Source organism: Danio aesculapii, chromosome 24 (assembly GCF_903798145.1).
Source record: "Danio aesculapii chromosome 24, fDanAes4.1, whole genome shotgun sequence".
NCBI lineage: Eukaryota > Metazoa > Chordata > Actinopteri > Cypriniformes > Danionidae > Danio > Danio aesculapii.
Genome location: NC_079458.1, coordinates 3,673,554 through 3,724,923, shown reverse-complemented (window position 1 = coordinate 3,724,923; position 51,370 = coordinate 3,673,554). Strand labels below are relative to the sequence as shown.

The following is a 51,370-nucleotide window of genomic DNA, read 5'->3' as shown; positions in this document are numbered from 1 at the left end:
TCCTGTTCTTAGCTGACAGGAGTGGCACCCGGTGTGGTCGTCTGCTGCTGTAGCCCATCCGTCTCAAGATTATACGTGTTGTGTGTTCAGAGATGCTCTTCTGCAGACCTCGGTTGTAACAAGTGCTTATTTGAGTTACTGTTGTCTTTCTATCAGCTGGAACCAGTCTGGCCATTCTCCTCTGACCTCTGGCATCAACAAGGCATTTGTGCCCACATAATTGCAGCTCTCTGGATATTTTCTCTATTTCAGACCAGTCTCTGTAAACCCTAGAGATGGTTGTGCGTGAAAATCCCAGTAGATCAGCAGTTTCTAAAATACTCAGACTAGCCTGTTTGGCACCAACAACCATGCCATGTTCAAAGTCACTTAAATCCCCTTTCTTCCCCATTCTGATGCTCGGTTTGAACTGCAGCAGATCATCTTGACCATGTCTACATGCCTAAATGCATTGAGTTGCTGCCATGTGATTGGCTGATTAGATATTTGCATTAACTTTCAGTTGGACAGGTGTACCTAATAAAGTGGCCGGTGACAAGTCAGATCTTGGCTATATATATATATATCTATCTCAAATGCATTATCAGCATAATAGCTAGAAATAGTGGCAAATTTGACATATTAGTCCTGCATTCCACATAATAACATTTTTCCCATTAACAAATAAATGAAATGATGTCGATAATGCATTTAATATATATCTTTGTGTATTTGACACTTTCTCACAGTTCAAGATGCAAATGAGAAGAACACACGTCATTATTCTCGTCTTTGTCTTGTCTTTCGGTTGGACGGCAGATAAGAAGCATAAAAATAAAAAAGATAAACATTCAGTAGTAGAGGAGAGAGAGTAACACACATTACGATAGAGCACAAACATGCTCTACACACGTATGCAAAGACTCACTTTTATACATCGTTTGTTGCATTTGCATGGACTTTTAATGTATAGTCTGATGAACAACTTCGAAGAATGTTTATAAAAGAGATTTGATTCCTATTGTATTTTTTGTCAAGTCAATGGAAGTCTGTGGGAACCAAAATTCTTTGATAACCTGTAATACATCCATACAGATTTAGAATTGACATTTATGGATTGATCATTATTTACTCGGCCTGGGGGTGCCTTTCCGAAAACCATTGTTAGCCAATTAAGGTCGCAAATTCCGTTGTTACAAACAGAGCTTGTTGATTTGGCATTTCCCAAATGCATCATTCCAATGAACATTTACAAACTGCGTCGCAAACTTTTACGTTCCCAGTTATTATCCCCCCTATGCTCTATTCATTTAGAACATTCCAACATTTAAACATGGAATGATTAGTAAAAATCATTAAGGTCATCTCTCTCACGTGTAATTTGGTTTCAAAGTATTTTTACAGTTCAGTTTGCGCGATCTTCATATTGACAACTGCGCTCCCTTTGTAGTGCACTTTGAAATCATTTATGTCATTTTGAATGCAGCTGTGGCCCATGATTATATATATATATATATATATATACATATATATATATATATATATATATATATATATATATATATATATATATATCTACAGATATATATACAGTTGACGTCAGAATTATCAGCCCCCTTTGATTTTTTTTTTTGTCTTTTTCAAATATTTCCTAAATGATGTTTACCAGAGCAAGGAAATTTTCACAGTATGTCTGATAATATTTTTTCTTCTGGAGAAAGTCTTATTTGTTTTATTTTGGCTAGAATAAAAGCAGTTTTTAATTTCTTAAAAGCCATTTTAAGGTCAAAATTATTAGCCCCTTTAAGCTATATTGTTCTCGATAGTCTACAGAACAAATCTTCATTATACAATAACTTGCCTAATTACCCTAACCTGCCTAGTTAACCTAATTAACCTAGTTAAGCCTTTAAATGTCACTTTAAGCTGTATAGAAGTGTCTTGAAGAATATCTAGTCAAATATTATTTACTGTCATCATGGCAAAGATAAAATAAATCAGTTATTAGAGATGAGTTATAAAAAAATAAACAGGGGGGCTAATAATTCAGTGGGGCTAATAATTCTGACTTCAACTATATATATATATATATATATATATATATATATATATATATATATATATATATATATATATATATATATATATATATATATATATATATATATATATATATATATACAGGGATTAGCAGTATTTATGATGCATGTATTTCAAATACATTTCAAATACAAAAAATTTTAATACAAACTAATATTTTGTAATTTATATTTGACAGGGCTGATGGACATGGCTTAATACTTTGTATCAAAATACTTAGTGTCTTGTATTTTTAAAATACTGTAAAATACTTTGTAAGAAATCTACATCCAGACATCATATAAATCCACCTTATGATTGTGAATTTGGATGTTATTGACTCTTCCAGTTGAAGAAGAATTTAAAAAACTTAGGAGAAAGAGTACACTGTACAATTTTATTTTTATTTTGGATGGATTACTGATGCCAAATGTTTGTCGTTAAACATAAAACAAACATAAAAATAAGTCCTACAGTGGAGATTCCTACAATACTTCATTAGCTGTTTCAAATGCCAGTAGTTGATCAGTAGGTCCACTGTATTGTTAATGAAGAGCAAAGATGTGAGCCTTAAGATGTCACAACACATGAAACGCAAGTATTTAATAATCTAAAACTCCTAACACAGGTTGAGTAACTGGCCACATTTGCTATCAAACATTTACAGCACTAAATCAGTTTAATGGGGAAAGGATTGGTCGAATAGGTCTAATTGATGGAAGATTTGCAAAGAAATTTCGTTGTGTGTAATTTGATTTTATTTTGATGCACGTTGTGATTGTTGTATTTTGTAGTTTAATTTGATACACCTAAAATTAAGGTATTTGGTATTTTACTTTAAAATAAATTTCAAGTATTTTTGCCCAACCCTGTATATGTTATTATTTATTATTATTATTATTATTAATTAGAATATAGTTTTTTTATAAATAGCCTACTGTAAATTAAACGTGATGATGATGATTTATATATGAGATTAGAGTAGGTGATAGCTTTGTGTAAGTGGTTTTATGTTTTAGAGTAGAATATGGAAAATTCTCAGTTATATTTGTAAAGGAAACATCGGCCCTATATGTGCCTGTTTACGTATATTTCAATTAATATAGAAAATGAGTGCATGTTTTTACCAAAACTAAAATTAGATTCTTTTTTAAAAATGCATGTGTGTGTTTAAAACAATAAGTTCCACACAAAAAAACAGAGAAACTACAGTTTTGGGAAACACTCGTCACTACATCGTCCTTTACCCAAACGATGCATCGTACTATGATAGTTCAGCCACGATCTATGTTGTTGTTGTTTGGGAAACGCACCCCTGATCATTTCAACCCTTTTCTTGATATAACATATTTTAAGGACATCTGTCAAGTACCAAATACATGAAACACCACACAAGCAGTCCATACAACTCATGCCCTACAATCTCCAGATGACACTTAATAACCTTAACAAATCGTCTTCTCTCAGTTAATTCAGACATCAGCTGGATTACTCTAACAGTGCTCATTTCGCAGCCTGTTGTTATATGGAAAAGAGGGAAATTTTCCGCTCGCGTTCCACAGAATAGAATAACACACCATGGGTTTGGAACGACATGACTGCGAGTAAATGATGAGAAAGCATTCATATTTGGGCGAACTTTCCCTCCACCGACAGATCCTGCCGCAATAACTCAAGAAAACATGTTAAATATGCACAAAGAAACCCACTGCATACTGGAGCCGGTTATGTTTCTCTCTATGGGACAGATCAGGGACGTTTGCTTTATTTTGAGCTAAATTAAAACAAAAAAAAAGATCCTTCAGTATCAAAGCAGAAATCCGCACGTACGACACAAACCCACAGCTTAACAAGGTCTTGAAAAGTGAAAGGATCCAGGCGGACGATGAAGAAGATTTGAGGTTTTCAGGACTGAAGCGAGAGCAGCATGTGGTGAACACCAGTGTGACCAGAAGAAGCAAACCAGATGCGCACACACTCATTCTGCTGATTTCAACTCTCATATTTGATTGATTAAATTGTGGCTTGGAGAGGAAATGGAATCAGTCCGTGTGTGTGTGTGTGTGTGTGTGTGAGATTCAGTGGTGTGTGATTGGAAACAGTCTTTTTTACGGTCCCTTTAGAAGGCTGACCAACAGGACGATACACACCAAGAAAACGCACAGACGACAATAGTTTCAAGTCTCCTGCACTTGCAGGACAGTGGTCAATAATAAAGTTGAGTTCCCATCAATCCCATCATGCTTTGCTGCACTTGCCTTTCTTCTCTTTGCGCTGGAACTTGCGCAGTCGTCGAGTCCAAATGTCCCTCCACTGGATGACCAGGCTGTTTTTGTCGGCCTGCAGTCCCGGGCGCTCAGGGTTTGCCGTGCCCTCGGTGCTACCCAGGATGAGGAAGCGTTTGCCCATGTGTATCCGCGGACATTTACAGGCCAGATCCTTCATGTGAACCCAGAGCATGTGATCGCCTCTTTTCAGCGGGTCTCCGCGACTCTTGTACACAGACATCAGGCTCACCGAAAATTTGGCCCAGTCACCGACGGTCTCCATGTCTAAAACACTGACCTGAACCGCTACACACACATGAGAATCATACATACAGTTAAAGTCAGAATTATTAGCCCCCCTGAAATTTCTCTCCCCAATGTCTGCCTAATGAAAAGAAGATTTCTTCAACACATTTCTAATCATAATAGTTTTAATAACTCATCTCTAATAACTGATTTATTTTATCTTTGTCATGATGACAGTAAATAATATTAGACTAGATATTCTTCAAGACACTTCTATACAGCTTACAGTGACATTTAAAGGCTTAACTGGGTTAAATAGGGTAAAGTTAGAGTAATTAGACAAGTCATTGTGTAACAGTGGTTTGTTCTGGAGACATTCAAAAACAAATATTGCTTAAGAGGGCTAATAATATTGAGCTTAAAATAGTTTAATAAAAATAAAAACTGCTTATATTCTAGCTGAAATAAAACAAATAAGACTTTCTCCAGAAGAAAAAATATTATGGGAAATACTGTGAAAATTTTCTTTCTCTGTTAAACATCATTTGGGAAATATTTGAATAAGAATAAACAAAATGAACTAAAGGGTAATAATTTTGACTTTAATTTGATGTCAGTACTGCTCAGACGGTTACCAAATGTCAGCTGATATTGATCAAACGCTTCTAAAATGAAAAGCGAGAGAGAGAGTAGCACATATAGAATATTATTTACTTGAATATGATGTGATAAATGAATCGTACCATAGTCCTTTTTGCAGTATTTCTTCATGTTTATCTTGAGATTTCCCTTCAGTGGTTTACAGTAAGAGTCACAATCTGACAAACAAACAAACAAACAAACAAACAAACATTTAAATCAGATTAAATTAAAGCATGCCGTGAATCCATGATCCACAAATTTAAAGCACTGAGATCTATCTATCTATCCATCCATCTAACTATCCATCTAACTATCCATCCATCCATCCATCTATCTATCTATCTATCTATCTATCTATCTATCTATCTATCTATCTATCTATCTATCTATCTATCTATCTATCTATCTATCTATCTATCTATCTATCTATCTATCTATCTATCTATCTATCTATCTATCTATCTATCTATCCATCCATCTAACTATCCATCTAACTATCCATCCATCTATCTATCTATCTATCTATCTATCTATCTATCTATCTATCTATCTATCTATCTATCTATCTATCTATCTATCTATCTATCTATCTATCTATCCATCCATCTAACTATCCATCTATCTATCTATCTATCTATCTATCTATCTATCTATCTATCTATCTATCTATCTATCTATCTATCTATCTATCTATCTATCTATCTATCTATCTATCTGTCTATCTGTCTGTCTGTCTGTCTGTCTGTCTGTCTGTCTGTCTGTCTGTCTATCTATCTATCTATCTATCTATCTATCTGTCTGTCTGTCTGTCTGTCTGTCTATCTATCTATCTATCCATCCATCTATATCCATCCATCCATCCATATCCATCTATCTATCTATCTATCTATCTATCTATCTATCTATCTATCTATCTATCTATCTATCTATCTATCTATCTATCTATCTATCTATCTATCTGTCTGTCTGTCTGTCTGTCTGTCTGTCTGTCTGTCTGTCTGTCTGTCTGTCTATCTATCTATCTATCCATCCATCTATATCCATCCATCCATCCATATCCATCCATATCTATCTATCTATCTATCTATCTATCTATCTATCTATCTATCTATCTATCTATCTATCTATCTATCTATCTATCTATCTATCTATCTATCTATCTATCTATCTATCTATCTATCTATCTATCTATCTATCTGTCTGTCTGTCTGTCTGTCTATCCATCCATCTATATCCATCCATCCATCCATCCATATCCATCCATATCTATCTATCTATCTATCTATCTATCTATCTATCTATCTATCTATCTATCTATCTATCTATCTATCTATCTATCTATCTATCTATCTGTCTATCTGTCTGTCTGTCTGTCTGTCTGTCTGTCTGTCTGTCTGTCTATCTATCTATCTATCTATCTATCTATCTATCTATCTATCTATCTATCTATCCATGCATCTAACTATCCATCCATCCATATCTATCCATCCATTCATCTATCCATCCATCCATCCATCCATCCATTCATCAATCGAACTATCCATTCATCCATCCATGCATCCATCTATCCATCAATCAATCCATCTTACTATCTATCTATCCATCCATCTATCCATCCGTCCATTCAAATATCTATCTATTCAACCATCCATCCATTCATATATCTATCTATCTATCTATCTATCTATCTATCTATCTATCTATCTATCTATCTATCTATCTATCTATCTATCTATCTATCTATCTATCTATCTATCTATCTATCTATCTATCTATCTATCTATCTATCTATCTATCTATCTATCTATCCATCCATCCATCCATCCATCCATCAAAACAAATATTGTTTAAGGGGGCTAATAATATTGACCTTAAATTTTTTTTTAAATTAAAACTGTTTTTATTCTAGACGAAATAAAATAAAATAAAATATAAAACAAATAAGAAAAAATGTAGAGGAAATACTGTGAAAAATTCCTTGCTCTGGAAAATATTTAAAAAAATGAATTAAAATAAAATTTCACAGAAGGGCGAATAATTTTGTAACCCCCACAGCAGATTTAAATACAGGTGGAGCTGGGGTGGAGGAGGGTCTCTGAAAAACACGCTGCACATGTTACTGTGAAACAACACAGAGGCATTTAAACACTGAGGAGCAAGCTCATAGGCTGCTGACGTGACAGCAACCAATCACATGCACCATGTAGTACTGTAGATTAATGACTTATATTAGGTGTGACCGATCAGCTTGGGTATGCAAAGAGTTTCACCACAGAGCTTTGCATTTAGATCCAGCATTAAACTTCTTTGCTGGTTTTATTCTAACCAGCATTTATACACTGTTAACCTCAAAATATTTAACCGTATTTTAATCAGCGAGCAGCTAACAGCTGGCAAAGAGGCTTCAATGAGAGACTATTGCTGTGCTGGTGTTTCTAACAGGGTACTGTGAGAATCTAGAGGGTCTGCAATAGCTGGCATGACATTAGTCTCTCTTTCTGTGTGTGTGTGTGTGTGTGTGTGTGTGTGTGTGTGTGTGTGTGTGTGTGTGTGTGTGTGTGTGTGTGCGTGCGTGCGTGCGTGTGTGTGTGCGTGCGTGTGTGTGTGTGTGTGTGTGTGTGTGTGTATGTGTGTCAGGCAGTGCGAAGTGTTCACTGACCCAGAAGAGTGCTTGAAAACACACACAATTCCTTGACTTCTCTGCTTTCTCACACACCTCTGTTTCATTTTCTCTCATGACAAGGACAGATTGCAAGTTGTCCGCCCCTTTTTAAAGAGCGAAACACAAACACACACACACACACACACAGAACTGAGCCATACTTCCTCTGCCCTGAACAAGTGTGTGTGTGTGTGTGTGTGTGTGCACTAACCTGCAGGCTCCTCTGTAGTGCTGATCACAGCCGTCGGCTTTATAACCGGGATTTCTGAAAGACACAGGACAGTGTGAGTGTGTTTTCCTGTAGACATGGATTCGATTCTCAGGAAATGCATGAACTGTTAAGATGTTGACCCTGATTGAAATGTTATTCACTGTGGATTAGAACATCAGCCAAATGCATTGATATACACTCAGCGGCCACTTTATTAGGTACACCTGTCCGACTGCTCGGTAATGCAAAATTCTGATCAGCTAATTACATGGCAGCAACTCAATGCATTTAGGCATGTAGACATGGTCAAGACGATGTGCTGCAGTTCAAACCGAGCATCAGAATGGGGAAGAAAGAGTAATTAAGTGACTTTGAACATGGCATGTTCAAAGTCATTGTTGGAGCCAGACGGGCTTGTCTGAGTATTTCAGAAACTGCTGATCTACTGGGATTTTCACACACAACCATCTCTAGGGTTTACAGAGAATGGTCTGAAAAAGAGAAAATATCCGGTGAGCGGCAGTTCTGTGGGCGCAAATGCCTTGTTGATGCCAGAGGAGAATGGCCAGACTGGTTCCAGCTGATAGAAAGGCAACAGTAACTCAAATAAGCACTCGTTACAACCTGAAGAAGAGCATCTCTGAACACACAACACGTCCAACTTTGAGGCGGATTAGCTACAGCAGCAGAAGCCCACATTGGGTGCCACTCCTGTCAGCTAAGAACAGGAAACTGAGGCTACAATTCACACAGGCTCACCAGAACTGGACAATAGAAGATTGGAGAAACGTTGCCTTGTCTGATGAGTCTCCATTTCTGCTGCCACATTCAGATGGTCGGGTCAGAATTTGGTGTCAACATCATGAAAGCATGGATCCATCCTGCCTTGTATCAGCGGTTCAGGCTGATGGTGGTGGTGTAATGGTGTGGGGGATATTTTCTTGGCACACTTTGGGTCCATTATTACCAATTGAGCATCGTGTCAACACCACAGCCTACCTGAGTATTGTTGCTGACTATGTCCATACCTTTATGACCACAGAGTACCCATCTTCTGATGGCTACTTCCAGCAGGATAACGCAACATATCATAAAGTGTGAATCATCTCAGACTGGCTTCTTGAACATGACAATGAGTTCACTGTACTCAAACGGCCTCCACAGTCACCAGATCTCAACCCAATAGAGCTCCTTTGGGATGTGGTGGAACGGGAGATTGGCATCATGGATGTGCAGCCGACAAATCTGCCGCAGCTGCGTGATGCTATCATGTCAATATGGTGCAAAATCTCTGAGGAATATTTCCAGTACCTTGTTGCATCTATGCCACAAAGGAGTAAGGCGGTTCTGAAGTCAAAAGGAGTCCAAAACGGTATTAGTAAGGTGTACCTAATAAAGTGGCCGGTGAGTGTATATGATTTCTTTTTAATAGTTATTACATATAATCATTTAGCAACTTACAAATGAGAAATATATGACCATATATGAACACATATATTAAATTATAGCTAGTATATTTGACCATATACAAACTGACTAAAAGTGTAAAAATAAAACAGAAACTATAACATGCATATTTTAATTATTCATTTCCTTTTCAGCTTAGTCCCTTTTTTTAATCTGGGTTCGCCACAGTGGAATGAACCGCCAACTTATCCACCATATGTTTTATGCAGCAGATGTCCTTTCAGCCGCAACCCATAACTGGGAAACACCCATACACACTTATTCACACTCAAATCAATTTTAGCATATCCAATTCCCCTATACCACGTCTTTGGACTTGTGGAGCACTCGGAGCAAACCCACGTGAACATTGGGAGTACATGCAAACTCCACACAGAAATGCCAACTGACCCATCCGAGGCTCAAACCAGCGGCCTTCTTGCTGTGAGGCGAACGTGCTACCCACTGCGCCACTGCGTCGCCATATTTATTCATTCTACATAAATTGAATTATATCTTTTTATACAAAAGTTTTTCTGTCAGGGTTCGGGACAGGATTGAGTATTAGTGATAGTCTTTATAGAAGAAGTCTCTATGTAGTGAGAAACATTAGGTGTGTGTGACTCACTGATGCACGGAGCGACGGGCGATCGACTCTGCTGATAGCCTTTAGCACAGCGGTTACAGGTGATGCCGGTCACTCCGTCTTTACACGGGCACTGACCCGTCGTCTGGTTACACGTCTTACCTGCAGCTCCCACCGGATGGCAGTCACATGCTAGAGAGAGAGAGAGAGAGAGAGAGAGAGAGAGAGAGAGAGAGAGAGAGAGAGAGATGATCAGCTCTGGCACACAAGCAGAATGGAGGTCCAAATAATGGCCTGAGTCCCGTCTGGAGCCGTAAACACTGCCATGACATTCAATCTGTCACACACACTATTGTCACTGTCAGTTCTTTTTCTTTTCGGCTTAGTCCCTTTATTCATCAGGAGTCTCCACTGCGGAATGAACCGCCAACTTATCCAGCATATGTTTTACGCAGCGGATGCCCTTCCAGATGCAACCCATCACTGGAAAACACCCATACACTCTCACATTCTCACACATACACAATGGACAGTTTAGTTTATTCAAAACACGGGGAGAACATGCAAACTCCACACAGAAATGCCAACTGACCCAGCCGGGGCTCGAACCAGCGACCTTCTTTCTGTGAGGCGACAGCACTACCCACTGAGCCACCATGCCACCCCTTGTATTTAATTTTCACGCACACATAAACACACTCATATGCATACTCAGACAAACACATAGCCCAACACACACTCACAAACACACTCATATGCTCAGACACACACCGCTCTATCTCATTTACAGAGTCAGATGGCTCAGTGCTCTATTACATTATGAGCTGTATTACAGGAATTACACATAGTAACCAAACTCACACACAACAACAAACAGAGTCACAGCATGGAAAACAGCTTTCATGCACACCGTGACAGACTCCAGCGCTCACACTGGACTCACATTACAGTAGAAAAAAGACATTCAGACATTTGTTGTGCATGACTATTGGAAACAAATATTTTGATGGCTGGCAACAATGGACAATTAAAGAGACAGTTCACCTAAAAATGTTCATTCTGTCATCTTACTTGTTCCCATTTCTTTATTCTGTTGAACACATTAGAAGATAATTTGAAGAAAGCTGAAAACCTGTTACCATTGACTTCAATAAAAGGAAAAATGAAACCATAAAAGGCAATGGTTACCGGTTTCCAACATTCTTCTAAATATCTTATTTTTATTTTATTTATTTAAAAAAAATGATTGAATTTTTATTGTATTTTTTTTGTACTTCATTTTTATTTTGTTTTTAATATTTTTTTATTTTATTACATTTTTTTATTTTACAATTTATTTTATTTAATTTTATTTTAAATTTAATTTAAATAAAAAAAATCTATTGTATTTTTATTTTATTTTTAGTTTATTTAAATTTTTAATTAAATGTTATTTAATTTTATTTCATTTAATTTTTTATTTTATTTTATTTTTAATTTATTTAAATTACATTTTTATTTTATAATTTATTTTTAACTTAATTAAATTTTTAAAACATTTTTAATTTTATTTTTATTTATTTAATTTTTTATTTAATTAAATTTTTAATTTCTTAATTAAAAAATTATTTTGTTTTAAATTTATATTTTTTTCTTTAAAATTTAACTTAATTTAATTATATTTTTTATTTAATTTAACTGAATTTTTTATTGGTTTTTTTATCATTATTATTATTATTATTATTTTTATTTAATTTTATATTATTTCATAAACAGAAGAAGATATAAAGGTTTGGAACAAGTAAATGGTGAGTAAATGATGACAATTTTTAAGTGAACTACCCCCTTTAAACACTACCAGGTCAGGAGTGTTGAATAAGAGATGTAAAAATATATAAATAATAAGTGCTGCTACACAATTGAGGTGGCTCAGAGCAGAGGAAATAATGTTAAATGTTGTGTTAAATATAAAATAATATTGTGTTTGATCATGTCTACGTGTGTTATGTGTACTGACGCAAGAATGTGTGTTTCCTTTCTGTATCGATATTCTCAAAACACACACACAAATAAAGACTGAACAGCTGTGGAGGCTGCAGGTGAAGATCCAGAGACTGAGCTGTGACTTCATCTGTGTCTGTGTGTGTGTGTGTGTGTGTGTGTGTGTGTGTGTGTGTGTGTGTGTTTGTGTGTGTGGAATGTGCGGAATTCTCAGGTGCTGTATCGCAGTAACACTGATACGAGGTCTCAGCACTCAACATGGACGTTATCAAATTAACACTGGCAACACAACAAAAGAGCTCCTGACTGACGCGAGCACACACTCACACACACACATGCACACTCGGAATCGGACACAGACACTCGGGCACTCGGGAATCGGACTCGGACACACACACAGGCATGCACACACAAACACTGATACTAAGACATACACACACACACACACACACACACACACACACACACACACACACACTGGTAGAAGAGATATTGTATCTCAATGAGACTTTCCTGGGTAAGTGAGTAAGTAAGTAAGTGAGTGAGTGAGTGAGTGAGTGAGTGAGTGAGTGAGTGAGTGAGTGAGTGAGTGAGTGAGTGAGTGAGTGAGTGAGTGAGTGAGTGAGTGAGTGAGTGAGTGAGTAAGTAATAAATAATTAAATAAGAAAATAAGTAAGAAAAAATAAGTAAATAAATAAGTAAATAAGTAAACAAAAGTAAATAATTAATAAATTCGTAAATAAGTAAGAAAATAAATAAGTAAATAAGTAAACAAAAGTAAATAGGTAATAAATTAGAAAACAAGTAAACAAAAGTAAGTAAATGAGTAATAAATTAGTAAATAAGTAATTAAACAAATGAGAAAATAAGTAAATAAAATAAGTAAATGAGTAAAGAAAAGTAAATAAGTAAAACAGTAAGAAAATAAATAAGTAAAACAGTAAGAAAGTAAAATAATAAATAAGTAAGTAATAAATTAGTAAATAAGTAAATAAGTAAATAAATAAATAAGAAAAAAATAAGCAAATAAGAAAATAAATAAGTAAATAAGTATAAGTAAATAAATAAGTAGGTAAATAAGTAAATAAGTAAATAAAAAAGTAAATAAGTTAATAAGTAATAAATAAGTAATAAACAAAAAAGCACATAATTAAATAAATAAGTAAATAAGTAGGTTAATAAGTAATAAATAAGTAATAAACAAGTAAGCAAATAAGTAAATAAATAAGTAAATAAGTAAATAAGTAAATAAATAAGTAGGTTAATAAATAATAAATAAGTAATAAACAAGTAAGCACATAAGTAAATAAATAAGTAAATAAGTAAATAAGTAAGTAAATAAGTAAGTTAATAAATAATAAATAAGTAATAAACAAGTAAGCACATAAGTAAATAAGTAAGTTAATAAGCAAATAACTAAATAAGTAAGAAAACAAGTAAATAAATAAATAAGTAAACAAAAGTAAATAGGTAATAAATTAGAAAACAAGTAAACTAAAGTAAGTAAATGAGTAATAAATTAGTAAATAAGTAATTAAACAAATGAGAAAATAAGTAAATAAGTGAGTAAACAAATAAGTAAATAAGTAAAACAGTAAGAAAATAAATAAGTAAAACAGTAAGAAAGTAAAATAATAAATAAGTAGGTAAATAAGTAATAAATTAGTAAATAAGTAAATAAGCAAATATGTAAATAAGTAAACAAGTAAATAAATAAATAAGAAAAAAATAAGCAAATAAGAAATTAAATAAGTAAATAAGTATAAGTAAATAAATAAGTAGGTAAATAAGTAAATAAGTAAATAAAAAAGTAAATAAGTTAATAAGTAATAAATAAGTAATAAACAAGTAAGCAAATAAGTAAATAAATAAGTAAATAAGTAAATAAGTAAGTTAATAAGTAATAAATAAGTAATAAACAAGTAAGCACATAGGTAAATAAGTAAGTTAATAAGCAAATAACTAAATAAGTAAGAAAATAAGTAAATGAGTAAGTAAAAAAGAAAACAAGTAAATAAATAAATAAGTAAATAAGTAATAAATTTGTAAATAAATACATAAGTAAATAAGAAAATAAGTAAGAAAAAAACTAAGTGAGTAAATAACTAAGTGAATAAATAAATAAATAAATAACTAAATAAATAAATAAATAAATAAGTAGGAAAATAAGTAAATCAGTTAATATGTAAATAAGTAAGAAAATAAGTAAATAAAAAAATAGATAACTAAATTAATTAATTAATTAGATGATCAGCTTTGGGAAGCAGAGGTTTTGCACTGCCTGTAATTCACCATTATAGAAAACCCTCCACTTACAGTATACACATCGACTTTTCCTTCCAGAATTTCTCGACTTACAAGATGAGGGATGTTTTAATGCGCGCAGCCTCTGATGTGTGTTTTCTTCCTCGGCTGTGTTTGCTTTGGCCACAGTGATGGAGGATGATATATGAGCTTCATGTACAGCCCATCCAACACACAGCAGGCTCCGTGCGCTTTTATTCAACTCGGCTCTATTTTTAGACTCTAATTTATATATTTGTGTGCTCCTGATTTTATGTGGAAAATACAAAGTGGAAAACATTTGACACACATTAATACCCATTTAACCCATTCATAAACAGTGTGTTTATAAGCCAGAGTGAGAAAATAAACATGGTGTAAAGTTATGAAGTCATCTGTCAGCAGTTTTCAAGGTTCAAAACAAATCACATGGTTCAGAAATGGTGGTAAAAGTCTAAGATTGAGCTAAGATTGAGCTAATTGTGAGAAAATTAAAATTGTAGTGTGTAAGCGATTGAAAAAACTGTAACCTGATATAGAAACAATTGAAATCTGTGTTATGTCCTCACTAAGACAAACGTGTGTGTGGTACCTTTGCATGCCCGTCGGTGTGTGATGGCTTTGCCCATGTCCCTATAGAATCCCTCTTTGCAGTAATGGCAGTGGCGTCCAGCAGTGTTGTGTCTGCAGTTCATACACACTCCTCCACTCTTTCGGCCTGACAGCTTGTACAACTCCATGTTAAAGCGACAGCGTCGTGCGTGAAGGTTACAGTTACATGCTATAAAGAAACACACATAGTAAACATCACTGTTAGAAAGTGTGTGAAGGTTACAGTTCCACGCTATGAAAAAACACACACAGTAAACATCACTGTTAGACATTTCTATAATGTGCAGTTATTTACTGCATTTCACCCAGCATTATACCGCTAATTATTTTTTACAGTAAATAACTGCACTTTCCTTTGCATTATGGGAATATAATGTCAGACAACACATATAAAGTGGCAGATTTAGGCATGGGTAATATGGATGATCGTGCATGGCGGCATCTTGCTGGGGGAGACGGTGCAAAAAAAAGTTGCCTAATCAAAGCTTTGAGACTAGATTTACTTAGTAAGTAAATAAGTGAGTGAATAAATAAGTACATAAATAAATAAGTAAAAACGTAAAAAGTTAATAAGTTAGTAACTAAATAAGTAAATAAATAAGTAACTAAATAAGTAACTAAATAAGTAACTAAATAAGTAAATAAATAAGTAAATAAATAAGTAACTAAATAAGTAAATAAATAAGTAAATAAATAAGTAAATAAGTAACTAAATAAGTAACTAAATAAGTAAATAAATAAGTAAATAATTAGTAAATAAATAAGTAAATAAATACAAGTAAATATGTAAATATGTTAGTAAGTAAATAAGTAAATAAATAAGTAAATAAGTAACTAAATAAGTAAATAAGTAACTAAATAAGTAAATAAATAAGTAAATAATTAGTAAATAAATAAGTAAATAAATACAAGTAAATATGTAAATATGTTAGTAAGTAAATAAGTAACTAAATAAGTAAATAAGTAACTAAATAAGTAAATAAATAAGTAAATAATTAGTAAATAAATAAGTAAATAAATACAAGTAAATATGTAAATATGTTAGTAAGTAAATAAGTAGTTAAATAAGTGAATAAGTAACTAAATAAGTAACTAAATAAGTAAATAATTAGTAAATAAATAAGTAAATAAATACAAGTAAATATGTAAATATGTTAGTAAGTAAATAAGTAAATAAGTAACTAAATAAGTAAATAAGTAACTAAATAAGTAACTAAATAAGTAAATAAATACAAGTAAATATGTAAATATGTTAGTAAGTAAATAAGTAAATAAATAAGTAACTAAATAAGTAAATAAGTAAATAAATAAATAAACAAGTAACTAAATAAGTAAATAATTAGTAAATAAATAAGTAAATAAATACAAGTAAATATGTAAAAATGTTAATAAGCAAGTAAATAAATAAACAAGTAACTAAATAAGTAAATAGGTAAGTAAATAAGTAAATAAATAAGTAAATAATTAGTAAATAAATAAGTAAACAAATACAAGTAAATATGTAAGTAAGTAAATAAGTAAATAAATAAGTAAATAAGTAACTAAATAAGTATAAAATTAGTAAATAAATAAGTAAATAAATACAAGTAAATATGTAAATATGTTAGTAAGTAAACAAAGTAAATAAATAAATAAACAAGTAACAAAATAATCAAATAAGTAACTAAATAAGTAAATAAATAAGTATATAATTTGTAAATAAATAAGTAAATAAATACAAGTAAATATGTAAGTAAGTAAATAAATAAGTAAATATAGAAGTACATAGGTAAATATATAAGTAATTAAGTAAATATCTAGTAACTAAATAAGTAAATAAATAAGTAAACAAATAAATAAATAAATAAGTAATATATATATATATATATATATAGACATATCCATACATATGTAAAGATACATAAGATATATAAGACACATATAAAGCACAACACAAATACAAGACCAAAATATTTACATAAGTATCTATATATAGTTTGTATAAGAGGTAGTATTTAATTTATAAATATATATATCTTCCCTCAAATATATACAAGTACGTGTGTATTTATGTGTATTTTATTATATTTGTTTATTTATTTATTATGTAAATACAACTATTTTGAATGGGATTAATCACAATTAATCTATTGATACACACACACACACACACACACACACACACACACGCGCACACATACACACACGCATTTGTATTTATCTTTTTCTATATCCATGTCTACATATATCTGCTTTCCGTCTACATTTCATATGAACATGTTTAGGATTAAACATGCCTGTCTGTTTCTTCATATTTAATTCTGTGTGTGTGTGTGTGTGTGAGTGAGTGGTGAGTGTGTGAGTGTGTGTGTGTGTGTGTTATTACAGGGCCAATTTGTATGGAATTCTGTGGTTAATGAAACCTGCTCGGGCCATTCCCTCACACACACCATCTGCTGCTCTGTGTGTGTGAGTGTGTGTTGGGGCTCATGAAGAGGGGGTGTAATTTCGGGCGGATTCTGGGCAAAAGTCAACAGGGTGAGATTACAGCAAAATCAGCTCAGTAAACGTCTGCAGGCGAGGTGTGTGAGAGAGTATGAATGTGTGTGTGCATGTGAGCATGTGTATATTTGTGTGTATGTATAAGTGTGTATATGTACTGTATGTGTTTGTGTGTTTGAGAGAGAGCTTGCATGTGTGTGTGAGCTTGTATGCGAGAGAGTGCGTGTGTGAGACTGTGAGCTTACATGTGTGTGTCTGTGTGTGTGTGTGTGTGTGTGTGTGAGCACTGTAAGGGTGTGTGCATTTCTCCAAATGAAATTCCAAACATGTGAGAGAAAGAACACAGATTCACACCCAAATAAAAATCTACACACACACACACACAAACACACACACACACACTCAAAAAAAGCGAGTGAATTATGAAAGCACGCAGTCTGAATGCGAGCACTTTGAGGGCGTCTCCAGATGGGGGTCTGATCTGGAAGCGAGCGCAGGTTTTTCTGATATCTCCGAGCTCCGCGTTTGTGCCTTGAGCGCGGTACTTAATCTAAAGTTGTTCCAAGGGTCTTTCTCAATGGCACCCTTCCTCTATTACAAGAGCTTTCCAAACACAGCTGAAAGCACTCAAACCTATTAACCTGAGGTTAGAGCAAACCCAGAGCTCCAAATTCGTTTATGTAGAACAGGACCGCTAGTTTGATGGAGCGCACGCTACAGGTATGCACAGAACTACACCCAAAAACACATTTCTGGCCCACCACACTGGGGTCTCACAGCTCCTTTTGTGCAGATTAGAATGTAGACACGTTTAACTCCACATGTGATTCAGATTAGGAGCTCAACATTTATATTACAAATTAACAACTAGCGGAGCTGGGTAATAATGGGTTACATGTAATCTGCATTATGCAATTAGATTACACGAATCTAATATTTGTTATTAAAGTTAACCAATTTTTTCAAAGTATTCGTAATCAGATTATAGTTACTTTTTATGGATATTATTATTACATATTATTTACACAATACAGCTCTTACAGCTGCTGTTGTGAAGATTAGAATGTAGACACATTTATCTGGATGTGTGCTTCCTATTATTCATTCATTTTCTTTTCAGCTTAGTCCCTTATTTATCAGGGGTTGCCACAGCGGAATGAACCGCCAACTATTCCAGCATATGTTTTACCTAGCGGATGCCCTTCCAGCTGCAACCCAGTACTGCAGCCCATACAATCTCACATTCGCACACATACACGACGGCCAATTTAGTTTATTCAATTCACCTACACTCACGACTAACTGCTTGTTAATGCAAATTTCTAATCAGCCAATCACATGGCAGCAATTTAATGCATTTAGGCATGTAGACATGGTCAAGACGATCTGCTGCAGTTCAAACCGAGCATTAGAATGGGGAAGAAAGGTGATTTAAGTGACTTTGAACGTGGCATGGTTGTTGGTGGCAGACGGGCTGGTCTGAGTATTTCAGAAACTGCTGATCTACTGGGATTTTCACGCACAACCATCTCTAGGGTTTACAGAGAATGGTCTGAAAAAGAGAAAATATCCAGTGAGCGTCAGTTCTGTGGGCGCAAATGCCATGTTGATGCCAGAGGTCAGAGGAGAATGGCCAGACTGGTTCCAGCTGATAGAAAGGCAACAGTAACTCAAATAACCACTCGTTACAACCTGAAGAAGACCATCTCTGAACACACAACACGTCCAACGTTGAGGCGGATGGGCTACAGCAGCAGAAGACCACACCGGGTGCCACTCCTGTCAGCTAAGAACAGGAAACTGAGGCTACAATTCACACAGGCTCACCAGAACTGGACAATAGAAGATTGGAGAAACGTTGCCTGCTCTGATGAGTCTCCATTTCTGCTGCCACATTCGGATGGTCGGGTCAGAATTTGGCGTCAACAACATGAAAGCATGGATCCATCCTGCCTTGTATCAACGGTTCAGGCTGGTGGTGGTGGTGTAATGGTGTGGGGGATATTTTCTTGGCACACTTTGGGCTCATTAGTACCAATTGAGCATCGTGTCAACACCACAGCCTACCTGAGTATTGTTGCTGACTATGTCTATCCCTTTATGACCACAGTGTACTCATCTTCTGATGGCTACTTCCAGCAGGATAACACACCATGTCATAAAGCGCGAATCATCTCAGACTGCTCTCTTGAACATGACAATGAGTTCACTGTACTCAAACGGCCTCCACAGTCACCAGAACTCAATCCAATAGAGCACTTTCGAGACGTGGTGGAACAGGTGATTGGCATCATGGATGTGCAGCCGACAAATCTGCAGCAGCTGCGTGATGCCAACATGTCAATATGGAGCAAAATCTCTGAGGAATATGTCCAGTATCTTGTTGAATCTATGCCACGAAGGATTAAGGCAGTTCTGAAGGCAAAAGCGGGTTCAACCCGGTGCTAGTAAGGTGTACCTAATAAATTGGCCAGTGAGTGTATATAAAAATTGGAATACACTAGTTATTTTTGCATGCAAAACTCATGATGTCAGGATGTTTCATTACCATTTTACGTAGTAAAAGACTTGGCAACACTTTTTTTACAATAAGGTTGTGTAAGTTATTGCTAGTTAAAGCATTTACTAACACAAAATAAACAATGAACAACACATTTATAACAGTATCTGTTCATGTTAGTTAATGAAAATACAGTTGTTTATTGTTAGTTCATGTTAACTCATGGTGCAGTAACTAATGCATTTGTATTTTAATAATGCATAGTAAATGTTGAACTGTGATTGATAAATGCTGCACAAGTATCGTTCATAATTACTTAATTTTAGTAAATGCATTTAGTAATGATACCTTATTGTAAAGACTCTTCTAAACTAGCAGTACAATTTGAGGCCTCAATCATATTTGTAGCACAAAAAGTAAGGATAATGATGCTGTTTAATTAAATAACTAGCCTAAAGTGAGAGCAGCGGTGATGGTAATCCTTGTCTTAGTGAACGCCCCTAATAAAAAAACCGCAGAACAACACCTTCCACAGAACATCACCTGTGCGCTTTAACACACACACATATGTTTTATCAACTAAGAATAACAGCTCATTTAAAATTCCGTCCCTGGTTTTTATGTGAGCATAAATATCAGAACATTTGGCTCACAGGTGTTTTTAATTGATCAGGCGTTTCCTGTTGCGTAGATTGTTCACACATGAAAGAGTGGTGAGGTCTCGAGTCCTGCTCAGGTCTTTTGTTTTGCCTGTGAGAGAAAAGCGAGAGGATTTCGGTTTCCAGAAGAACGAAGAAATTTGGTTTAAAGTCATAACACGAGGGTTTGGGTGTAGTCAAAACAGACGTTTGGCAGAGAAGCTAATTGGAAACTAAAACTGCTCGAGCTACAAGCTACTCATAATTTGAATTACAGAGAAATGACTTTTGTCTGACTTGTCTGAATTTATTTAAGCTTTTTTAAAGTTGCACGACAGACCGGAGGTGGCACGGTGGCTCAGTGGTTAGCACTCTCGCCTCACAGCAAGAAGGTCACTGGTTTGAATCCTGGCTGGGCCAGTTGGCATTTCTGAGTGGAGTTTGCATGTTCTCCCTGTGTTGGTTTCCTACAGGTGCTCCGGTTTCCCCCACAGTCCAAACACATGCGCTATAGGTGAATTGATGAAATAAATCGACTGTAGTGTGTGAGTGTGGGGCGTCACAGTGGGTAGCACAGTCGCCTTACAGCAAGAAGATCACTGGTTCGTGCCTCGGGTGGGTCAGTTGAGTTTCTTAGTGAAGTTTGCATGCTCTCTCCATGTTTGTGTGGATTTCCTTCGGGTGCTCCGGTTTTACCAATGCACACATGCGCTATTGGTGAATTGGGTAAGCTAAATTGTAGTGTATGTGTGTGAATGAGTGTGTATGGATGTTTACCAGTGATGGGTTGCAGCTGGAAGGGCATCCGCTGCGTAAAAACATATGCTGGATAAGTTGGCGGTTCATTCCGCTGTGGCGAATCCAAATTCATAAAGGGACTACGTCAAAAACAAAATTAATGAAAGAGTGTGGGTGTGAATGAGTGTGTATGGGTGTTTCCCAGTACTGGGTTGTGACTGGAAAGGTATCCGCTGCATAAAACATGTTTGAATAGTTGGTGGATCATTCCGCTGTGGCGGCCCCTGATAAATAAGGGGCTAAGCCGAAGGAAAATGAATGAATGAATGAAGATATACACAAATACTTTTTCAGAAAAAAATGAAGAAATTTCCTCCAAAAAGGATTTTAAAAGTCCCATGAAATTAAAATAAAGTTTTTTAGATGTACTATATTAATATTGTTAGTGTTTAGGTTATCTATAAGCTAGTGTGCTCCAAACCTGTGACAAAATCTGCATTTAGGAGATATAAAACTGATATAAACATGTAAAGCTTGTAGTTTGTCACTTCCACCTAAATGAATTCAATGGTTTTATTCACCCCACTTAATCTGACTAAAGTCATAACTGAACTAAACAGAAATGGAATTAAGACATGTGGAGGATGCAGATATTAGCGGCATTACTGAAGTAAACACCGCAATCAAACTATTACCGTCATGTAGGACTTTTAGCCGCATTTTGTGACAAGATCCACACACACGGCTGTCAGTAAATGACCGCACACACACACACACACACACACACACACACATACACACACACACACAAACACACACACACACATACACACGCACGCACACACACACACGCACGCTCAAGTTTTTTTTCTCTCCAATCGACGTGCAGTATCAATAAAGCAACCTCTTCCACCAGTCCTTCATATTCGCGTCTAAAACCCCAGATAGTCATGGGGGCATGAATGAAATGTTCATGAGTGAAAGTTAAACTGCCGAACTGCAGTTAAAGTCGAGAAATTAAAGATGAAACACCCAAAATTACATGAAACTCTGCAGGAAATGTGAATAACGGTGACGCAACATTCAAAAAGTAATTATATTATTGTCTTATTCAGATTAAGGCAAATATCTATTACAGACGTCCATGTAAACATAGTCAGTAGTATCTTCAAAGTAAGTGAAAGATGCTGAAGGGCATCCTGCTGATTTGATTCAGAAGGGCACTGTTTTGTCAGACGGCTCACCGGTTTGACTTCCATTCACTCACCGTCATTAGTTTTAAAAAGCACCCGCTCCATTTTATTTGTATATATTTTACTGGAACGCATTGACTCTACAGGTGCCTGATAGTTAGCTGTGGAGCTAACGTTAATCATTATTCCCTCTAGTGAACGAATAAAAATCGTCATCATAATTTACTCGAGTGCACGCCTCAATGTCTCGCGCCTCCCTTAATAGGTGCGCCCCACAGTTTGAAGACCCCTGATGTAGCATGTTGTAAGGAGACGAGGTTACAATGTAACCTGCTCACCTAATGTTTACACTTGTAATATTTATATGATTTGCTAATTAATAACCTCATGTGGAACTCTGAATCTGCGTCTCATTTCAGAGTCTGCTACTGTCCACCGGAGGTCCAGTATCGGTTACAAACACACCTGAGAGAGCCTTCCTGATTGAATGAAATACGCTGTTGTCCAACAAGGCAACCTGAGGTGCTGAAATTTAATTGGCTTATCTGGCAGTGGGCTGGTTAAAGAGACCAAAACAAAGACGGGACGTGACACACATGTTCAAAGCAGAATATCTTTTTCAGATAAACAAGAATGTTCACTTAGCATGTTTAGAAGAGTCAAAACAGCATCTTTAAATGTATATTTTTGATATATAATGAGTGACTATATCCAGAACACTGTCTCCAAAATCTGCCAGGTTTGTTGGAAGGCCCTTCAAAAACCCAAATGGATGCTGATTCAAAATGAAACCAAAATAAACAGGAAAATGCTAGATTAGTCAAGTCAATCTCTCCCTTCAGCGGACATGTTTTTCATCTCTTAAACTGGTGTTCAACTGAACGGGCACCTCACTTGCTGAAGAGTGACTCACAGCGAAACTCTCAGAAACAGGCAACAGCTGGAAGTTTCTTCTTTCAAGGTTTGGCACGGGACGGTGTAGTGCAAAACTAGCGACGTTGATGAGTTACAGACACGCCGTCGTTATTTCTTGCTGGAGATCTCCGACTAAATGCTAGGTTTTATAAGCTTTATATTTGTTTTGAAATGTCACGATACTTACACTCACATAAAACGGAGTAATAGTGCACTGAGAGTGCTTTATTTATTAATTTACTTAATTGGTTACATGTGTTTAGGCCAGCCAAACATGAAAGGTGGCATTTAGTATATTTTTGGGGGGGTTTACAGCATCTTTCAGACTGTTTAGATACTGCCGCGCTCAACAGGAAATATGGAGTCCAAATTTTTAGGTGGCTTTGGTTTTACGCGAGCACAAACAATTTTTTTTAACAAGTTCTCCGACAAATGTGTGCTTTGAATTGCTGCACGCAAAGAAACAAATCGACAAGCTGGTTTCGAAACACATAATCGTTGGCAGACTAACAAATAAACAGGAAGATAAACACATCTCTACAAGGTTCCTCCACAGCGTCACAGCTTTATATCATTAACGCTCTGTGTGGCGTTTTTTTTTCTCCCTCGGAAACAGCATGTTTTGGTTTGTGACGTATAGGAAATCTAAGGCAGTAAAAGTGGGCTTGTGTGTGTGTTTAATGAGGATATGGTTAGTACTCATACTTCCAGTGTCCTGTGCAGGTGGCCATGAGTGGCATACATATATTACGTGCAGAGATGGAAAGAAACTAGAGCTGCACAATTAATCGAAAAAAGATCGCGATCTCGATTCGACCCCCTAGACCAGGGGTCGGGAACCGTTTTTCAGCAAAGAGCCATTTCTGATTTATTAATCAAATGTATTTTTTAAAGAGCCATTGGGGGTGTGTATATAACAAAACGTTTATTTATTAATAAACAAAACTTTGGTTTATGTTTATGACCAACTCAAAAATAAACAAATATTACGCATCACAATGTATGAACAAAGGACAACTTTTAGATTTTTTTTTCTTTTTGCCATCGCCACTCATGAATGTTGTTTGAATTTACATGCGCAAGGTTACTATAGAAATGTAAGTTGCTTGCCCTTTATTGGTGTCACGATTCAAGTTAAACCACAGCACCGCATATGCGCATTGGTTATATAGTCACTTTATTGTAAACTGAGTTCTGATTTATTTTGGGAATAAGAGGGAATTGTAAATTGTAAAAAGGAAATTGTAATTGTATTTTCAATAGGAAACTGATTTCTAGCGACAGATATAATTTTTTAAACTTTAAAGGGCACCTATGGTAAAAAATCTACTTTTCAAGCTGTTTGGACAGACATATGTGCATGTATGGTGTATAGACTGTCATATTGGGGTGATATAAACACACCCAGTGCTTTTTTTTCAATTTAACAACATAAAAACGGTGAACCAATTGGAGCAGTTTTTAAACCGACCGCAACTTTACGTAGGAGAGCGGTCCCCCCGCCCACCAATATTGATTGACAGGCACGTCATCATATCCTCAGTTTGTTAATTCACGTCCGCCATTTTCAGCATGAGTCAAAGCGATATCACTAAAGGAACACGCTAGCTCTATTTTTTAGATGCAAGGCTCATTGGGCTCAACACAAGAGCAATATTCTTCATATTATCGCTCTAATCGGAATTATTGGTTGTATCTTTAGGTAGGTTTGCAAACATGTGTACTTCTCATTGAGTCTACCTTATACTTCAGCCGTTTGCATTTCTCGCGATCCCAGAAGCTCCCTGTGATCTTAAATAGCATGCGTTGTAGAATTCTAAACATAGGTTTCTATCAGGGTACACTCAAGTGCTGCAGAAACCTATGTTTAGAATTCAAAAATGCGTGGCGCAACGATTCGGGACACTTCATGTTTCTGCCGCGCCATAGAGAGTGTCTGGTGTGCCGTGTTGCGGCTTCGAGCGGCACATCTGGTGCCTCAGTCAATGTTAATTCAGTGTGCGTGGTTATTAGTTTCTGTGTACAAGCTCGGCACTTAAGACTAGCATACAGTTGGCTGTAAAACTGTACAAAGACACATATGATTTTATACTCTCTGCTTGGTCTGTGTCCGAATCGTACATGTACGACTGAATGCTGTACCTCTAACTCCAGCTCGTTCTCGCAGTCTTCCTGTCAGACTCTGTTGCAAACGCAGAGCGGGTGAGCTCATGGCCCCGCCCCCTTGTAACGTTGGCGGGAAGCCGAAACTAATCTACATGTGAAGCAACACACCCATAAATCAGCGAGCTGTGGACACGCCCCCAACATGACACTTTTTAACACATTATAATAAAACAATCTGAATTGTGTTTTAAACTGAACCTAAACTGGCACACTCAGAAGAACCAGAATATTAATATTAAATCATAAAAAAGAGGTAAACTATGTGCCCTTTAACATAAATATCTATACTTTCGACTTCTACTGCCTGTTTGGTGGCACAATGTATACTATTTCCTGGACTATTTAAATTCCTATGTGAATCAATCTAATTTAACCAAACAGCAAAGCTCATAACACTGTAGTAACCTCATAGCAACACAGCGACATCCCCACATAAAACCCTAGCAACAGTATAGCAACACACTAAACAACAGCTCATAACACCCTAGCAACCTCATAGCAACATACTAACAACAACCACATAACGCCATAGTAACCACATAATAACATAGTGACAGCCACTTATAACACACTAGCAACCACATAACACACTAACAGCGCCATACATTTCAGAACTCTGTTCAGAACGGCACCCAGCCACGACTCATGACACTGTTCATTTCTCTGCCGCGCCACAGAGCGCCATCTGATTAGTTTCATGTTAAATATCGTGTGAATGTCCGCATCTGGTCTGTCTACCGAGCGGCGCTTCCGGTGTGCGACCTGCTTAACAGTGCACTAACAACAGCTCCTAACACCCCAGCAACTGCATAGCAACACACTGACAACCACTCATAACACTTTAGCAACCCCATAGCAACATACTACACAACAACTCATAACGCCCTAGTAACTGCATAGTAACACACTAACTACCACTCATAACACCTTAGCAAACCCATAGCAACACACTAAACAACAGCTCATACCACCCTAGTAACCGCATAGTAACACACTAACAACAGCCTCCTGACATCATAGTAACCACATACTAACATGCTGACAGCCACTCAACACCGTAGCAACCACATAACAACACTCTAACAACAGCACATAACACCCTAGCAACACATTAACAACAACCTCTTTACACCATAGTAACGACATAGTAACATAATAACAGCCACTTATAACTCCCTAGCAACCACATAGCAAAGCACTAGCAACAGCTCCTAACACCCCAACACACAAACAACCACTCATAAAACCTTAGCAATCTCATAGCAACACACTAAACAACAGCTCATAACACCCAAGCAACACCCTAGCAACACACTAACAACACCACCTAACACCATAGTAACCACATACTAACATATTGACAGCCACTCATAACACCCTAGCAACCACATAGCAGCACACGGACATGGCCTCTTAGTTTACACCATAGTACCACCACATAGTAACACACTAACAACCCCTTATGACATTCCAGCAACTGCATAGCAACACACTAACAATGGCCTCTTTAGACCATAGTAACCGCATAGCAACACACTAACACAACCTCTTAGTTTACACCATAGTACCACCACATTATAACACACTAACAGCTTCTCATAAAACCCTTGCAACCGCATAGCAACACAGTAACAACAGCTCATAACACCCTAGCAACCACATTGCAGCACACTAACAGCCCCTCATGACACCCTAGCAACCATGTACTGTAGCAACACACTATCACCAGCTCATAAAAGTCCAGCAATGACTTAGCAATACACTAACATCCAGCCAGAACTCCCTAGCATCCCTATAGCAACAACAACAACACTCTCTAGCACTCTAGCACTTACATAGCAATGCACTAAACAACAGCTCATAACATCCCAGCAACCGCATAGCAACACACTAACACAGCCTCTTAGTTTACACCATAGTACCACCACATAACAACACACAAACAGTCTCACATGAAACCCTAGCAACCACATAGCAACACACTACTGTAACAACAGCGTATAACAACCATATAGCAACCACATAATAACAATCAAACAGCCACTAACAAAACTAACACATTAACAACAGCTCATAACATCCCAGCAACCACATAGCAACACATTAACAACTCATAACACGCTAGCAACCACATAGCATCACACTAACAGCCCCCATGACACCCTAGCAACCACGCACTGTAGCAAAACACTATCATTAGTTTTAAAAAGCCCAGAAATGGCATAGCAATACACTAACATCCATCCAGAACACCCCAGCAACCCTATAGCAACAACAACAACACTCTCTAGCATCGTCAAGTTTTGAAGGGCGCACTTTCAACAGAAAATGTAAAGAAAGTAGCTGTGTTTAATTCAACCGTCAGCCTCTCTGCTTGCGGTCCGCCACTCATTAGTCTGTTATAACTCTGCTAATCTCTTTGTCCTTGTTCTCTCAGCTGAACGGGGGGATGATTTTAACGAGATCACACTGAACCACTGCCAGGTCGGGCACAAAATCGGCAGGAGTCCTTGGCGTGTGTCGAGGCGAGAAAACGAGCGAGTGGAGCGTGTACTGGGGGTCATTCAGAGACGGGGCCACCAAACCACAGCAGATGGCAAGAGCGGAGAGGTGAGAGGAGGCACAAATAGAAAACTCACAGAGCCGCGAATGCATTTCTGACTTTCATTTTAGAAAAGAAAACGATTGAGCTTATTCTGAAATGCGGAAGTGCGCTCCTTACTGCAAATGTTTTAGCAAATCCAATTCAGTTGCCTATAGGAGAAATGACTTGGAATGCGAAATGGCAGAAAACACTCCGACTACTCACATTACAAACTAGTGTGTTTATTAAAATACATGAAACATCAAGTAGATTATCTACTTTAACTACACAGCAAAGCACTGACAACACTCTAGTAACCCCATAGCAACACACCTACAATGCCTCATATCAGCCTAGCAACTGCAGAACAACACACTATCAACAGCTCCTAAAACCCTAGCAACCGCATAGAAACATGGTAACAGTCCCTCATAACATCCTGGCAACACACTAACAGCCCCTCATAACACCTTAGCAACTGCAAAGCAACATACTAAACAACAGCTCATAACACCCTAGTAACCTCATAGCAACACTAAACAACAGCTCATAACACCCCAGCAACCACATAGCAAAGAATCAACAACAGCTCCTAAAACCCTGGTAACCACATAGTAACACACCAACAGCCCCTCATAACACCCTAGCAACCTCATAGCAACACACTAACAACAGCCTCCTAACACCACAGTAACCACATAGTAACTTACTAACAGCCACACATAACACCCTAACAACCAAACAGCAATGCACTAAACAACAGTTCATAACACCCCAGCAACCACACAGTAACACACCAACAGCCCCTCAAAACACCTTAGCAACTGCAAAGTAACACACTAAACAACAGCTCATAATACCATAGCAACCTCATTTTAACATATTACAGCAACTCATAACCCCCTAGCAACCCCATTGCAACACACTAACAACAGCCTCCTAACACCATAGTAACATAATAACACTTACTCATAACATAAAAAATTCAAAACTGATTTTTGTTCTAGCCGAAATAAAACAAATAAGACTTTCTCCAGAAGAAAAAATATTATCAGACATACTGTGAAAGTTTCCTTGCTCTGTTAAACATAATTTGGGAAATTTTTTAAAAAGAAAAGAAAAAAATCAAAGGGGGGGGGGTTTATAATTCTGACTTCAACTGTATATATATATATATATATATATATATATATATATATATATATATATATATATATATATATATATATATATATATATATATATAAGACCAGCTTCTGCTTTAAACTGGACTGACTGAATATCTACTGTTAAATATCTACTATTCACAAATATACAGACAAATGTAAAATACAGTAAAACACCCTAAATCTGTTGAAATGTGTTGATCTGATGACGGTTGAGTTTGCAGCTGGATATTAATGGGAGATCGCTGACAGGAACAGAGCCAGAGCGCGTCTCCAGCTCATATGCAAGTTTATTTTACATTTTATGACAGAAACACCATTGAGCCTCGCTAGATCCTCCTATATGGGCACATTATAAAACACTAACAACACATTATTTTGGACAACTATGCGGATATATTAAATAGTTCACACAAAAATACACAAAGAGAGAGTTTCACTTTCACTTCCCGCATACTTTGTGAATGAAGAGGCTTGCATGTACTAGGTGCAGATGAGATCAGGAGTTTGAAGTAATCAATCAGAGAACAGGAGAAAGTGAGTTACTTTGATCATTTTAATATAGCACATTATTAATGAAATCCAAAAATTATAGCATAATATTGAGAGTTCATTTTAAGCTATCTCCTTAAGCCCACTGGTTGAGTATCCCTGCAGTAGATAGATTTAGGCATTGATGGTGTCAGGGAATATTACTAGGGTACATAAAGAGTATAAACACCATAGTATTTTTATAAAGAGGAAGATACTTCAAAAAGTGCCAAAAAACATGGTATGACATGATCTGTATAAGTGTAAAGCCACAATCACACTGCACTTTTTGCCCCATAGACTTCCAATCATATGCATGCAGCAGACTGGAAATCTAAGCTCATGCGACAAGTTACGCAGTTACTGGGTTAGTAACTGTACTATGCACCGTTTTGCAGGTGGCCGCTGCCGGTGATCGGATGCTAAGTTGGCAACCTGAGGGTGTTACAAACTGTACCAAAAAGCTGAGGACCGGGGGGTGGGGAGTTGAAATTACAGGAGTTTTCTGGGAGAAACAACAAAGTAGGAGGGTGGTGGGAGATGGGTCTGAAGTACGGGAGATTCCCGGGAAAAACGAGAGTGTTGGCAGTTATGAATCCAAGATCAAAGCATGACCTTTCTGTACAGAAATTAAAATATAGACCAATCGCTTGCTTTTTTCAATGTCATCTCGTTTAATCCCGCCCCTTTTCACAGCGCTGTACGACAGAATTTTGCATGCTCAAACTCTAGAGTGACCGCAATCATATAAACCCATCACACAAGTATAAGATTAAATAATTCAATACATAATAATACATAATTAAACATAAATTATAGTTTCTACTTGATTTGTTTTCTTATTAAACAAATGTTTTACAAAATAAGCAATAGGAAATAAGTAACAGTTTTTTAAATTACAAATGTTGCTAATAAAATGTGTTCCAATGCAATAAAACTGTATATAAAAATATAAAAACTACTTCATTGAGTAAAATATTGATGATAAATAAGCTTTCAGTAAATTTAATTTTGTATTTAATTTGTATTTTTTATTGGGTTTGAGTCAGGTGATTGGCTGGGCCATTCTACAGCTTGATTTTCTTTCTCTGAAAGCATTTGAGTGTTTCCTTGGCTGTGTTTTGGATCATTGTCTTGCTGAAATGTCCATCCTGGTTTCATCTTCATCCTCCTGCTAATGTAGATGCTGGACTGAAGCAGCTGATATTCATTTACACAGAAGAAGGGCAGAGGGTTGCTGAAGAACTACTGAGAGATTTCAGCTGCTGTCTGGGCTTTCACTGCCGAACTACACCTTCCTTTCTTCATGTGTTCAATACTTTTTTCCTGCGTCATTTCATTTTATTACACATAACTTCATTTGCAAACTAATTAATAATGTTATCTTTGGTTATCTTCTGGTGGAGATTTCAAGTCAACGGCCCCTTTAGAAATACGTTTTCTGAGGAAAATGGTGACGTGTTCAAAATGTATTTTCCCCACTAGTTTTGTGCATAGATTTTCATATACTAAACATTTTAATGTTACTACTTAACCAATAATCTGCTGTACAAATGATCTTGATTTACTTAGATTTATATCACCGATAGTCGCCTTTTGGAATCCTTGATTAAATTGAAATGAATTATAAAGGTTTATCAATACATTTTTGTATTTTTAATTACACAACAGTGTTTTAGAGGGCTGAAAATGTGTTTTTTTAAGCACACTTTTTTTACAACAGCACCATAATTATCTCTGCACAAAGTATACACTGATTTGAGCACACTGATGTCGCATTAACATTCTCCTAAAGTGTTCAGTGTCCTGCATTTCTGCTTCACACCACTGCACTGCACAGCGTAAATCACTGTTAATATGGACGCCAAAATAAATAAACGTTGCGTTCCCGAGAGGCGCGAAACAGCTCTGACGCTGCTGTCAGTAATGTGGGCTGTTCAGACACGTCCTAAGAGGAGAGTTTATGTAAAGATTAACATACTGTAAGACAGACATACACAAACACAGATCTCCGTCTCGCACTCGTGTGTCAGTCTGTATGTGTTCAGTGGAATGTGTCCAGAATTAATACAGATACAGCTAAAGAGATCCAAGTTCAATAAATCAAGTTCAGACGTGAGATGCCATGAGAATTAACCTTCACGTTTCTGCCAGGTGATGCTTGCGTAACACCACACTGAAGCTCTGTTGAAATGTGCATTGAGCCGCCTATCTAGACAGCATAATTACACTGCTTTAAATGACTTATTTTGGCTTATTTTTATTTCGCATTAAAAAAAGGCAATCTCAGAATTAACATTGGGATGTGAAAATAAGGGATATGCCCACCATAACCCCCATCACTTTAAAACTGCACACATCTAACGTTATAATGAAAGCATTTGATTGCTTTCCTAAATGTTATGCTCATTTAGGAGAAAAAACCCCACCAAGACCGACATCTTTAGATGTTATTATTATTAATTATGTGTAGATGTCTATTCAAACACGCACCCAAAACACAGACTTTTGTTCCATTTCAAATCGTGTGTACAGATTCCGTTTGGGAAACAGCGTCTGGTTTATCACTATGGAGCGCATCTAACAGTCACACACTGATACATGACTGATACATGACAATTTTATCCTCCTTACACTGGCTGCCTGTTAAGTTTCGTATTGAATTTAAAATATTGCTTCTTACATATAAAGCTTTAAATAATCTAGCTCCTGTTTATCTAACCAACCTTCTGTCTCGCTACAATCCAACTCGCTCTTTAAGATCTCAAAACTCAGGGCTTCTGGTAGTACCTAGAACAGCAAAGTCGAGTAAAGGAGGTCGAGCCTTCTCATTTATGGCTCCTAAACTCTGGAATAGCCTTCCTGATAACGTCCGAGGCTCAGACACACTCTCCCAATTCAAAACTAGATTAAAGACCTCTGTTCAGTAAAGCATACACTCAGTGCACCACTTAGCGGGCTTCCACACAGGTTCTGCATCTTGTTTATATACACTATGAACATCAGCTATGCTAATTATTCTCTTTATTCTCCATTTCCACCTGGGGATACTCTTCCCGAGGCCCTCAGACTATGCAGAGTCACTGATTCGATCCAAGACCAACGACGAGATGATCCCAAGGTTTCCATATCCTGGACCAGGCCGTATCCTGAGCAGCTACTGCGATGGTCATGGAGGAGTGGAGAACACGAGACTGATTCCTGTGACGCTCCAGAGACAGACGAGTCTTCGCTGAGGCCAGCTTCCAGCCTCCGCCGCTGAGACTGCAGCTCTGCACAAGACGTTTGGCCAGCGGAGAAATTAAAATGCTCGTGCCCAACTGAGCCTGGTTTCTCTCAAGGTTTTTTTTCTTCACTTTCGCCATTAGTGAAGTTTTTTTTCCCTCTCCGCTGTCGCCACTGGCTTGCATGGTTCGGGATCTGTAGAGCTGCGCATCGTTGGATTTGCTCTTCAGTGTTTGGACTCTCAGTAGTGATTATTAAACCACACTGAACTGAGCTCAACTGAACTTAAACGCTAAAAACTCAACTACACTGTTCCAATTTACTGTGACCTTTTATGTGAAGCTGCTTTGACACAATCTACATTGTAAAAGTGCTATACAAATAAAGGTGAAATGAATTGAATTGTTTTGAGGATTGCACAGGAGAGGCGCCTATAATGAAAAAGAAAGGACCTAAATAAAACGAACGCAGAGAACAGATTCACATTTAAGTGCAAAGGGGTGTCCCCTGGTGGTTCAGGGGTATGGGTTGCGTATAGGGAGGATCAGCTCTTTAATGTTTATTGCAGGTATGACCCCTGCATACATTTCTGGAGAGCGCGAACTATGTTGCCAGAGGCGCTATGAGGCGGTATGATGGCTCGCCATGTATATTGGCGGACTTGAGACACAGAGCGGAGTTGACTGCAACGACAGGGTTTGAGTCATGCGAAGAACAGTTTCAGATAGTGAGTAAGAAAAAACAAGGGCCGAATAATAAAATAAACAAGTAAATAACAGGGTGAGAATGTGGTAAAATCGGAAAACGTGGTAAAAATCAGACGGCTGCGGCTTTTCTTTTTCTGGATTGCTACTGAAAACACTATCGGTAGTGTTTCGAGAAGGGGGTGATAGTGTCAGTGGGTTTTAAAAAACACTATCAATTGGGTTTAGGAAAGGGGGTGGGTGGGGTTATCAGTTGGTCAGTCAGTCGACAGTAACCTCTGGTGGATTTACGCGAGAACAGCAGGTGCGAATGGCACTCATGAGAAAAGTTTGAAATCGTTAAAAGCGTACACAGCGGCCTCTTGTGAATTTGTGAAAACAAAAACTGCAAAAAAACGTACCTCCCGGGATGTATTTGGCACTTTCCAGAAATGTAGACCAGGGTACGTATCCACAATGAGCCTGGATTGATTAAATCTAATATACAATTAAACTTACTTCAGAGAATCACTTCATTAGATAATCAAAAAGGTATTGTTTTTACTGAAATCAATGCATTATAAATGAATTAAGAGTTTAGCAATGCAACGCAAAAATGATATGACAAAAAGTCATGACAACAAATGATTTTATGTAACTTTAACTTAATTAAGAGCATCAGGTTACAACTTACTTTCTCTAGCTATACAAAGTTTAATGTAATATTTTAGTCAGTTCGACTGATTTAAATTGACATGACTAGATAGTTAGTTTGATTCAACTGAAATATTTAAGGCAGGATGATTATTTTACAGTGCAACAGCTATTAAATGTAATGTATTAATGTTCACACTAATGTATGATAATGTTGTCTTGATCACATGAGCTATTTACACCTGGTATTAAAGGATTAGTTCACCACAAAATGTTCTTTTACTCTATTTATTCACCCTCAAGTCACTCCAAACCTTAAGGAGTTTCTTCCTTCTGTTCAACACAAAAGAAGATATTTTGAAGAATGTTGAAATCAGGTAACCATTGACTTCCATAGTACAAAAAAAGTTAAATATATTAAAAAAAATAATTATGTTAGCCACGCCCACTACCTCAGACAGCCCTAATCTGAGAATTTAACCGAAAACAGGAAGTTTTGATTAAAAAAAAGGGCAAAACTTTTTTGTTCTTGCTGACATACACAGATAAATTGTTCAGCACAAAACTAGCAGTGTGAGCTTACAAAATCAATAGGGTTAGTTTAGATTTCAAGTGTACGTCATAAAGAATAAATTTCGTGACTTACGTAAGCACTCGTTGGCCTCTTTCGCCGTCGCCCGCTGCCAGGGTCGGTCATAATGAAACGGCTTACATCGATCACACTCCGGACCCTCAGTGTTGTGTTTGCATTCACACAGCAGCTTCCCGTCCTTCTCCCGCACACACCTGGAGGCGTGGCCATTGCATTTACACCTCCCGCCTACTTGGAAGTCACCAACTGCGTAATAATACGTCGGCAAGCTTCCAGGTGCACCGAGAGCATCTTCACTTTCACGTCCTGACATGGGCAGCGCCCTAGTGTGCTGCGGGCGACTGAAGACCACCCGAATATCAGTGACCGTCACCCAATCCTGCAGCACAGGACTCGAGTCGAAGTCCTTTCCTGATGGACGCCCATCCAGCGTACTAAACGCAATGAGACCTCCAGACAGTGGGTAGAGATCAGTGTGTCCGTCCGTGCATAAAGCCTCCTGCTCGTTCTGTTTAGTGATCGCCGCTTTGTTGGGTCGGTTATACATGCGACGGCACTGAGACGAGTAGAACTGGTAAGGAGTCCAAGTGCGCCCGTAGTCCATGCTTTTATATATGGCCAACGATTCAGGACGCGGCGAGCAAAACTGAAGGCTCACATAAGTGATCTCAAACTTCTTCCCGAGGGATAATGTGAGCGTTACGTTGAGCGGCGAGCTCTGCAGGTTCTCCGACTGCCAGCAGGTGAGATTATGGGCAGAGTTGAGGTCAGTGAGGTAGCTGGCGGGATGGGCATTGCGGGGATCGGACGCATCACAGATTTGGCATGTGCGAACGGCGGGACGGTCGTCACGCTCTACTAAACTACATGATCTAGAAACTGGTCGGCCACAAACACTCGACACACTGACCTCCTGCCCAAATGCTGCGTTTATGAACTCTGGGATGCACCGGCGGGCAGTACCCGTCTCTTCATAACAGGGGTCTGTTGGAGTCACTTGAGGCCCGCTGAATGGATTAGGGCTGTGGCTGGAGGCTTGGAACACAGTGAGCATAGAAAGCAAAGTCTGAAATCTCCACATGGTGTCACGGGAGCGGATGATGGATGTGATGGGGAGGAACGTATGCAGATGGATGGCAGAGAGAGAAGGGAAGCCAAATAAACAAATATGGTTGTGGAGTCTCCTTAGACTGTCACAGTCTGGCGTATGTGCAGGCGTATGCGCAGGAAAAGACAATCCAGCCAGAAAAATGTCTTGGAGATAGACGACTTTCCCGAAATCGACCCTCGGCAGTGTGCGTCTGGAAATGGAAAGGCACAAATTGTCAATAAATCAAAGTAAATCAACCATATTCATACACCATGAGATTTTTGCAGCTCTCTAAGGTACTTCAGAGAGGTACTTCAAGTCCAAAAAAAACATGGCTTTGCAAAAAAATATATATAAATAAATGTTATCAGACCTTTATAGAATTATATATATATTTACAGTTGAAGATCAAACTATTAGTCCTCTTGGGAAATTTTGTATATATATTTTAAGTGTTGTTTAAGAGAGGATTTTTTCAACACATTTCTAAACATAATAGTTTTAATAACTGATTTCTTTTATATCTGCCATCATTGAAGTACATAATATTTGACATGATATTTTGCAAGACACTAGTACTGAGCTTAAAGTGACATTTAATTAGGTTAATTATGCAAGTCATTGGGCAACAATGCACTCTCAGAAAAAAATGGTACAATGTTGTACCAAGGAAGGTCAAACCCTTGTCACTGGGGCAGCACCTTTTCATGCAACAGAATTGTACCTTAAGACAAAGAAACATATTTGTACCATTGCAGTTTGTACCTTTAAGGACATGATTTGTACCATGGGAGACCAAAATGTACCTTTGGTTTTAAAACCAGCAGATACAATATTGTCCCTTCATCAATTATACAAATGTGATCCATGAAGGTAGCACCACAGTGACAAGACACTTTCTACCATAACAGTGTCAAAAATGCTTACCAAACATTTATTTAAAATGCTTTAAATGTTTAATTTACAATACCTATAGTTTTATGCTTTACCAGTTGTTTTGTATTATAGAAATTAATAATTAATGTTTATGAGTTTCTTTAAACGTATGCTTTTAAATGATGATTCTTGTTTTAATATGGAAATTATCCATAAAATCACTTTGCCTATCCAGTAATATTCATTTCATAGATATTGTAATAAAGTAGTTGTTCAACACTTACGTATGTACAATTTTTATGAGCACAATTGTGTACCTTCACTTCAGTTGTACCATAAAAGGTACAGAACAGTATCATAAGAGGTCTTTTCTGTACCATATAAGGTACAACTTTTACAAAAAAGTACAAAAGGTACAAAAAACTTTTCCTGAAGGTGCATTATTTGTACAACCGTGTACCTTTTTTTGAGAGTGTGATTTGTTCTGTAACAAACTGAAAACAAACATTATTAAAGGGGCTAATAATGTTGATCTTAGCCAGTTTTTTTATTTAAAGGGCACCTATGATGAAAACCATCTATTGTAGGCTGTTTGGACAGAACTGTGTGTAGGTATAGTGTGTCCACTGTCATGTTGGAGTGATATAAAAACAAGTCTCTTTTTTTATTTCCTGACGTTAAAATTGTACCCAAATCCCAGTGATTTCGAGGCCCACTGCAACGTCATGTAGAAGTGCGGTTTCCCCACCCAATTGATTGACATGCGCCATGTTTCTATCGTAACATACAGTTGAAGTCAAATTATTAGCCCCTCTGAATTATTAGCCCCCCTGTTTTTTCTGTTTAACGAAGAGATTTTTTCAACACATTTCTAAACATAATAGTTTTCATAACTCATTTCTAATAACTGATTTATTTTATCTTTGTCATGATGGGAGTAAATAATTTTTAACTAGATATTTTGAAGACACTTCTATACAGCTTAAAGTGACATTAATTTTTTTTATTTATTAGTGGCATTAAAAATTTTAATTATTATCCTCTTTAAGCTATATTTTTTCAATAGTCTACAGAACAAACCATCATTAGACAATAACTTGCCTAATTACCCTAACCTGCCTAGTTAACCTAATTAACCTAGTTAAGCCTTTATATGTCACTTTAATCTGTATAGAAGTGTCTTAAAAAATATCTAGTCAAATATTATTTACTGTCATCATGACAAAGATAAAATAAATTAGATATTAGATATTAGATATCAGATTTAATACAATTATTTTGTTTAGAAATGTCTTCTCTCCGTTTAACAGAAATGGGGGGAAAAATAAACAGGGGACTAATAATTTCTGACTTATATATATATAATTAAAAACCTCATCCAAACACAGAACATTTAGTTAAATACTTCACTCAAAGTCATCGCTGTGTTGCATATAAAACATTGTAAATTTCCTAAATGTTAGCAATCATTTGTCAAATTTGCTTCCTTGGTGCTACTCGGATCAATATGCAGTTACACAGGTGTTCTAATTGGATTTCAGTGTGTTGCTATGTAGTTGCTAGGCTGTTCAAATATCTAGAACAGACTCTAATGTGTGGCTGGGTTCTTCTGGAAACCGGTCTTGCCAAGTTAACTTGGAAGAACGAACTCGGGAGACTGCGAGAACAGAGAGCGTGTCCTGTGAAAAATGAGATGCTGTGTTCTTCCCTGGTTCTTCCTGAAGGTCACATGACCATCCCGCGTTTTTAATTGAAAATTATTTAAACATTACAGCATTCATACAACGATTTATTGTTTTTCCCCTTTTTACAATATATACACTTCACTTTTTCCACATTTTTTTATGTTACAGCCTTCTTCCATAATGGATAAAATTAATTTATTTCCTCAACATTCTACTCACAATACCCCATAATGATAATGTGAAAAGCTAAAAAATCACATGTACATCAGTATTAACAGCCTTTGCTCAATAATTTGTTGATGCACCTTTGGCAGCAATTACAGCCTCAAGTCTTTCTGAATATGATGCCACAAGCTTGGCACACCTGTCTTTGGGAATTTTGGCCTATTTCTCTTTGCAGTACCTCTCAAGCTCTATCAGGTTGGATGGAAAGCGATGGTGTACAGCCATTTTCAGATCTCTCCAGAGATGTTCAATAGGATTTAGTTCTGGGCTCTGGCTGGGCCACTCAAGGACAATCACCCAGTTGTTGTGAAGCCACTTCATTGATATTTTGGGTGATTGTCCTGCTGGAAGATGAACCGTCGCCCCAGTCTGAGGTCAAGAGCACTCTGAAGCAGGTTTTCATTCAGGACGTCTCTGTATATTGCTGCGTTCATCTTTCCCTCTATCCTGACTAGTCTTCCAGTTCCTGCTGCTGAAAAACATCCCCACAACATGATGCTGCCGCCACCATACTTCACTGTAGGGATGGTATTAGCTTGGTGATGAGCGCTGCCGGGTTTTCTCCAAATGTAACGCCTGGCATTCACTCCAAAGAGTTCAGTTTTAGTCTCATCAGACCAGAGAGTTTAGTTACTTATGGTCTGAGAGTCCTTCAGATGCCTTTGGGCAAATTCCAGGCGGGGAGTGACTTCCGTCTGGCCACTCTACCATACAGGCCTGATTGGTGGATTGCTGCACAGATGGTTGTCCTTCTGTAAGGTTCACCTCTCTCCACAGAAGAACACTGGAGCACAGACAGTGTGACCATCAGGTTATTGATCACCTCCTTGACTAAGGCTCTTCTCCCCCGATCACTCAGCTTAGATGGCCGGCCAGCTCTAGGAAGAGTCCTGGTGGTTCCAAACATCTTCCCCTTACGGATGATGGAGGCCGCTGTGCTCATTGGAACTCTCAGAGCAGCAGAAATGTTTCTGTAACTTTCCCCAGCCTTGTGCCTCGAAACAATCCTGTCTCGGAGGTCTACAGACAATTTCTTTGTCTTCATGCTTGGTTTATGCTTCGACATGCACTATCAACCCTGGGAAATAATATAGACAGTTGTATGCCTTTTAAAATCATGTCCAATCCACTGAATTGACCACAGGTGAACTCCAATGAAGCTGCTGAAACATCTCAAGAATGATCCGTGGAAACAGAATGTACCTGAGCTCTATTTAGAGCCTCACGCCAAAGGCTGTCAATACTGATGTACATGTGATTTTTCAGCCTTTTGTTTTAATAAATTTGTTTAAAACAGTTTCAAAACTTTTTTTTCACATTGTCATGATGGGGTATTGTGTGGAGCTGTAACATAAAAAACTGTGGAAAAAGTGAAGCACTATGAATACTTTCTGGATGCACTGTAACTATAACTAATTACTCTTTTAAAGGAACCTCCCCAACACTGAATTTGCCCAATCAGATGAGGTTTTAGTATGTTTAGTCCCGCCCCCCCAGTAGTTGCTGTTTTTTTTTTTATAATAATTTTTCGGGGTTTTCACCTTTAATGGACAGGACAGTATAGAGTATTGACAGGAAAGCATGGGGAGCAGAGAGGGGTAGGATTGGCATAGGAGGCAGGAATCGAACTCGGGTCGCCATGAGCACCAGAGTGCATGTGTCGACGCACTAACCACTAAACCACTGGCGCCGACCAGTAGTTGTTGTTCTGTGAATATTGGTGAACCCAGAGCTGAAAATAAACACTAATGCTGGGAGCTGAAAAGATAGAGCAAAGTGACAACAACCAATCAGAGTCAGAATATCTGCTGAGGTTTTCACTCATAAATGCTTGACACAGTTTTTTTAGTCTGAATTGAATGTATTAGATCTGAAAAATATCTTTTACCTAACCATAGCTAATAAATATAGCCCTTTTCTAGGGGAATGTTATATCATAAGAAATAACGCATTTTCCTAGTATTGTGCAGCCTAATTTCAACCAAAACAGCCATTTTAGGAGAGCAGAAACACACCGCAGATGTTATTTGATGGGTTAATTTTATCTTGGTAACACATGCTGAGGTTCCTCAGGAGTTTGGGCCGTCGGGAATTTGACTGAGCACATTTAATATAACGTTGCCATGCACAGATGCTTCTCTAGATCGATTGCAAATTAAGATTTCTATGAAAGATGATAGTGATCATGTCTGAAAACAAAGAAAGTGTACTACCTCTACTGCTGGAGGAGTCTGCGGTCACAGTCCATTCCACATCCTATGTGCCATTATCCAGACAGACAGCGAACGCAGAAAACCCGATACTCTCAAACTCTCCTGATGCTTCAGTCTGCAGCTCCACACACATATGATCTGCCGGGAGGGAATCTGATGAGATCCGCTCGCTGTTTAGAGTTAATGAGAAACAGTTTGACATTAGCGCGTATCAGAGCCGAATCACACTTCTCCAGCACTACAAAGAGCAATGAACCATGAAACCAGAGTAAAACTCCTCTCTCAGGACCTGTCAGTGCGTGTGTGTGATGTGAATATCAATGCGGCGCTCTCCGCTCGGGCCTCTTTTGCAACGGACCCTCCAATAATGACTGTAAAAGCAGGCTATACATGACTGCGAAATGTATCGATCAAAACAATAAAACGCTCACATGCATGAACATGTTATGTGCTGAAGTGTATAGCGATGAATGGCTCAGATGTTTACAGGTCTCGCATCACAGCTGTTCCCACATCATTCTCTTCCCATGGCCTTACAATGAAGCCGTCACGCATCAAGAACAGCACAAAACACTCATGTGTGCAAGACTTGAGAAAGCATGAGCGACAAACTACACAATTATGATGTTTTTTACTGAGACTCTTATGAAATGTTCTCAGCGAGATGAACTGAATGTTAGAATCACTCCTGGATCATTCTCATGGTTCATTTCCAGAATGCATTAATTCAGTGCCAGCCCATAGGGTTGAGGGACCCTAGGCGAGCTAAATAAATTGGGCCTACTAGTGTACAAACAGTAAGAAGTACAAAAAAATAGTGTAAAAAATTTTATATTTATGTGTAAACATTTTTATTAACTGTAAGATATTTAACCTATAATAAATATGTAAAAATATTTACTCTCAGATTTAAACAAATAAGTTTGCAAAGTATTGTAAAGTACTGTAATGGAAAGTGCAAGTATGTTGTAAACCAGGGGTTCCCAAACTTTTCAGCCTGCGACCCCCAAAATGATAATGCCAGTGACTCGCAACCCCCAATATCCTCTGAGGTGGTTATAAATACAGTGGTTATAATGCAATGGCGCACACACACACCAATAGACCCAAGTCTATTCCTGATTAATTTTTTAATGTATGTCAGTGCTGTTAATGTGCCAGAAAGTTTAACCTGGTGTTATAGAATCAATCTGCTGCTATTGCTGTGTCTTTAATATAATGTAATTACCCAGGGGTCGCAATCCAATAGAACTAGCAACTATAACCTACTATAGTAACTATATGGTAACCATGTAGTATATAGTAACTATAAATGACTTATTTTTTCTCTTTAGTAGGTTATGGATAAATATGGTAATTCTTATGGTTTAATAAAAATAAATAAGTTTTTGGAAATCACCAGGCGACCCCCCTTCATTGTCCCGCGACCCCTCTGGGGGTCCCGACCCCCACTTTGAGAACCACTGTTGTAAACAACATAAAATACAAATAATATATGAAGAAGGGCACAGATTGAACACTTGTGATGTTAAATTACTTAAGATTTAAGACACTTTTTCAGGTTTATATCAGATGTGAACAATCTGGAGAGATTTGTGGAATCTGTGTAGCAATACGTTACGTCACTCTAGTTAACCCAATAGCCGATCGCAAAATATAGTGTAGTGCTGCATTTATTGTTGTGTATTTATTATCGTTTTCAGCATACATTTGTCATATGAGCTATTCTTTTAATGAAATGCTGAGATTTTTTTTCTCAACGTCATTAAGAATTGTATCGCGTTAATGGGGTTTGTGCATTGTTCATGATTTATACGTACATGCTCGCACTTACATTTACAGTAAGGCCCAATCTCTATACCACCCCCTAGCCCTTCCCCTTACCCCTACCCCTCGTTTTGTGCATTTTGTTTTGTGCAAGGGGTAGGGGTGTCCAAATTCTCTTTAGCGTGAAGGCGTAGGGCTAAGGGGTAGGGGTATATACCCCTTCGAACGAAGATTTTTCAGGACCACACTCGAAACCAAGGGGTAAGAAAATTTCCCAGAATACACCAGCCACAGTTGCACACCTGGCACAAATTAGTATTTTTTGTCATTGTTACAACAAATTTTTACAACAAACAAGCACGTTTTAAGACATACATAACAGCGTTCGTGTTTTACCGTCATGCTTAAAAAAAACGCTAAAATAAAAACCGATAAATTTCGTGATCTATAATCCCTAATAATAACTCATGTATAGCAGTCCCACAACATTCTGACACTCGACGACACTCATATACCCTGTCAGAAAAGTCTAGTGGCTGGGAATGAGTTTTTACAAAGTCCTTAAGATTTGAAGACACACTGTTTCGGGTTTATATCAAATGTGAGGAATTTGGAGAGATTTGTGGAATCTGTGTAACAATACGTTGTGTCACTCTAGTTTACCCAATAGCAGATCGCAAAATATAGTGTGGTGCTGCATTTATTAATACTGTTGTTGTGTATTTATTATCGTTTTCAGCATATATTTGTCTTGTATGAATTTTACAGAGCTATTCTTTTAATGAAATGCTGAGATTTTTTTTATCACCGTCATTGTGAATTGTATCGCGTTAATGGGGTTTGTGCATTGTTCATCATTTATACGTACGTGCTCGCACTTGCATTCACAGTAAGGCCCAATCCCAATTCTACCCCTTAGCTCTTCCCCTTACCCGTGAAGGGGTAGGGGTGTCCCAATTCTCTTTAGCGTAAAGGTGTAGGGCTAAGGGGTAGGGGTATATACCCCTTCGAATGAAGATTTTTCAGGACTACACTCGAAACCAAGGGGTATGAAAATTTCCCAGAATACACCAGCCACAGCTACACCCCGGCACAAATTAGTATTTTTTTTGTCATTGTTACAAATTTTTACAACAAACAAGCACGTTTTAAGACATACATAACAGTGTTCGTGTGTTACCGTCATGCTTACCCCGGAGCTGCACCCGGAGGTAAGGAGATGCACAAATTAGTATTTTTTGTCATTATTATGAATTTTTACAACATGTTTTAATATATTCATAACCGCATTTGTGTTTTACCGTCATGCTTTAAAATAAAAAAATGCTAAAATAAAAACCGCTAAATTTCGCGATCTAATATCCCTAATAATAACTCATGTATAGCAGTCCCACAACATTCTGACACCTGATGACACTCATATACCCTGTCAGAAAAGTCTAGTGGCTGGGATTGAGCTATTTACAGTCTGCTATGATGTTAGTGTTGTTTTAGTGTGTTTACATAGATAATATGGCCACAGTGTAAATACACAGTACAGTTACGATCTTATTGACAACATGACATATGCCTTCAGTGATTTCCTGAAGATAAATACCAAAAAATAACACAACTAGAATAACTACAGCAGTCGCCATCATCGATCTCATATGAAGTAAGAGATCATGATGACATATGATGGCGTGTGCAGGTTCTGTAGTGCTGTCCCATTTCTTAGGGGTAAATTTTGAAGCCCTTCCCCTTCACCCTAAATTTTGAGGACCAAGGGGAAGGGGAAGGGGTCCAAAAATAGAATTGTGATTGGGCCTTATATGCAAGAGTAGCATTCGTGGGGCCCTCGAAGAAACGCGGGGCCCCAGGTGACTGCCTATATTGCCTATTGGATGGGTCGACACTGCATTAATTAATTTAACTGTGAATTCTGGACTGAGTTCAATGCATTTCAGGGTGCTATACACTCCAAAACAATGGTTGTTGCTACACTTGTTAAAACTATGCATTTAAATGAACTGCATCAACACAAATCTTGTGTTTTTTTTGGAACAACTTAATTGTTTAATGTTCAATCTCACTTAAATTTGTAGAAACAATTAAGCTAACTTATTGATTTGTGTTGGGACAGCATGAAGCACCTGTGTGGAGCCCACCATTTCTTTACAGTGTACAGTATGTCAAGTTTTCTGGGTAAACAATGATTGTCATTCATTCGTTCATTTTCTTTTTGGCTTAGTGCCTTTATTAATCTGGGGTCGCCACAGCGGAATGAACCGCCAACTTATCCAGCATATGTTTTATTGAGCGGATGCCCTTCCAGCTGCAACCCATCACTGGGAACATCCATACACACTAATTCACACACATACACATACACTACGGCCATTTTTAGCTTACCCAATTCCCCTATAGTGCATGTGTTTGGACTGTAGGGGAAACCGGAGCAACCGGAGGAAACCACACCAACACGGGGAGAACATGCAAACTCCACACGGAAATGGCAACTGGCCCAGCCGAGGCTCAAACCAGCGACCTTCTTGGTATTATTCTAAATATTTTTTGGTTGTCTGCTTTTTAGTTGTGTTGGTAATTAGTTTTTACTGATGTAAAGCACTTTGGTCAACCTTCATTGTAGTAAGGTGTTATATAAATAAAGGTTGATTGATTGATTGATTGATTGATAAATATTGCAATAATAATGTTATTACCATGTTATAAATAAAGACAAAGATCTTTTTCCTTAGTTTCTCTATCTACACACACACCACACTCATACACTTGTACTTCCCATAGACATAGTCATTTTTATACAGTATGTGTCCTAACAATACGCAATGTGACAAGATTCCAACAACAAGCAATTTGCCTTTCTGCACCAAACGTGACGTGGCATGACAGAAACATTTAAATTCCAGCCACCGCACTTCCAATAAAAAAGGTAAGGCTTTTAATCTGATTAATCCCTATTAAACCTCTTTAACATTACTAATATTAGTAATGTTAAAGAGGCTACTAAGTGACTGTTGTTGTTGGTTTACACCGAGTTTCAGTTCTGACATTCTCAAACAGTTTGCTAGTTTTATTTTCAAGATCTGAGGTGAACTATCTATCTGCTGCTGCTTTCAGTAGTGGCAATAAATGTCACGTGAAACTCACATTGAGAGCATTTAGCACTGAATAAAGCACATAATCAGTACCTGAGGTGATCATTGTCATAGTAGTATATGCTGTGGTTCTGCAGATACGTCAAGGAAATAGAAAGCATTTCTAAAATAGAAATTTTGCACAGGTGGTTAGGATGGTTAACAAGCAAAAGGTAGCTTTTATCACGTGTCACGGTGCGCATCATGTGTAGGACACATCGTTATACTGATTACTTTAACCATTTTTTATGCCCTAAACCAACCCTCATAGCAAACAATCTGCATTTTTACATTTCGAAATATTTCATTCTGTGTGATTTTTGAGCCGATTTGCCGAAATTGACTGGTTTTGCTATACTTGTGGGGACATTTGCTTCTCACAACGCAAGATACAAGATACACACACACCACAAGTGTACAGCTATCTTTATGGGTACTTCCCAGTAACGTAGGGATTTTTATACAGTACGTGTCCTAACAACAAACGATGTGACAAGATTCCAGCGACAAGCAATTTGTCTGTCTGCACCAAACACGATGTGGCAGAAACATTTAAACACCAGCTACTAAACTCCCAGCTAAATGTTAAAGACTTTTAATGTAATAATACACATTAAACCTCTTTAACTGAGTGTCTGTTGTTGTTGGCTTGCACAGAGTCACAGACTTTCATTTTCAAACAGTTTGCTAGTTGTTTTATTTTCCAGATCTGATGTGAACTATCTGCTGCTGCTTTCAGTAGTACAGCAATAAATTTCATGTAAAAAAAGCACATAATCTGTACCTGAGGCAGGGGTGTAGCGGCATTTTAAAAGTGTGGGGGGGGGGGGGGGGCTATATGAGATCATACATTAATCTAATTATTAATCACCTGTTTCTAAATGGTCTGTCTCTAAAAGTGAGGGGGACGGATCCCCCCCCCCCGTCCCCCCTGGTTGCTACGCCCCAGACCTGAGGTGATCATTGACATAGTAGTTCCTGCCACAAAGTTACAGAAATAGAAAGCATTACTAGAATAAAATTAAGCATCACTTTTGCAGATGGTTAGAACAAAAACATGGAAATATAACTTTTATCCCATGTTGCAGTGAGTATTTAATTTATAAATATATATATCTTCCCTCAAATCTATACAAGTACGTGTTGTATTTTGTGTATTTTTTATATTTGTTTATTTATTTATTATTAATACAACTATTTTGAATGGGATTAATCACAATTAATCTATTGATACACACACACACACACACACACACACACACGCGCACACATACACACACGCATTTGTATTTATCTTTTTCTATATCCATGTCTACATATATCTGCTTTCCGTCTACATTTCATATGAACATGTTTAGGATTAAACATGCCTGTCTGTTTCTTCATATTTAATTCTGTGTGTGTGTGTGTGTGTGAGTGAGTGAGTGTGTGAGTGTGTGTGTGTGTGTGTTATTACAGGGCCAATTTGTATGGAATTCTGTGGTTAATGAAACCTGCTCGGGCCATTCCCTCACACACACCATCTGCTGCTCTGTGTGTGTGAGTGTGTGTTGGGGCTCATGAAGAGGGGGTGTAATTTCGGGCGGATTCTGGGCAAAAGTCAACAGGGTGAGATTACAGCAAAATCAGCTCAGTAAACGTCTGCAGGCGAGGTGTGTGAGAGAGTATGAATGTGTGTGTGCATGTGAGCATGTGTATATTTGTGTGTATGTATAAGTGTGTATATGTACTGTATGTGTTTGTGTGTTTGAGAGAGAGCTTGCATGTGTGTGTGAGCTTGTATGCGAGAGAGTGCGTGTGTGAGACTGTGAGCTTACATGTGTGTGTCTGTGTGTGTGTGTGTGTGTGTGTGTGAGCACTGTAAGGTGTGTGCATTTCTCCAAATGAAATTCCAAACATGTGAGAAAGAACACAGATTCACACCCAAATAAAAATCTACACACACACACACACAAACACACACACACTCAAAAAAAGCGAGTGAATTATGAAAGCACGCAGTCTGAATGCGAGCACTTTGAGGGCGTCTCCAGATGGGGGTCTGATCTGGAAGCGAGCGCAGGTTTTTCTGATATCTCCGAGCTCCGCGTTTGTGCCTTGAGCGCGGTACTTAATCTAAAGTTGTTCCAAGGGTCTTTCTCAATGGCACCCTTCCTCTATTACAAGAGCTTTCCAAACACAGCTGAAAGCACTCAAACCTATTAACCTGAGGTTAGAGCAAACCCAGAGCTCCAAATCGTTTATGTAGAACAGGACCGCTAGTTTGATGGAGCGCACGCTACAGGTATGCACAGAACTACACCCAAAAACATTTCTGGCCCACCACACTGGGGTCTCACAGCTCCTTTTGTGCAGATTAGAATGTAGACACGTTTAACTCCACATGTGATTCAGATTAGGAGCTCAACATTATATTACAAATTAACAACTAGCGGAGCTGGGTAATAATGGGTTACATGTAATCTGCATTATGCAATTAGATTACACGAATCTAATATTTGTTATTAAAGTTAACCAATTTTTTCAAAGTATTCGTAATCAGATTATAGTTACTTTTTATGGATATTATTATTACATATTATTTACACAATACAGCTCTTACAGCTGCTGTTGTGAAGATTAGAATGTAGACACATTTATCTGGATGTGTGCTTCCTATTATTCATTCATTTTTTTCATCTTAGTCCCTCTTTTTATCAGGGGTCACCACAGCGAAATGAACCGCCAACTATTCCAGCATATGTTTTACCTAGCGGATGCCCTTCCAGCTGCAACCCAGTACTGCAGCCCATACAATCTCACATTCGCACACATACACGACGGCCAATTTAGTTTATTCAATTCACCTACACTCACGACTAACTGCTTGTTAATGCAAATTTCTAATCAGCCAATCACATGGCAGCAATTTAATGCATTTAGGCATGTAGACATGGTCAAGACGATCTGCTGCAGTTCAAACCGAGCATTAGAATGGGGAAGAAAGGTGATTTAAGTGACTTTGAACGTGGCATGGTTGTTGGTGGCAGACGGGCTGGTCTGAGTATTTCAGAAACTGCTGATCTACTGGGATTTTCACGCACAACCATCTCTAGGGTTTACAGAGAATGGTCTGAAAAAGAGAAAATATCCAGTGAGCGTCAGTTCTGTGGGCGCAAATGCCATGTTGATGCCAGAGGTCAGAGGAGAATGGCCAGACTGGTTCCAGCTGATAGAAAGGCAACAGTAACTCAAATAACCACTCGTTACAACCTGAAGAAGACCATCTCTGAACACACAACACGTCCAACGTTGAGGCGGATGGGCTACAGCAGCAGAAGACCACACCGGGTGCCACTCCTGTCAGCTAAGAACAGGAAACTGAGGCTACAATTCACACAGGCTCACCAGAACTGGACAATAGAAGATTGGAGAAACGTTGCCTGCTCTGATGAGTCTCCATTTCTGCTGCCACATTCGGATGGTCGGGTCAGAATTTGGCGTCAACAACATGAAAGCATGGATCCATCCTGCCTTGTATCAACGGTTCAGGCTGGTGGTGGTGGTGTAATGGTGTGGGGGATATTTTCTTGGCACACTTTGGGCTCATTAGTACCAATTGAGCATCGTGTCAACACCACAGCCTACCTGAGTATTGTTGCTGACTATGTCTATCCCTTTATGACCACAGTGTACTCATCTTCTGATGGCTACTTCCAGCAGGATAACACACCATGTCATAAAGCGCGAATCATCTCAGACTGCTCTCTTGAACATGACAATGAGTTCACTGTACTCAAACGGCCTCCACAGTCACCAGAACTCAATCCAATAGAGCACTTTCGAGACGTGGTGGAACAGGTGATTGGCATCATGGATGTGCAGCCGACAAATCTGCAGCAGCTGCGTGATGCCAACATGTCAATATGGAGCAAAATCTCTGAGGAATATGTCCAGTATCTTGTTGAATCTATGCCACGAAGGATTAAGGCAGTTCTGAAGGCAAAAGCGGGTTCAACCCGGTGCTAGTAAGGTGTACCTAATAAATTGGCCAGTGAGTGTATATAAAAATTGGAATACACTAGTTATTTTTGCATGCAAAACTCATGATGTCAGGATGTTTCATTACCATTTTACGTAGTAAAAGACTTGGCAACACTTTTTTTACAATAAGGTTGTGTAAGTTATTGCTAGTTAAAGCATTTACTAACACAAAATAAACAATGAACAACACATTTATAACAGTATCTGTTCATGTTAGTTAATGAAAATACAGTTGTTTATTGTTAGTTCATGTTAACTCATGGTGCAGTAACTAATGCATTTGTATTTTAATAATGCATAGTAAATGTTGAACTGTGATTGATAAATGCTGCACAAGTATCGTTCATAATTACTTAATTTTAGTAAATGCATTTAGTAATGATACCTTATTGTAAAGACTCTTCTAAACTAGCAGTACAATTTGAGGCCTCAATCATATTTGTAGCACAAAAGTAAGGATAATGATGCTGTTTAATTAAATAACTAGCCTAAAGTGAGAGCAGCGGTGATGGTAATCCTTGTCTTAGTGAACGCCCCTAATAAAAAAACCGCAGAACAACACCTTCCACAGAACATCACCTGTGCGCTTTAACACACACACATATGTTTTATCACTAAGAATAACAGCTCATTTAAAATTCCGTCCCTGGTTTTTATGTGAGCATAAATATCAGAACATTTGGCTCACAGGTGTTTTTAATTGATCAGGCGTTTCCTGTTGCGTAGATTGTTCACACATGAAAGAGTGGTGAGGTCTCGAGTCCTGCTCAGGTCTTTTGTTTTGCCTGTGAGAGAAAAGCGAGAGGATTTCGGTTTCCAGAAGAACGAAGAAATTTGGTTTAAAGTCATAACACGAGGGTTTGGGTGTAGTCAAAACAGACGTTTGGCAGAGAAGCTAATTGGAAACTAAAACTGCTCGAGCTACAAGCTACTCATAATTTGAATTACAGAGAAATGACTTTTGTCTGACTTGTCTGAATTTATTTAAGCTTTTTTAAAGTTGCACGACAGACCGGAGGTGGCACGGTGGCTCAGTGGTTAGCACTCTCGCCTCACAGCAAGAAGGTCACTGGTTTGAATCCTGGCTGGGCCAGTTGGCATTTCTGAGTGGAGTTTGCATGTTCTCCCGTGTTGGTTTCCTACAGGTGCTCCGGTTTCCCCCACAGTCCAAACACATGCGCTATAGGTGAATTGATGAAATAAATCGACTGTAGTGTGTGAGTGTGGGGCGTCACAGTGGGTAGCACAGTCGCCTTACAGCAAGAAGATCACTGGTTCGTGCCTCGGGTGGGTCA

The 51,370-nt window shown here is 37.7% G+C and overlaps 1 protein-coding gene across 1 annotated transcript; it reads right to left on the bottom strand.

The window, feature by feature from the left end:
• Nucleotides 1-2,175: 2,175 nt before the first annotated feature.
• Nucleotides 2,176-41,327, bottom strand: ntn2 (netrin 2). Its single transcript, XM_056450975.1, has 7 exons — nucleotides 41,149-41,327; nucleotides 35,114-36,360; nucleotides 14,974-15,162; nucleotides 10,161-10,310; nucleotides 8,087-8,140; nucleotides 5,315-5,389; nucleotides 2,176-4,631 (listed from the first exon to the last, which is right to left on the bottom strand). The coding sequence occupies exons 2-7, from the start codon at nucleotides 36,138-36,140 to the stop codon at nucleotides 4,297-4,299; spliced, it is 1,830 nt and encodes a 609-aa protein (XP_056306950.1). The 5' UTR covers nucleotides 36,141-36,360; nucleotides 41,149-41,327; the 3' UTR covers nucleotides 2,176-4,296.
• Between the last annotated feature and the right edge of the window lie 10,043 nt (nucleotides 41,328-51,370).

Bases quoted from the DNA above. Each gene is read 5' to 3' on its own strand.
- ntn2 (XM_056450975.1), bottom strand. From the start codon at position 36,140: ATGTGGAGATTTCAGACTTTGCTTTCTATGCTCACTGTGTTCCAAGCC. The intron at 15,163-35,113 runs GTAAGTCACGAA...GTTTCTTTATAG, and splicing joins AGAGGCCAACGAGTGCTTAC to CATGTAACTGTAACCTTCAC. The intron at 8,141-10,160 runs GTGAGTCACACA...TGTGTCTTTCAG, and splicing joins GCCCGTCGCTCCGTGCATCA to AAATCCCGGTTATAAAGCCG.